The sequence below is a fragment of the Apteryx rowi genome, unplaced genomic scaffold (assembly GCF_003343035.1).
Source record: "Apteryx rowi isolate R43461 unplaced genomic scaffold, aptRow1 scaffold_4, whole genome shotgun sequence".
NCBI lineage: Eukaryota > Metazoa > Chordata > Aves > Apterygiformes > Apterygidae > Apteryx > Apteryx rowi.
The window spans coordinates 10,183,757-10,255,845 of record NW_020450529.1 but is presented as its reverse complement, the minus strand read 5'-3'; positions in this window follow the sequence as shown (position 1 = coordinate 10,255,845).

Sequence of the window (72,089 nt, the reverse complement as noted above, 5' to 3'; positions counted from 1 at the left end):
CACAAATAAAATGAATAGAAACATATTTCTAAATAGCATTCTCTTTCATTTGCATTCCTGCCTCATCTCTCCCTCATACACCACTCAATATGTTTTTGGTGTAGTTTACTGTCCTGTCTTGCCAGCTTTCCAAACGCATCCAATCAGTTTTATATCCCTGCTGAGGGATTTCTAGTGTATCTACTTGCCAGGACAGAGCAGCAGTTTATAATAGGTTTACTTTTCTGCAAGCTGTGTTCTTTAGTGGCTGGCCAGTGGGTTTTTATATCAGCTGCATACAGACTTTTGGAAGAAACCTGGTGGGATTTGTGGTCAGGGAGCACCTGGGAAAGCAGAGTTCAGCTTAGGAGAGCATTCGTGCCCATCAACCTCAGCGCTCCCAGGCCAGCCCTCTGAACAGGAGTCTGCTTCATTTCTCAGCTTTTCACATCCCGCATGGTTTTGTTTTCAGGCTTAAAAATACCTGTCAATTTTTTCTCTCTAAGATGAAAATTGATGTATAATGCTACTGCTTTTCAAGCACAATCACAGGGTGCAAAACTGGAAGATTTTGAGAGATAACACAAGGAAATGTTCCTGTTATCATTTGCTCTGTCTGGTTGCCCTTCGTTTCATGTTAAACAAGTGGTAGAAAGACAACATAGTATTTAAAGACTGATTTCAAGTCAGTGGAGGGACCATGAGAGGCACTGGCACAGGTTTTAGAAGATTAGCTTTTTCTTTGGAATGAGTTTATACACTTTTGGTGTATATACAAAACAGTTCATGCATGCTTATAAGCTCCATAATGTTTTAAAGGAGCTCCTGGTACAAAGATGCCTCAAGCTTAGGGCTGACAGTCTGCAAATATAGATGAGTTTCATGGCTTAATATCGTTCATTGTTCTGAGTGCAAATGAGGAACTCTCTTTCTAGTTATTGTACTTGGCATGCTACACTCTTTGGGCCAGATAGAAAAGGGGTTTAGAGCTGCACAGTTTTAGCTTTGCAAATGCAGAACAGGTCATTTGTATGTTTGGCTGTTCAATTCATGCACATGACTATATCAGCTCTCTACCATAAGCCTGTTTGAAATGCGTCCCTGGCAGTCAGCTGGGCATTTCTAATCAAGCCTGACTCTGGAGCTACTTTTGTACTCCAAAGGGATTATGCTATCACAAATCACTGTGTACCGTTTCCAAATGGCATAATTGCTGAATGGCAGCTAGAGGAAATGCTGTCTGCTTTCTAATTTATAAAGATTGAAGAGTCATTTGTTTAAATGAGAATTAGCTCTTTATCATCTGGGAAAACAAGGTGTGATATGCCAATCTAAATATGCCAGAGAAGTAGTATGTTGACTTGAAGCAAGGCAGAAAATGCTAAGAATCTGAGAAGCTTTGCATGCTGTTTTCAGCTTTGTACAGATTTTCCTGTGGGTCCTAGAACAAGGCTGTTCCCTCAATTTTGCCAAATATAAAATGCTTATGATGTTATAATTTTACCTCCTTCCGAGGTCCATTGGAAAGCTCTATCCTTTAATGTTTGCAAAATATTTGGAGATTCCCAATGGAATGTGTTCCATAAATGTAAAATATGCATTATTCATCCCTTTTTTAAAATAGAGTTGTTAAAGTCTTAAGAAGCAAAGGATTATTTTGCAAGACAAATGCAGCTAAAATGAACAAGCTAATATTTATGCTCTCCCCAAAATTGAAAACCTGAGGGATCTCATTCTTTGCAGATTTTGGTGGGTTTTCATCTTATTTAAGGTCCAGTCAATTCAGATTTCTCAGAAATCAGTCTACAGTCAAATCTGGATGAACTAGCTATGCTGGATATAGATCCACCAGGGTGGATCTTTGCATGATCAGTTCAGGATTTGACTCAGATCTGGAAGCATGTCAGCCTCGATTAATACATTCACCTGACCAAAACCGGCTCCTTGCAGGGCCAGGCTGAGTATGTCTGCACAACATTTCCACTGTGCTCTGAAAATTTGATTTTGCATGAAGTCAGCCCATGTCCATGAGGACTTATTCATGCTACCTTGGCCTTGGCTCTGTTTGACCCAAGGTCTTTACTGCTCCCTCCAGTTGGTCAGGTTCGGGGAGATTTATCAGCCTAGATACAGTGCAGTGCAGTGGGAATGTCAAACGTGGCTTTGCACCTAAATAAACAAGCCCAACTTGAGCTTTCGCTGCTGGGGACTGTGATGCAGAGATGCTCAGATGGGTCTGCAGGAAATATCTGTGTCTGGCTGAGTTGCTGCCTCCGGCTCCGCCCCGGCTGTGTTGGACCGGAGTGGGCTCAGTGCCATGCTCGCTGGGCATCTCCCACTGCGTGTCCCTGCACTTCCTGGCACCGCAGAGCCACTTTCATTGCCCAGGATATATGGTCCCCAGACACTGCATAATGGAGAGCTGGTGGCATTATGCTAAATTGCAGAGGATCAAATTCTTGGCTACTGTAAAGTGAGGCAATGCCTTTGGCGTCAGCTGGAACTGCAACAGTTTGCACCAGACAAGGATTAGCACAGCGTCTACCTTTCACAAGACCTTCAGTAAATTTTCATTGAGCCTGGGAAAGAAGAAAGGGTAAGAAAGAGACAAGTTGGTTATTCATAGTCTCTTCTCTGTAATGGCTTGGTATGTTGGAAAAAGAGGGAAAACCTGCCACAGGCAGCTCTACAATAACTTATAGATTACTGACTCAGAAGTTCATTGTGCCACAGGTCTCACTGAACTTGGCAGCATTGCAGGTTTATCTTTTCACACCCAGCTGTTGTTTAATGGCCTTGGGTTCACCCTCCCAGCTGCCAGCCTTCATTAGTTATTCAGGTGCTCTTCTTGGCAGGGGATCAGGACGGGGGAATAGGTTGCTGCTTTCTCTCCTAGAGATGCTGCCCTCCCAGCAACAAATCCTGGTTTTGTTTAACAGACAACCTGCTCCTTCCCAGGCTCCTTGCTGTAGTATCCTTGCTTATAACTGCATTCAAAAATCCTTTTAAGTATAATTGCAAGCAGAATGCAAACTTGGAGGCAGGTTTGCTGATGCTTTTGGACTCCTTTGCAATAATTCAGCAGTTCAGGACAGCGGTATACCAAGTTCACTGCCCAGTGAAGTCAGGGTAACAGCTGTCATAAATTTGGCCAATTATTATATAGACAATTTGGACCATTATTTTTCACCCACTGGATTGTCCCAAATTCCCTTCTGATCTTCCCCTAAAATACCTGGAGAGGAGTTGCACAGAAGGGAGAAACTCAGTCAAGCTACTAACAATGAATAAAAAGAATAACAAGAAAGGTCAAGGCACAAAATTCAGCTTGCAAGAGAAATAAAAGGTAATAACAAAACAGACCGTAAGTAGCATGGTGGCTGCAAGGCAGTTAGAGGTTCATTACCCAACAAGGAGCTAAAATTTGCAGCAGAGAGCACTGAGAATGAAGCAAAAAATTAAAAAATCCATCAGTCTTCACTAATTGTGACCTGATGACTAATAAAACCAACATCAGAGAAAAGAGGAAGCACTCAGGTGTAAAAAGAAAAGAGTGGGCTTAGCTGAATTAGGTGTTTTCAGATTGTCTAGTCCTTGATGACGTTCACCTTTGAATACTGAGAGCACTGGCAGAGACCGTATTTCCACGATTCACTTGTCTAGCTTTGAAGCTGGCTGATGGAGAAAGCTCTCAGCTGCTGGTCTCTGCCCTCTGTGCTGCAGTCAGCATTCCCTCAGTTATGGTCTGCAAACTGGACTGCTGATGTACCTTGGGTTAAAATAACCCTTTAAAAAAAGAGGGCGAGTGTTCTCTTTAACTGGAGTAATTTCATTGGCCCAGTTTACAAGCTGGCCTCCGTAACAGTTGTACTTACGCAGGTGAGAGGGTGGTAGATGGTGGTTCGAGAGCAGGAAAAAGAGCAAAGAGCTAAGGAGCGAGGGAGGCATGAGGTGCAGTGGGAGTGGGAGAGAGGGAGGAATTTCTTGCACTGCTTTCTGCCAAAACCAACATAGTAAGGGATAAGGCCATTTCAGAGCTAATAACAATTAGCTTTGAAATGTCATGCAGGATATAGATTGCCAAAACTTGGAAAGCCGAAAACTTATCTCACAAATTGAAAAAGTGCAAAGGAAAACTGAGGAAGTTATAGATCTATCGGTCTAAATTTAATTTCTGGAGCAAACAGTGAAACAAGCTCTCTATAAGCACCAAGAAGCCACAAACAACAAAACAAAACATGTCAGAGTGACCTTATTTCCTTCCTCGACAACGTAAGAAGCCTGGCGGGAAAGAGAAAAGCGAAAGATGTTGAATAACGTGAGCATTGTAGGGCCTTTGACCCCATATTTCCCCTGACATTTTTAAAAGCAGGCTATAGCAATATGCTCTTGGAGCAACTGTAAGGTTGCTGTGCAAATTACTGAAAACCTGTACTTAAGAAATTATTCTCAGAGGTTTAGTGTCAAGCCAGAAAAGTGTATCCAGAGGTCTGTCCAAGAGCCAGGGCACGTCAGTATTTTCTTCTCTGCTTGGGATGCTGGAATAGGGAGATGGTGTTAGTGGGTAGGGAGTTGGAGGGGCTGCAAGGGCTTCGAAGGAGAGCCCTGGAGTTCAATAGGAGTGTGACAAATTGGAGAAATGGTCTGGAAAAGTAGGAAGCAATTCTATAAGAAGAAGTGCAAAGTCAGATGAATGTGTGTCAGTAATGATTTACGCAGGGGAGAGTGCCTTGGGGCTGCAAGGATGGACAGGTGACCTACCACAGTCCTGCACAGCTTATCCCTTCAACAAGCAGATATTTTAAACTGGAGTTAAAACTGAAGGAAATGGAAAAGCAGTAGCCAAAGTTAAATGCTTGCCTAAGCTGCATTTGATTCCAGGAATTGCAACCAATCTCTTGTAGCACAGCTAACAATATTGCCTAAATTGAGTGTATTTTAAAGGAAAACGGTGGAGTGAATCCTGCACCAATTGAAATTCCTTGATTTCTGCCTTATATATCCGGGTAAAATTTGGCCCAAGGCACTTAGCATGAAAAATCTTCAACTGCAATAGTCAGAAAGAAATCCAAGTATAAAGAAAGGACAGAAGATACCATATTTGTGAACAAAACATGAAGGAACTGGGAACTGAGCAAACTAAGATTATGTAAAGTGCAGTTCTCTGCCATGAGCATGACTTCTCCACTCCAACACTACACCCTAAAATAGTTTGGGTAAGTAAAGTCAGAGAAAAAAATGAACCACCTTTCTCCCCTGCTGCACATACAAGATATAAAGGACTGTTTTTATGTTCATGCATGTGGACAGCACACAGATCTGCACTGCTGAGCCTGGGAGGAAGAGGAGGGCAGTGTGCCAGGTGCTGTGTCCTGTCCTCGAAGCATTAAGGGTTGAACCAGCAGAAGGGGGCAGGCTCACAGGTATGAAGATGAGACTGCCTGAGGGCAAAGCTTGAAACTTGAGCTAGGTCTCCTTGAACTGCTGTCCATGGACTCATCCATTGAATCAGTAAGTCCAGTTAGGTCTGGCTTTGGGCTAATGGAGGTTTAGACTGGCATTTAATTCAGTGTATGCTTGGTAGACAGGTCTCTATATCACTAAAATCTCTGCTAACTGCCACTGTAGTTGGCAGTAGTCACAGAAAGACCAACAAATAGGATCATATGGAAATACCACTCTTCCGCTCATGCAAGAGCAACATAAGGCTCACGGCCCCCAATCCCAGTCTTTCTGGGGTCCAGCAGCATGCTGGTTTTGTGCAGGGGCCCATGGGGCTCCGGAGAGCCAAGTCCTTCACAAGCACTGAACTCGCAGACAGGTTCTGATACTTTGTATTTTTGGAGCTTAATTCCAGCTTGTAGAATTAAATGCCATGTAACGGATTACATCGTCAAAGCAGACTGAGAAGAAATGAATCTTTCCAGCCTCGTTCGGTTAATACGAAACAAATAATGTGATATTTCTCAGTCCATTGCACATGGAACAGACTATGCCAACTGATTACTTCTCCCTAATTGGGAAGAAATGGCCAGTTAATACAGCTGCAAGGGAGATTGAGAGGTTTGGCACTTCCAGTGCTGCAGAGCAAAGTCTCCGAAAACTCTTTTTCTTGGTGAGGCATTGGAAAGCATCCTCCCCACTTCTGAGTATATCAGAAAGGGTGTATTTCTAAGCAGACATTACAGATTTTATATGTTATGCTGATGGACTGCAGCAAAGAAGAATAGTCTAGGTGTTAATGCTGACCAATTAATTGCAGGTTAATTAGTCCCCCGCAGCCATGAATGGATGCAGGTGCCTCTTGCCACAATTACTCTTCTGCTCTCCTTGCACTGAGAAAGGAATTGCACACCTCACTTGCAGAAGAACATAAGTGTTTTGTACTTTCCTTCACCACTGACTGCAATATAAAAGGAAAACACAGCCTGGCTGCAAATGCCTGTGAGGCTGGATGCCTTGAGCAGGATATTCTGCCTGCTAAATATCTGCTTGTTTCCTGATTACTGCTAGCTGTTAGTGTTTTCAAAATGAACTTATTTCTCCAGTCCCAATTGCAGAAGCTGTCTCAGTTGCCTGGGGCAGCGTGGAGGGTGGGGATGCGCTTTCCTTCGCCCCAGACAGCATGCGGTGCCAGAGGCGCTTGCGGCACCCCAAGGGGAGTGAGGCCCCAGCAGGGGCTGAACCCTGACCCACTCCTGGCTGCTCCTTGGAAAGGTTTAGTTGCATCACGGTCCTTGGGGGTATCATGGGGGTCTTTTTAATAGCAAACTAAGCAGCACCTCCCATCTCTGACAGCGATGTCCGCTGGTGGGCATTGCAGACAGACAGCAAAAACCATGAGCCTCCAGGAACAGAAGATGGAAATAAAAATGTCATGCTGCTTTATACGGCATGCCGGCGGACACAGCCCACCCCTTTCAATCAGAAATACTTGTCAGGATACGTTCGGCTCCCAACAGGATCCAGCGTTTCTGCTGAGGAAACTGTTGATCTCCCTGTGCTGAGTTTGTGAACAGCTCTGCTCCCGGGAATTGTCAAAACTGCCAAACCCCTCTCTGAAATGACTGAGATGGTTGAAATGAAAGAGCAGCTCCCGGGAAGGGCCCTCGCTGCCCGTCCTGCTGGCACAGTGGCTGCACACAAACATCCTGTGCCACTCCTGGCGCCGCTGAAGCTGCGGTATCTTGCAGCCCTGCGAAGAGATTTTCCACTTTTGATAAAAGACCGTTACATAACTCTTTTTAGCTTCGAGCTGAGGATGATATACCACATCTTCCCTGCAGCTATTTTTATACCATGACTTGCTGCAGAGCTAACAAATTACACCCTGAGATTAAAGGTGGAACTTGCTGAACACATCTGCTTTTACAAGAAAAATGGCATAGCCAGGCTATTAGTCCACAGATCTTCTGTATTAGCAACAGTCCTGCAATCTAAATGGAATCTATTGCCTTCACTTTCCTGAGGGTCACCAAGTCAGAAATTTCACAAGTCCAGTCTGTCTGCTCTACAGTCCCGTAATTTTAGAAACAAAATATGAGAAATGACATTGCCAAAACACAAGCTGAATGTATGTCCTATTTCCACATTACTGATGGAAATAGGAATTGATGGGAGAGACGAAGAGCTTTTAGCCAATTCTAGAAATACATCCTGGTGGAAAGAAGCATTCTAAATACATGATATGGTTGTATTGGGAACAGAAATATGGAATAACACCTCTGTTGATATTGTGCTTATTAGCAAAGTTTATTATCCAGTATGTTCAGTGCCTGTGTTTACACAGCTCCAAAAAACACTTGAAAAGCCCTTTGCTCCAGAGGAGGAATGTGCATGGGCATGTAGCAGCCACCAGTACACCTGACTGGTCACCTGCTGGGGTTTTGCCCAGTTGGAGTTAGCACGAGGCCAAGGATAAGGGAAGGGAGCACTCAGTCAGCTTCACGTTCCTGGCCTGCTGGGAGAACCCAAGCCAAGCTGGTCCTTAGCCCAAGGATAGCTTTTGGCCATCTCTAGTCTGTGCCTGTCACCTCAAAGACCTGTTTTGGAAGGAGGTGACTGAGCATGGCAACTGCGCTGGAGGCAAAGCTCCTCACCCCATGGCACACTCCCCATGTCACAAGGAGAGCAGTCTCAAACTCGGCAAATTTTAGCCCTTGCAAAGCCTAGTAACGAAAGCCTGCCATCACCGCGAAACCAGTAAAACTAAAGAACATGGCTCCCATAAACCTGACCTGTCATTTTTGTTGGCTGCTCTGTTTCTTGTGTGGTTTCTAATGAAATACATTGAAGGTTGTGTTTTAATGCAGGCTCCATTTTCACACTCCAGCCAGATATAAGGCTTTATATATAGTTTTCATGATTTTTTACATTATTTTGTGCTGTCAGAATTAGTAGTGTGTAATGCAATACATTCCAATATGACATAACATCTAAGTCAAAATATCAGGTTAACTTACAGCTGACTTTAATTATTAAAATTATATATTCAGGTGCTGCCTGACATGGATTAATATAATTTATTTCCCCTAACATAGTGTTTTCCTGATACAATGAGGCAATTTGGCTAATCTATGACAGTTTGAATAAGAAAATAAGACTGGCTTGTCTTCATTCTTCCTTTAAAAAACAAGTTGTGTAATGGCAAGAAACATGAAACATTTAATATAGAAAATAAAGTAAAATTTTCCAATCAGAACTAACCAGAGATTGCCAGTAATGATTTTACAAAAAATGAAAAAATATCATCAATAGAACATGTTGACTGTTGCGTAATGTGTAAATATTTGTTTAGAAGGTAAAAAACTATTTAAAATGAAATATGTATTTTTTTCAAAAGAAAAATTTCACACTGGAATAATTTCAATGCTTTTCTGAAACAGACCTTCTACTGAGCAGAGTATATTTAAGACTTCCTGTTTCATGGGACATTTGCAAATTATTTGTAGTCTTTCTAACACAGAGTAAAACTAAAATGTAAGATATCAGAACTTCCTGTGGGGCAGCAGTTTGGAGCTCTGAGCATGCCTACATGTGCCCATATGGGCAGAAAAGCAGCATAAAAGACCAAGAGCTATGAACTGAACAAAACCTCTGACATGAAACATATTAACCTGCGATGAGGGGAGCCTCTCTGGCAGTGGGGTTGAGCACCTGCAGCTCCCACCAGTGTTGCTGGCCCTGGGGTGCTCAGCACCTCGGCATGCCACAGATGAACCGTTTTGAGCTAAGCTGCTTTCACCTTTTCCCTGGCCACCCTCTGCTTTGAGAAGTCTCCATTTACCTGTGGCTGCTGGGATGGATGAATCTGCGCATGCAGCATCTTGTTGCGCCTGTGAAATTGCCAGCGTGCATTTAGCCTCTGGCTCTCTCACGATGCCAGATAGGATCAGATCCCAGAATTTATTCACTTGCATTTCATGCTAAACTCTCCAATAAACAGCTAATTTGGAGAGTGGGAAGGACTCAGCAGTCACATACAAGGAAGACCACTTTGCAAGATGCTTTGAAATAATTCAGCAAGCCTTTCAGATGTGCATTGACAGTAAATGCAAAGTGCAGATGAAAGTGAAGTAGAAAGTGAACACTGGACACTTGCTCTTGGCAGGAAAAACAAATCCAGCAAAAAACATGAATGCAATTCACACATATGTTTGAAAAGCCATTCTCTTAAATCTGCATCTGGTCAGAGATTTATTGAGTCAGTTCATGAAGGTATTATAAATCATTACAAATGTGATCTTTTTCATCAGAATTAAACTGTGTTTAACAACTGATTAGAAAAAAAAATACAGTGGCCAGCTTTGAGAACTTTACTTCACCTACAGCCATCACTGATGATTATATTATTTTTTATCAACACTTGATTTGTATATGCATGTGCAAGCATGTGTTTGTTTATATGGCTTCAGCATAATGCATAAAGGGACAAAAAAAGGAATATAATGGAACAAGGTGCATTATATTTTGTGCACAAAAACTATGAAAATATAAATATAAACAATCTGGAGTGGACCTAAGTAATACAGCGGGTGGAAGGGTAAAATAAAATTGATCACAAAGTTCAGTGGGATATGATAACCTGAAACACTTCCAAACACTCAGCAGCACAGGTCACTTTGAGAAAGTTTTAAAGTGATGCTAGGTCAGGAATCGTGCGTTTCTGCTTATCAAAGAAGCATGTCTTAGGAAACAGGCATGAAAAGGGAAGATAAATTATTTAGCAATCTTTCCTGTTATGTGAAAGAGATGAGAAAATATAAGCAAGCTTGCAATATTTGCAGCACATGAAATGTTTCAAGAAAAACTGGGAACGACAGGAAATTGAAACATACAGCTGTATTTTACTAAAAGGTGTTTTAGGTTTCTATAAAGTAATGTATCAATTAGTGATTTGCATGGAGACTAGGAAATATTCACAGTTTTGATATAAAACTATGTGAAGCTCACGTGATGGTTGGAACTAGGCTGAGTTCTCATGTCTTCTTGACCATAAAATTCAAACCAAATGTATGGAGTACAAACCAGGTTTAGTCAAAAAGCCTTTAATTCAGATGGTTTTTGTCTTCAGGCAGGTGTCTGTCTGTCAGTTCCACTGTAGTGTAATTCTCAGTATTCCTTGGTAACTGTTTGCAGTCTTATGACAAGGTAGATTATGAGAAATCCAGAAAAGCTGCAAGGGAATAGGAGATGTAGGTTCACTTGTACATGCTCCCATGATGACATTTTCGTTGTCCTATCCCACACCCGCAAGTAACAAATACCAATTCTGTCTGTGCACAAACACTGAGCTCCTCTCGGGATCTTCCTCTTCTCCTTGTCCCAATTTCACTCTGTAACTCCATTTTTGCTCTGCCTGTATCCTAATGAAAGCCCATGAGACCAGTTACATCAGGACAGACCAGCAGTTCCCCCTGGCTAAAACACTGTCTCCCACGGTGGTCAGTGGTGACCATGTAAGAAAGCTTGTCAGAAATGGGACAGGAATAGAGGGGAGTGACCTCCCCACTGTATACTCTGCTGTTACCTTGCAGTAATCAGTGGCATAAACTGATGGATTTTTGTGATCTAAGCTTAGTGCTTTACCTTGGGTGAAACAGGTGTTTTTGTATGCTTTACTTCTTCATCTGCTGTTCTTAACGTACTGCAGCATGGTACAGTAACTAGTAGATCATCTTAACCCCATAACCTCCTGACCACTCTGAGATGTTTTGTGTATTCCTTTTGATTATAAATTACAGTGAAACTGAAAGCAGAACCATCCAGACAAACAACATGTGAAAGTCTTCCAAAGTTATGAAGGGCAAAGGACCTTATGAGGTCTAATTTACACTGAGTAATCTGCGTTGCTTTGGAAAACTTCTGAGCAAATGATTCAGCGGGGTTATCTGAGGAAACTCGCCATCACCAGAATAGGTCTCTTGATCAGTGTTTTACCGTTTCTCTTCTGCCTGTCTCTGCTCTTCACTTATAATCCAGTAAACAGATATAAAATGGACAGATAAAGACATTAAGTTAAATGATCATTTAAAGGAATTTGCCGTAACGGGAAGAAGAAGAGGGCTTGCCACAAGAACGTGCCCTGGACATTTCCCCCAAGCAAGGCGTCCTGTGGGTCAGGCATGCAGAAAGTGAATATTCTTTTTGTATCTTCCAAATGAGAGTTGGGGTATTGCACTTTTACCTACGCTGTAACCTTATCCCTTAGGCACTATCTAATTTGGAGAAAAGGCACCATCGGTATCAGACCTAGGTAACCTAGTGTTTGGATTGGATTGGATTTGTTTAACCTAAGTAACAAAACATTTCACTTTACTGCTTTTACTTCTGTCATCACTTTTTTACACTTGGTCCCAGGCTTTAGTAACCCACTTCCACTGGGCACAGGACAGCAAGGTGGCCACCGCAGAGGAGCTTACTTCAGTGGTGAACCTGCACAAGGCAGCAAGATAGCCCGTTCGAACCTTGCCTGACCTGGCAGCTGCAGGTACGACTGCACAAGTGAAGGGTTTGGTGCTGTTACACCAGAGCCAGCACAAAGTGATTGTGCCTCGTGCCTGGAACGTGACGCCAAAGAACCATGCTGGATTTCATCTGCAAAATTTGGGATTTAAAAAGAAGAACATGCAGATGCGCACTAAGGATTACCTAGCTGTATCAGATACTATATCATGGCAAACAGACAGAAAATTCAGCTGAAATCAAGAGAACTGCCTCTCTTATATCTACTTTGACCTCACTTTGGTAAGACGACTTTTCTGGATTGCTTTAATTAAATGGACTGTCTCATAGAAGCAGATAAATACCTGGTGTATTTTAATGGAGGCAGGTTCATAGTGTTAATATAGAGACAAGGATCTCACAGTGAGCAGGCCATTGGGCACCAGGGCTAAATTCAGTGACAAGATTGGGTGAGTCCTCTGCAGGCAAGAAGTTAATGTCAGCACTGTCCTTAGGAATGGTTGACTCTTAAAATATCGCATTTGAATATATGCTCTTCTCAAGATACAAAAATCTGTCAGGCCCATTTCCAAGAGGAATTGGGTTGCAGATACTATGGCTTTGGTTCCTTGGTGCTCCAGCAGGATGATATATGCACATACATGTTTCCAAATCCAGGAGAGCATTTTATCTTTGAACATCAACAGGTGTCAAGTTGTTCTCCCTCAGCAACCGCAGATCCTTCTGGTGAAACAGGCACGGTTTCTGTGGGGTTCAAAAACCAAGGGAGAAAAAGCCCTATTAATAAAACTCAGAGCTTGTACTCCTCTGTGCAGCAGCCTGCAAAGGCACTCCTGAGTGCTCACTTTGCAAGGCTCCAGACCCACTGGGCTGTGTGTTCAAGTTTTTTGTGCATGTAATTAGAGGCCTAAACTCTTGATATGTAACTTTTGGGAGTTAGCTGACGCACCGGAGATAGGAGCAAGAGCCACCTTGGGCTTCCTCTGGTGTGAGGGCTGAGAGCGGGCCCTCCAGAGGCTAATTTGGATCTTATTTGCAAAATCATCCTATTTGCACATGGAAAAATGGGTGTGTTTTTGTGTGGGTGTGTGCAGGTGTTTACATATGTGCAGTCACATCCATACAGTTTTACAGGACAATTTCATGCTCTCTGAAAATGCAGCCAAAGACATTTAAAGGAGAAGAACATAATATATAGAGGGTAATATAGCATCCTGCTAAAAATATTATACATCTGGTCTGGGAATACTTATGCCTTAAGTAGGCTATAAATGAATACTTAACTGCTTTAGTGCTGCGAAGCGATGACCCTCACGTGGCCTTGGGACACATTGTATAGTCTTCAGCTGCCACTCTAATGAAAATAATAGGACTGTGTATATTAATGCCAGCCTGGAGTGCAAGACTACCTGCAGGAACCACCAGACTGTCCTCTTCCCAATATAATGCTCTAATAATGTTTCCAAAACAATGTGATACCACTATGCTAGATGCAATAAACACTGTTTATGAATTCCAAATCAAAAGCAATGTTAGCTGAGCCCCACATTTTAATGCCTGGAATAGTCCTGTTGCTATACAAGTCATAAACCATTCTTATAAGGAGATAAGTATTGATGACTTAGTATATAAATCACTTGAAAATAGTAAGGTCCCTAAGGCTGTATGTCAGAAAAAATGATTTAATATATTTCTAGCAAATACAAGTGCAAAAGTTTGGTTTATTCCAATTCATGACATTTCTTATTGTAAAGTATTCGAACAACTGGTGCACATTTCTTTCATCTTTTTGATTATTGCTAATTTCAGCATGAATGATCATTCATCTAAGAATTCATGCCTGAAATGCTTCACTATTTGTTATTCTCTTCTTATAAATGTTTGTTACCCATCATAAGAGGGAGAGCACAGAGTGATTACGCAGCTCCCCACGCAGCACAGATAGCGAGACGTAGAAGAGGAGCATTGAGCTGCTTTTGGAGACAAACTGCATCAGTCCAAGGTAGTATTCGAAATGAAGCTTTCTTCATTCCTTTCATGCTCCACCAGAAACAATGTCAACCCTAAATCAGCAGAGATCAGTTCTTCCCAGACAGCATCTCCACTCCACTACTGAGCTTATCAGAGTTTACTGGAGCTGGTGGCAGGATTAAACAAAGCACAGACTCTCCCCCGCCGGGCTGCATGGGAGCAGAGCCAGGAAGAGAGACTTCAGACCCTCCTGTCAGGGTTTCTCCATGCCTGTTCCTCCCGCACGTCAGAAACGTGCTCTTGGCTCGTCATGTGCTGTTGGTGTTAGCCTGCAGCTGCCATCCAGTGCCAAGGGAACAGCAGGAATTTAAAAAACAGAGAAATATGAAGGTCTAAACAGGGCTTTTAACAAGAATCTGGGTAGGCATAATCAGGACCCTGTCTGTGACGGGACGGGCTGGAACAGAGCATCACAGTTGGGTTTTTATCATCCACAGCAGTGCCCATGTTCATGCATATTAGTGCACCAGCACCAATTTTCCACAAAAGCTCAGCCCTGAGAATACTACCTGGAATGACATCTTCCTCTCTATTCTTTTCAGTTCAGCAAATTTGACAGAGAAAGTTTTCCTTTACCATGGAAGGATTCAGCAATCTGGATTCAGAGTGTCTTGTTTACTCTGTTACATTACTGGTCAACTCCACCACTACAAGAAGAAGTGCAAAGTAGAGGTTGGTCTGCAGTCGTCTTTACCGTAACACAAACATGCTCGGTTAAACTAATGAGCATAATAAGTGTAATAAGTGTAAGGGCAATGAATTCCTATAGGAAATTTTCAGTCCGGTTATGATTTCCTCTCTGTACCTCATAACAGTTTAACCTTTAGCCCTAACAAATTTTTTTCCTTATCTTTTAGTTTTTATTTTTAGACCTAGTGATGTCCTCTTTCATCTAGTGGGGATTCTGATATTAATAAAGCTGAAGCAGTGTCTGCTGAAGCAGTGTCTGTTCATAATCTTTTTGCTGCTGAGATCAGAACTCCAATTCCTAGAACAATTAGTATGAAGGACATTTTGTTTACCTGATATTCTGAGGCAACTTTTTTCCCCTAGCATAAAATAATCTGATTGGATCCTGTTGAGCAAGCAATGCTTGTGTATCTAAACCGTGCCCTGAGTTAGTATAGCCAAAAAAAGGCCAAAGAAAAGATGGAAAAAAAGTTTCACAGAGAAAAAACACCCTGGATTTCAGAATTCCCTAACTTTTGAGAAAAGGTATATTCATTTGTAGAATGGGAAATAACAGTGGGAGTGAATGATTCAGGATTTAACTGTAGTACTGGAATTATTGTTAATTCTGCTACCTAAAAAATGAACCATAATTAAAAGTGAATGAAATTCGTTACCTTCAGCTACCATTCTAGTCAACTGAGGAAGAGGGAAGGCAGGGAATATCTCACACTGTGGCTAAAACTGCAGTGCCCCAGTCCCCTGCTCTTGGCTGGAGCCTCCCATGCAATGTAAGTAATGATATACTCAAATGGCCTTTATGGCTGGAGATTTAAAGGCGCACATGATAATTGGGGCTGTTTTCCAAACAGGTAGTTCTGCTCCTTTAGAGCTGTCATTGGAGTGACTATTGATTTTCAAGCTCCTCTGCTGCCATACGAGTCCGTTAAGTGCTCCCCTGTGGGGCTACTGCCAAGCGGGCAAATGATGCTCGGGCAGCATGCTCCTCTGCATCATGTCACTGCACCGGACCTCACAGTCCTGCTCACTGCTAGTGTCTTGTGCACCAGCCTGATGCTTTCCCTCTCCCTCTGCATCACCCTTACAAAAAGAGGGATGAAAAACCCAGTCAATAAACTGGCACAAACATGATCGTCATTTCTGTTCTATATTAAGGTGAAGTGACTGTCCCATGACTGGCCTTTAAAGCTCTTTGCAAAGGGCAGAAAGCATCAAAAGACTGTGCTAATTAAATTTCAGTGGCTTTGGGCTTTGCTTTATTAGAGATTTCCTAGGCTTGTAAGCACATTTGAATCCCACAAACAGATCGATTCTGCTCAGTCAGTTTGTCTCCTTGCTGCTTTCATCTCAGTTTATTGGTTCATGGTTGACTTCCACCAGCTTTGATTCATTTTGGGGCTAATCATTAGCCTTCCCTGCTAAAGGTGTATTTCTACTACCCTCCCAGACTTTCCTTTTCAACACCGTGCACTTCTAATTACATCTCCGCCAAAGCTGACACAAATTTGTGTGTCACACCGGACTGCCTTGGAAAGAACAGTTCAGAGGACAGTGGATAATACTACAGGGCATGTGCTACGCAGCATTTTCATCACTGCATTATTTCTGTTTGAAATCAGTAAGACTTCCATGATGTTTAAGTGCCTTATGTAACTGGGCCTTAGTGGGAACAAGCTCATTCCAAAATAAAGACAGCAAGTAACAGGCTCAATCATTTGGAAAGAGCAATTTGTTAAACTCTGTGTTAGCAGAGCGCTCACATTGCTTTTGGTCCATCTTTATTGCTTCCAGAAGGTAACACTCTCAGGAAAGGTTGCTTGGCCAGATGTTCAGCTTTTCCAGCTGTTGAAATATTTTTGGAAGGACCATCAGTCAAGATAAAATTACAGATCATTGGGGATATGCTCTGACCTTTGCAGGAATACAGTGGTTTGGCTCATAGATTGGCCTTCCTGGCCAAAACTCTGCTAGGAGGTGAATTCTGTGACTTCTCTAGTTGGACCACATTATTCAATCTAATGGCCTCACTGAAATCGGGGTATTACCCTGGAGTGCAGGCCAGGAGAATCAGAGCCCAACAAAGCCTAGTATTTTTAATCCTGGGAAAACAACCACTAATTCCTGTGCTAGTCACTATGTTGTGATTAACACCGCCTGCTTACTGCCATTCCCTAAAGGACAGGTTGTGATGCCCTTGCTGGCACTGGGAAGCACCTTCCACCACAAACGCAATGCAAAGTGTTGCTGAGTATGAGCAAGAATGCCAAAACCCAGTCCAAAATGATGGTATTCTCATTACAGCTTGTAAACGGGGGGAAAGCCAGCTCTGGGAGCGCTGCCTGAGCACCGGCATCCAGTGCCATCTGAGATCTCGCCTGCCCTCCCAGTGCTGCTCCAGTGGACAGAGGTTTCCCAGAAGTCCTCTGTCACGTCTGCCAACCCCATGCAGGTGTCCTGGGTACCTGATGATGTCTTGAACAGCACAAGGCAGCTGAACCAAGCTCTTGGCGGGCTGGCAGCTGAATGACACTGGCTGCTGATGAGTGGAAGGACTCAGCTGCTTGAACACAGGTTTCTAGCCCTGATTTATAAGCCCTAGCCTCCGGATGCCACTCAAGGAGGCCACAGGCCCTGTTGATCTCTGTTATAGCTACTAGCCCCATAGGGATGTCACTGTTACCCTGGGTGTCCCAGATGGCAACTCATTGCTACGTTCAAGCAACTGACCCCAACATTCAGGCAACAGAACCCAGCTTTCAATCTTCACTAACTAAAAAGGCAGCGTAGGCACCCAGTGAACAGGCAGGTTCCTACGTACTGACGCCCAGCTGCAGGTATCTTCATCTGGAGTGGAATCTCGCCCCTTGTTTTCCAGAAGCAAGGCATATTCAGTGTTTCCAAACAGCAATGTCTTTCATCTGCTTCTCAGAATGGGCCAAAGTAGCATGGGACACAGTAAGCCCTGCTAAAGAGCTGTGACTTTAGATAGCTGGGCATTTAATTATCCACTGTTAAACGTATCACTGAAAATTGCAGCCTTATGGGGACAATGTACAAAATCTCATGTGCCTGACTACAAAATAATTAACTATTTAATCATTATTTGCTGTCATATTCAGGAAGTAACAGTCGTGCATCTTCCCGATTAGAAGAGATCAAATTAGACTTATATTGAAATAGCACATGTTTAGTAATTGACTAAAATCATCACTGCTTTTAATTATTCTGTCATTAATTTGTAATACTGAGGTGAAGAAAGCATTCAGCACAGCTAGATTAAGATCTCATAATGAGCATAAATTGACCTAAGCGTAGGCTGACCCCAAAAGAACTGGCTCCAGCTGCATGTTCCCTCTTGCTCCAGCAGCAGTGTCCTTTCATCTGTGTGATGAGTCAGCTCAGCGAATTATCAGCTGAAAAGGAGTTTTGCTGAGTTTTATATTTGGTTAGTTCTCAGCCAGATGTGGCTCAGCCAGGGATTTCACAGGCCTAACACTGGCACATGGAGGCATGGGAATAAGTGAGAACAGATCAACTTAAACCAGTCATGAAACTGCAGTCTTGAAAAATATCTAACAAATTCTGGATTTATGTTCTAGTGCAAAAAAAAAAAGTCTTTTACAACACTTGGACTAGGGAAAAACTATTAATAGCTTAAATGCTAAAGCCTGTGTTTTCTCTGCAGCAAAGGAACCTTACAGCATTTAGTCTTGGGAGCTGATCTAGTTAGTTTAAGAATCTTTTCCTCACTGAGAAGTGAGTTCCAGATGGTTCATATAGCTGTTTGTCCTACATGCTTATAAGGATCCATTATCTGGATATTTGACTTGTACAGCAAAAGATTTTGCAACCCAGAATATTTCCTCTTAGTGCTCCTATGGTTTTCAGGCTTGTACACAATATTTTAAGTTGATATATTTATTATTTACTATGGAATAGCTCCTGTGGAAAAGATTGTGTTGCAAAAAAGAATATGTTCAATGCCACAATCAGAACACAGAAAGGATTGAGGTCGTTCCACTGACGCGGGGCCAGAAGATGTGCAGCTGAGATTGTCATAAACTGAGCACCTGCCTGGTTAACTTCTGAATGTTTATGCCCGTGATGTTAATCTCGCTGATCTAAAAAGCAGGCTGCAAACCTGATGAGAAAAGGCAGGAGCTGTCTGATGGTTTGCAGGGCAGGGTGAGGCTAAGGGAATGACTTTGCTTGAGCTATAGAAAGAACAGAGCTTTTTTTGTAAGCAGTCCAGCAGTTTATATAGCTGAGTACTTTGTCTTTTAGATGGTTCTCAGAAAGATTGAAAATATCAGTGAGAATGATGGGATGTGTTTTTCTGAAGCAAAAATGACTTTCTTTGAGAAATGTTTCTGCAACCAGAATCCCTGGTTTCACTTTCTAAAGATGCAGCCAGTAAAAGCTTTAACAGTACTGAGGGATTTGGCCAATGCAGCCATAAGGCTTATCACTGTGGCATAACTCAGAGCTTGTGGCTTTCTAGACCAGTTCAGGCCTGGCCCTAATTAGATTGTCTAGTGACACCTAGCGACGTGCCCCAGCAGCCAGCGCCCCGGCACGCCGCGCGCCCAGCGCAAGTCGCCGCTCGCGGGCAGCCTCATGGGACGGACGCAAGCCAGCCTCTCACCTGCCTGAAACACGGCCCGAGCTCCAGCCTCGCGGCACAGGAGAGTCCACCGAGTTTGCGCTGGTGATGCCGCGTGATGAGGTCGCGGGACACAGAAGTGCCGCCACGAGCCCAGAGCTGCGGGAACAGCTCTGCGATGCTGAACGCGCGTGGAGGGGAGGGAGAGCTGGAGGAGAGATGGGAGAGCCACAAAGGGCGGAAGGAAATTCCTTTTTATTCAGTATTTGACAGCGAAACAATAGCACTGCTGAAGCTTCTGAGAAGAGAAGATTTTGCCTGGATTTGGAAACAAGTGTGGCACAAGGCTGCAATAGGCTGGCAAGGATGTAACAGGCACAGAGAGGGTGTAATGATATTTATGGAAGCAGAAGGGAGATGAGAAATTCATTTTGGGGGCCTAGAAACATCTTTGCTCAGGAGACAAATGCGGGGTTATCACCTCTGCGTAATTCTGCACAAGGGTGGTTTTTCCAAGGGCAGCCTCTGGGCATCCAGGCTGCTTCCAGCCCAGGGATTGCACGGCCAGAAAACTGCCCTCCTCCAAGAAGCAAGCACGGCTGCCTCCTGCAGCCACCCTAAGCGTAAGGGGACAGAGATGGTGAGCAGTGGGTCAGGCACTGGCTGGGGCACTCAGTCTCCACTGGGCAGCCCCATGCTGGGCAGCATCTCCTTGTGGGCCTCCTTTCCACATTAGTGGAGCGAAGGTGGAGGGGAAACCTCGCTGCTGCCTGTCAGCTGTACACACAGCTCACACCTAAGGGCTTACAGTCCCCAAAATATGCCTTAGCTTTGACATTCTCATATTGTTTTGGGAACACCTTAATGCAATGAGAATGGTTTTCAAAAGAAGGAGAGAAAGTGTGTCCAGATTGCTTGTAACAAAGAATTGTGTTTCATCTGTGGGTACAAACCCAGCTGGAACATCTCTGCCTGCCAGCACAGGACTGAATGCCCATAGCCTGGCACTGTGCCCCCACAAGCCATACAGCCCTACTACCTGCTAAAGCAGTTTTATACCTTCTTGCCTGCAACTGGCTCGCACATCTGGCCTGGCTGGAGAGTGGCCAAAGGGGCCCAGACGTGTCTGTAACCAGCACGTCCTTGGACTGCAAGCTCTGTGGGGCTAGGCTCATATTTTTGTTCAATGCATGTATAGCACCTATCATAGCAGAGCAACTGTGCAAGCCTGGGGTTGCTGTGTGCAGTAACAGCAAAAATTTAGATATCGTCTCCACATAGGTTAAATAAATGAGGTGGCATTGCTGAAGTTACGGCTGGTTGCTGTGTTGCCCTGCTCCTTGCAGAGCCATTTACACCTTGGCTCGGCTCAGCTATCATTGGTAAATGTAGCACAGCCATTTTTCACTGCCTGAATCATACAAGCCCACATCACCCCGTGCAAAAGTTTAGAAACACAGACCATGACCCTTCTACATGTGCATAACTCATAGGACCAGTCAGTGCAAGAACATGATATAGAAAGGACATCATTGTAGCAGGTGCAACAGCTATTTAACAATGGATATGTCTTTTCCTTTTCAGTGCATATTCACTGTTTGCTGAACTTTAGACGGGCTCTCAGAGTACTGGCAGGTTTTTCTGGCTTGGCACGCCTTTGAATTATACAGGAATTCTGAAATTCCTCTCAAATCCATTTAAACCCCCTATTAGCACAGTGCTTCTGCTTAGATTAGTCAAAAAAAAAAAAAAAACACAAAAACATGAAGGCAAAAATACGTGTTCAAAATTTGCTTTGCCATGGCCACAACAGCTATGCAGTCATTTGGTGCTTGCCTTCGTAAATCAGCTTACAGTCCAGCCAAGATGAGTTTCTTTAAAATACCCTTTTATGGCCTCACAAGGTCTTAGCTTTTTGCCATCACAGACTCAAAACAGGCCTGTGCTTCCTGGAACTGCTTGGACAGCATCCACTCTTCTACTTCAAAAACAGAGACTTTTTTAAAAAAACACTGTGTTAGTTCAGGCTGCACCACTACCAGGTGCAAGCAGTTGATAGTGGAGAAAAGACATCCAGCAACTGAGCAAAAATGGAGGTAGCAGAGGGACATAATCTAATACCTAAGATGGAAGAAAGACAGCATATCCAGAGATCCTAGGCTAAGAACAGGATGTAGCCCTTCAGAGAATTTCTTACTGGTTGCCAGTAACTGTCCATTTTGGAAAAAAAGTGCTGCTTTTGCAGGAATCGCAGCGATGTTGGTTGTGACTTGGTGCACAAAATGCATCTAGAACAAGATGTGGCTTCTAGCTGCAAAGCGCTGAGACAGTCCCAAACTACTTGTGCAGACTATCAGCTGCTTTCTTAACATCAGCACAACATGCAGATTGAGAAGAGCAGTAAAGAGCCCCTTTGCAACATACTCAGATAGCTCACTGGAACTGGGCCCTGTCGGAGGAGGACTCCGTCTCTCGGCTCAGAATGAATCTCTTTTATCAAACTCCCTGTGCAGCAGTTGGTGCATACTGGCAAGGGCTAGTTCAGCAAATACTGCTGGCTCTAGGTCATGAAGACTGTCCCTGGGCAAACTGCAGATGATCCTACTCTAGGCCAGGCTCTAATTTTTGGAGGTAACTTTTACAAAGGAGTTAGTTTTGTTGGATTTATTCCCTTGAATTGAGTTAAAAATGCTCTAGTAAGAATCTGCCTATGAGGCACAAAGCATTCAATAATAATTCTAGTTAACTTCAGGAGGTTTTTGGTCTTGCTGCTGTAGAGAAGGCTATGGGAGCAGCTTGATTCCGGCTGGCAGAGTACCCTTGATGTGCATGGAGTGTGTGTTTGTCACTGCACCCTTGGTAGGGCAAGGGCTGGCAAGGGCTGGCAACTATACTAAGTTATATCAGCAGTGCTTGATTTCTAATGGGGACATCTTTTTGAGACTAAAATATCTCAAATTTAGGCATCTGCATGTGAGTTGGGAGTCTAAGGTCCCTGCTGTAGAGATCTGGTCAGTACAGTCAGTGGCTGTTCAGCTCACTGAGAGTCTACTTCCAGGCAAGCTGAATTATTTTCCAGACTCTGTTGACTATAATAGGAGTTTAAATACCTTTGGACATGTTCAAATTGCCTGTTGGTGTTGAGTGCCAGAGTAGCTGCTCTAGGTCTCCAGCCACAGCTCCAGGAGGGCCTGCATCTCCTGTAGGTCCAGCATTGTACCTGCCAGGCACCTGTCAATGTCTCAGATTCCCTGAAGCATCTCAGGCAACATGAGAAGGCTCTGTGGAGGCAACTAAACCACCCCCTGAGCTCATGTGTCAACATCTCCATGCAGATCTTCAATGTAGGTACTCTAATCTTAAACTGAATCCTATCTAAAGCAGCTATATGTCAGTCTGTAAAACATAGCTCTACCGCACTGCCATTCCCTCGGTCTTCCACCTCCCGTACTTGTGCGTGGTGGGACAGCCAAGCCCCCAGCACCACACTCAGCCTATGTCTTGGGGTTTGCATTCCCACATCTCTCTTGCTCAATAGAGGAGTTCTTGCTCTTTTAGTCTGTGCAAGGACCTTGGCAACAAACTTCTGGGCCTTGCTGTTGGTCTAGATTTTTGGTTTCAATTGTCCCAAAATAGCCTTGCACGTAGGGCCAATTTGGTCTTTATCAATATTCATGTCAATGATGCTATAAAACGTTGTGACTTTTGGCAGGAAGTGGAAAAATTTCTCCTGTAGTTGACAATGGTCTCACTGCTGATACTGCAACTCTACACTGCGAGTATTTTACCAAAAGTGCCCTGGGCCCCTACCACACTCCACATGGTGCAGCTTTGCGGGAGTTGTGCTGACAGTATTTTCTGAAAATGGCTGCACCCAGCATCCCTCCTAAAGCGGAATTTCCCAAGCCACAGAGGAAGTCACAATAGGTTGATATGCCCAGGGCTGGTCAGAAGACAGTAGATGTAATTCTTGAGATATCCTCTTCCCTAATCCTACTGATTCACACCATTTATGCAGATTCCAGGTCAGAAAGAAGGACAATGTTCTGCTAAAGGCAGAAAATCCTCTATTTCAGACAAGATAGGAGGTTTCCTGTGTAGAAGGTCTTCTCTGTATTCAAGCTTTGGAACAAAATTTGGTCTTTTTTCTTACTAACTCCTCATACAGAAAAGAAAGAAACAAACCATTTCATAGTAGAACCAATAGCATCCTATGGATTTGGGTGCAGTTGCATTGAATGAAATATTAAGAAAAAGATGTCCCAATCAGAATTTTTGAAAAGGAAAAAAACTGAGCAAGGATTTCACCCATTCTGAATAAAGAAGCTGTCGAGTAATAACACGTTAGATAAAACTCAAGCAGCAGAGAGCAAGTATAAATATGAACCTGATCATGAATGTGAAACCCACCCTCACTTTCAAAAGTGCTGTAAGTTTGAGTCAAGCCACCATTTTTAATAAGTTTCTAAAACAGTGGGATTAATGGACCACCATTAAATCTCTAGATTTTTGCCAGCCGCTGTGTAACCTTATCATTACACTTTTTTTTCTTGAAAATACTATTGAAAACCGTGTGTAAATATGGGTCTGATGACCAGCTGCCATCTACTTCCTGTAGTTTCATAGGCAATAAGTGGACTGCAATTTGAGAAACAATGATGACGGGGGGGCAATCCCTGTAAAAGGCTGAAGTGAGGATCTTTCAGCATCCATGTCCCATACTGAACTGAGGTAATCCGTTGTGTTCATACCTGAGATGAGCACTGCTAATTACCCACTTGGGGAAGAGTGAAGACATGGGGTCATGTCTCTCCTCCCTCTGCTCTGTCAAGAGAGGCAAGTGCCTCATGCACATCAAAGGGTCTTGAAAGATGTTGCACCAGTGCGAGTCACCTCATCTCTGGAGGTACCAGGGATGCTCCTGCTGTGTGAAAGGATGGAGGTGAACAGAAGCCCTCCAGACTGGTGAGTGTGGAGACCAAAGGGCCTCAAGATGGAAGTGCTGCGCTCGCTTGCCTTCTGGGGGCTGGGAGACCAGGGCTTGGATTGGTGTATGAAGGTGACTGCAGGAAGAACAAGAGCTGTGTGGTTGCAGTTTGAGTTTCCTCAGGAGGGGAAGGCTTCGGTTCCATTTGCCCCATGCTCTAGGCATCTAAAGACCTTGCTGGGGAGTTGGCAGAGCAGCTGAAAAGATGGGGTGGAACTTGTCAGGCTGTAGGTAAAGCCACTGGCTTCAGGAGAACTCTCCCACTTCCCTGTTCTTCCCATGCAGCATCCCTGGCCTCGTTTCACCTCTGGACATACACATGCCCACCTAGACACACTTGCGCACATGCACCAGAGACCATCCTATTACTCTCCACACAAGGATACACTGGCACTTGTACTCTCTGCCTGAAGTACCACGGACATATAAGCAAGAAGATCTCCCCCATTGACATACACAAATACTCCTCATCAGTAACACTCTTAAGAGCTTCTCAGAATATTTTGTCTGGTTTTGTTTTCATTGAATTAAAATTCAGAACCAGGAAAACAAAGTAGATTTTGGCTTGTGTTCAGCAACAATCCAGATGAATAAAATTAAAAACAAAAAAGGTTGATTTAAATAACCGAGCTTTGGCTTGTCATTCATAATCATACCAAATATCTAAAATATATAATTACTGTCATGTGGAATTGTTTTTTGTAACTTGAATAATACGAAAGACAAAATATAATGCTTGCTTCATTGTTTCTTTTTGATTCACTGCCTACATACCTGTAGTGCTTGAAGAGGATGTCAAAACAAGAGCTGGACGGGAACTTTTCGATTGAATATTTTTCACCAGAAAATGTGGTTTCACTGAAACCAAAACCTTTCAAGAAAATCTATATTTGTTGTTGAAACTTTTGTTGGAAAGATTTTGGGCTTCAGAATGAAGTTTGTGATCAAAATGAGAAAGAGACAAACAGACAGATGATCTTAATGCACAAGACAGGGCATTGCCTCAGTTTGATTCCCCTCACCAGGTGACTGAATGAATCACAGCATTACCAGACGTTTTCTCTCTTTTTTCTCATTTATTTTTGTGACAGATTTCATCAGCTTTTTGATCATTAATGTAACTAAAATAACTCCTGAAACCTCAAAAAGTTTTGCAAACTAGAATTCTCATTCCTAGCTAGCCCGAGTAATAGCCAAATGTATGAGTCTTTTAGGACTTCTGTTCGACTCTAGTTCCAGAAAGCTTTAAGCCTATGAAATATTAAAATAAAAGTACAAAATGGAGAAATGTCCAGATGGTACATCAGAAGAGGTTCTTGGAAGAGGTCTGCGTGGCTCAAAGAGTTGCTAAACACTTTATCCTTTGTTTTCGGAAGCATCCAAAACTGACCATCATCAAGTAGTTTACCAATGTTTATGGCCAGGCAATCCAGCGTAACCTCTTCAACACATTAAAGGACTAGGCATACTGGACTCAGGAGCCTAAAAGCAGCCATCATAGCAAATGAGTTGTTAGTAAGCAAACTCGGGGGCAGTCTGTGTGCTCTCAGCCATGGTTTGCCAGAGCCCAGGAAGAAAGCACTGCCAGTGGAGCAGGGTACAGCACATCAAGTCACCGAAGCCTGTGGCCTGTGGCGGCAAAGGCTGTGCCACCAGCACCACCATGCTCCTTTGAAAAGCGCCTGGGCTCGCACTCTCCTATGTGTCTTCCCTGGTTGTCTTTGTAGGGTGTGCTTCCTGCGGTCTTTCTGCCTGAAGAAATGGAATGGAAAAGCCTTCCACACACAACAAAAGCAGGAGATTTGTTCAAGATACCACAGGTGTGTACAAGACTTAAGCCAGTCACTGGTAGTTCATGATCTAACAAATGTCTTTTCCTGAACTGGGAATCTTGGCTTATGCTTTAGGAGATGCTGTGAATGTGGCTATATATGGGCCCTGAAGAGCACTGGAGAATAGGTCTCAACCTTATACACACAGTGGCGTTTTCAGGTAATTTACTGGCTTTGTCCATCATCAAAACTGCAGAGGACTGTAGAAGCCTTAGTTGACTTTTCTCTATTTGCATTTGCAAGGGAGTTACATTTTCCACAGGGCAGGTGACAAAGCTCAACCCAACACATGTATGGTGGCTCACACTCCTCCTCACCTTTGGGCAGTCCCTGCATAATACAAACAAAATGGTCCATCACTTCAGGACTTAGCTGATGATGGATCTATGCCCGGTAAATTAGCAGTCAGTTTAATGCAAGCCCTTTACACTGGGTAAGTGGAATATCATGATCGAAGATCGAAAAGGCTGACAATAGACTGGGGAGACCTAACAATGACATCTGACATGAGGCCGTTATCCATCATGGCTCTGCCTGCTTTCTTCTGATTACAAGTGGTCTGAATTATTGAGCAGACCTAATTCATGGCAACCTGCCACTTTCATTTCTGGGAAGGGCAAATGTAATAAGAAACAAATGCCTCGACTAGAATTTTGTATTGTCTCCAAGCCTCTCCCATTGTGATTCCCTGCTGGTTAAAAAAAGGCAGAGGGAGAGGCTGGGAGAGAGGTTTAATAGGATACTGATGGGCTGTGCACAGCAGTGAGAGGTATTCGGAGGCAGTTAGACTGTCTGTCTCCAAAGAGCTGACACAAAAATGTTAAGTCAGTGGGAATGCAGCACCTTTGAAAACTAGAAAGCTCGTTCAGAAGTTTGGCAGGATCAGACCCTCTATTAAAGTCCGCTCTTCCCACTCCTCCCCCCCACAAAACCTTCGTACAAAGAAAATAAACTTCTGAGGCTGATTGAATGTAAAATCGTAAGCAACAGCATGCTCCAATCACGCAGTTTTATTTGGATGCTCGTCAGTTCTGGAAACTGGCACTTGCCTCATCTGCTTTCACAGTCCATGTTCTTGGCCACAGATAGTCAGAATCTGTGATTTTCAGTCCAAGGCCATTTCTGACATTTCAATGTTCCTTTTCACTGCAAAATAAAAAGAGGAAAAATCAGATTTTCATAGTTTCCCCCCAGATGAGCATGGCACAACAGCAAGATGAGGTTGACGCAGCAGCACCAGCCCCAGTGAGGCCCTCACACTTCTCCAGGGCCACCCCGGCTCCAGCCCACGTGTCCCACCACCCACCGCCGCCTTACCACAAACTGTGAGGTGGATACAGCTGCAGATTCACAGCATCAGGGAAGGAGATACCAGGAAAGCACAGCCCTGTGGCACCATCCATAGCCTGGCTCCTGGTTTTTTTGGGGTCTTTTTAATATTTTCACCCCTCCATTGATGCAGAAGTTGGTAGGTAATTTCACGGGAATTGCGCTGGAAATGTTTCTGTAAGGAGGCATCTTCATAAGTGGGAGAAGCTCAGTGTGCACAAAGCAGTGCTCTTCTCTGCCGGAGCTAGAGCAGGACTCTTTTCACGGAATCTGGCAGAAAAACATTCAAAGGCATGGTTCTCAGAGACTAACAGACCAAATACCTCCCCTGGCCAGTTCCAGTTAAATGAATCGTGCGATCAGGAGCAAATGTGGTCAAACAACTGTGTCATAAGGGTTGATATGAGAGTGAGTGAATTAAAACTCTGTCTATCACATTCATGAAAGTAAATTACTAATGAGTCAGCACAGAAAGAAGGAATTATTCTTAAGTGTTTCTCCCTATAAAATTGACTCCATTCTGGCCTCTTTTTATGAAACGTGCTTATAAATTTGCTTTGCTTATCAAAGGAAATAATAACAAGACCAGCTATATAATATAAACTAATATTTTATATAATAAAACCAATTCCTAATGGAAAATCCTATTTCCTGCTGTTTGGAGATGTTTTCAATTATCTTCAAAAATGAGATCCCTGAACGGTGCACAACTTTGCCCTCAGTGATGCTGATACACTGCCATTAAAGTCAAACAGATTACACGTTTTTGAATGATGGCAGAACGCAGCCCTGCATGTTTATTGCAAATGCATTTGTAAAATGTATTCCAAAGAATTAAAAATGAGTAAAGAAATGCAACACCTGTAAATATCACCATTTTTACTGAATGGATGTTTGTGTTTTTAAATAAATCTATGCAAACAGAAGTGGATTTCTGACTTTTTTCTTAAAGGTATAAGTGACCTTCCACTCTGCAAATTTGCCTGGACAGGCCCTCTCTCCTAGACCTACCATTATAACTTCAGTAAAATAGATGAAGAAAATGCCTTTAAATTTCAGTAATATCCACCATCAAATTAACTGTGTATACATTTCTATTTTAAAAAGAGAAAGCTTTTTGTATTTTGATTAATTGTCTTTGACAGATTAATCTAGAAGCATGAGTAGATTGTATTACAGACTATTAATTCCCTATCAGTCCCAGAGCTGGGAGCGTTTCTAGGATGGCAGTTCTCCTTTTGATCCTACCAGACCTTAATGATATCCTTCATGTTAATATTAGCGGTGGCATTTTTTAAAATTCATTATTAATTGAATCTTGATTTCTTCATTATATTCCACATATTGTGCTTTTCCATGAGGATCACAGCTCATGCCAACAAATGCCCAGAGAAATATCTTCACCTTGTAGGCTGCAAAATACATTCTACCCTCCAGTTAATTTATGGCAGTAATTTGGAAGTTTGCTGAGCTGGACACAGCTGGCTGGCAATGAATGCATTGTTATTAAATATGAACAACATGTGACATTAATCTCAAATTAATTTTTGAGAGAAAATGCATGCAAATTGCTTTGCAATAACCTATAATAAAGATGTAAAAGAAATTGCTACCAGTATACTGCTAGCAGCGAGCAGACAACTGCACGGCTGGTGGCCAGCCTGCCTGGGTACTGGTCAAGGCTGTTGCCTTCAGGCATGGTCTTGCCTCTCATGTGTCCTGCTGGCTACTCGTGGCACCCCACACATTGCCATTACGGGTTCCCAAAGCGGGCATCCAGCTGTCCTCGCACCTTACTTGTGCCAGCACTGCGACTCAGGCCCTACCAGGTGGATGCTTGAGGTTTGGATGAACCAGGGCTGAAGTCCCACCATCAGGGTGGCTTCGAGAGCTGCAAACCAGTGAGTCTGCTCATGCCGGAGGACAGCCAAGGAGCTGCACAAGAGCATTGAGGCAGCTGCCTCAGCCTTTTGGGTCCTCCTGTTTTTGCAGCAAGGGGTAGGACTCTATGGCCAGCTTCCCAGCCTACCCCAGTGCATGTCTCACAGCTTTTGCTGTGTTCAGGATTTGCTGCTCATTCCTGAATTACAAAGAGCTGCTGCTGCAGCCAGGTAGGGTTTATGAAGCATTCTGAGCAGGGGAAGCACCATGTAACTAGGAGGATAAATTATGGGTGCTAAGCTCACTATGTTGAAGCTATTAGGGTAAATTTAATGTTACCTTGAAAGAATGATAGAGTGTTCTCATTAAAAATGTGGACACTAAACCAAATGGTGCAAATAAATACAATGATCTGAAATGCCAACAAAGTTTTCATCCAGAAAGATAATTTCATCAGAAGAAAATACTCCATCACTATGGGCAGCTAGAACTTTTGTCTTGCATGATCCATGCTTTTAGATTTTGGAGTTTGCATTAACATTCTTGAGAACTTCGAAAGCACAGAATAATAAGTATTACCTACTTGGTAGCCTGTTTGGTTACAGGGATGTCACAAGCTGGCACAGCCATGTCCTGGGGCCACAGCCTTTTGCATATGGACCATCATGTCACACAACATAGCACAGTTCTGTCACACGCATGGGTGAAGAAACTACAGAGGTCTGACGCCTCTGTTTAGCTAACTGCAGAAAGGCCTTTAAGGGGTTTAGGCACCTTATTGCAGTCGCAGGTGTTGTTCTGTGAAACTGCAGCTCGTACAAAAAACCACAAACCATCAGGTCTGTGCGAGGACTTTACCTTGAATAATCTTATGTTAAGATTCTGCTTCCGAGGAGCAGTGGCTGGGATTTCCTAAAGTGTTCACCTGACCGGGGAATACAGAGATTATGCTGTATCGGAAAGAGAGAGCAGCCGTTTCTATAGAATATTTTTGACAGTAAAATGAATACAGTTTTAATTAGAATTTTCCATGGGAAACATTGTCTTTTCGTGAAAAGCTCCCCTCATTCAAAATGTTTAAAACCTACTTGTTTTGCAGCAGCTGGTAATCAGTTTTCCTCACTAAAAACTGCTGAAAATTTTTGAGGTTTCTATCTTCATTGTTTCAAAGAAAAACAACAACGTTCAAGGAAAACAGGCATCTTTTGAAAGATTGCATTTAAATAAAGCTCCAGTTTATTATCAGAAAAGAATGATTTTGATGGAAATGTTTTGGCCTGTCGTTTTGCAGAGAACCGGTCTCACTGGAAGGTAGCAGAATAAATCCCTTCGAGTCACTTGCGCCTAAACCCTACAAGATATTTTTAGGAAACAGAATCCCCACTGAAGTCACTGTGAGACAGCATCTAAATATTTGTAAGGTTCTCTGTGTGACATCCTTTTAAAAAATCCTACCTACCACATTGCAACAGTTTGATGAGCTTCACACATCCGACAGCCCAAGTCTGAACAGTCTGTAACATCAAAGAGTATTTTAAAACTGACCCATACAGAAAACTGTGAGGATGGGTTATGCGGGACTCAATTCCCTCGGACACTGGCTGTAGGAGGCTGGGCATCCTGCAAGGCAGATGCTATTTTTAGTTCATAGAAATCCTAGACCATTGTGGGAGCAGAGGTGTTTCCCCACTAGTGCTAAGACATCCAGTTGTGTAATCCGCTGGTTTTCCAGCTGCAGCTACTCTCCCTGAAACTTTTGTCTAGACAAAGTGCCTCTGTGTGCACTAAATACAGCCTGTGAGGGCAAGAAATGGCAGGCAAAATGCGGTATATTCTGCAGACTCGGACTTCTTGGCACCCCATACCTCGTGGTGCTGCTGGGGCTGGTGCTGGCACAGCCGCGGGGACCTCCCAGCCTGGGGGGGCTATAAGAAGGGCAGCTGCAGTACTGCGCTTGGCACCACTCAGTGACTTAGGTGTCCCCCTCATCCTGTGCACAGGCAAAACATACTGTTGTGCCAGTTTCTGCCAACCCCACCGGCAATTTGCAGAGGACTGCAGACGGGTTGGTGTCTGCTGTCACCCCAGGTTTTACCCGGGTGCGTGCCCATGCGTGCTTCTGGAGTCTGCCCTCCGAGACAGCCGGCTGCTCTTTTACCCTCAGTAGCTTTGTACTAATGTGTCTGAGAATGTATATAAACATTTATGGATAAAGAAAAGGCAAAGCAAACCCAGCTCACTCTGTCTGGTTGGTTGCAAGAACCCTATAATACCTTTAGATGTGTGTTTTCACTTCAGCTCCACAGACAGAGCAGACTTTGCTGTTGGAATTAATAACAAGAAATTATTTAACATTATCATTATTTATTAATAAAAATCATTTGTATAGGCAGGTCTTCAGCTCTTCAGATGTATCTAACTCACATTGCCTGAGCATCACTTGAGCTCATTTTGCCTAAAAAATCTCTCCTTGATTCTTGATTCCCGATCATCCCTCGCTTTGCCAGGAGTAACTCACTCCTAATTTATATCAAACAGCAGATGATGACCTTCCTCATACAAAGCCTGACCACATTTGCTGATGTGCTGGGAAAACGTCCATACCTTTATACTATGCACCTTGCTCCTGGGGGCAAGAGCACTGTGTTGTTGTACCCCTCCTGCCCTGTCAGGAAGGGCAGGCGGTGCCTGCTCCGGTCTCTGCACAAGGCCATATAGAGGAACGTGGTTATGGTATGATTTTTACTTGTGCTGGGCAGTAGGCCTGGTGGCACAGTGGAGCTCAGTGAAGCCCAGAGGGGGGCATGATGTGGGGTGGCCAACGCGTGCCATGTCCAGAGCCGTGGCACCCAGTGGAGCCGCAGGGAGCCCGTGGCCACCAGCTCCAGATCCCCATCCGCAGTGAGTGGCCAGCTTGGCTGGAGCATCAGCCTGAAGCTAAGCTGAAAGCCAGGCAAAATATGTAGCTGAAGGCCACCCAGTGCTGCCATGGCCCTCGCCTCCCAAGCAAGAGGCTGTCCCTGCAAGGGCCCTTTCCTTCGCCCAGTTAGACAATGCTGCATTTTTGTCGTTACTGTCATTTTAAAATTGAAGAGAGTTTGCCATCGTTAATTATGCCAGGCGTAGCTCCTGTGCTACTCCTATGTCCAGTTTTCCAGGGAAACGAAGCTTAAGTTTGTCCTGGCAGCTTGTACGTGTCTCACTGTCTGTCTGTCCTCCCCTTGCACTAATTTTGGCACTCATGGCCAGTTTCAACCAAATTTAACGGCAGGGTAGAGCCATCAAGTAGCACAGGGGCTTGGAAGAGGAAAGAAACTCCATTAGGCCAATACCAAGAAAAGACTAGCCTGCACAGCCTGTATTAGATACTAGAAAAGAATTGTTGGAAACCCAACTTCATCAGCTCTGCTGCTTGTGGAACTGTGCAGGGAATTTTTTATTCTAAATCCGATTAGGTAGGTGTCCAGCTGTTGAGCAGGATGCTTCACTTTTCTCCCAGCCTGACCTCGTAAGGACACCTTGTCAGGACCCTGCGCTTTCCAGGGTGCAGTCTGTGGTGTGCACCGAGCACATGCGGCCCCCGCTGTGCGGCGCTGTTGGGAGAAGGCTGACATCCCCACGCTGTCCTGCCAGGGCATCTCACCCTGGTCAGATTGCCATTTTTGTCTGTTTTTAAACTCAGCAAAGGCAAAGGGAGAAAAGAGGAAATCAATTCAGATTTTCAGATTTTTTCAGATCTTCCCAAGAAGTAATGGGAGCAGAATGACTGTCCAACGGGTGCCATTTTTCTAAGGACTATAACACACTTTGCAGTGAGATAGAGAGAAATTTCTGTTTTATCTTGTTCTTCAATAGGTTCCCTTTTTAAGTGGTAGTGGTGGTGGCTGTATATCAAACCAGCCGCTGTGATACACTGTAGATAATGTCTCGTCCTTTGAAATACACTTGCTTGGGATGAGCACAGTGGGACACATGGCAATTTGATTCCCTTCAGGTGCTATAGAAATCTACGTATTAATAAAAATGATTATTTTTCCTAGACCGTTAACCCCATTTTCCTGTCTTTGTCAGGGGTTAGGGAGGAAACAAGCAATGATATCATCTATAGCTCCCCAGCCTTGCCCCTGCAGTCAAAGAGCAGAGGCGCAGGACCAGTGGGCACAGGAGACCGGCGCACTCTGTGCACAAACTCTGGGTGAGCTGTCGTCTGCACTCGGCGCTCGCTTTTCACATGACCTCTTGCAGTGCTGCTATGAAAAAGCCATTAGCCAGAGCAATCATTTGTCTTTTCCACTCTGTGCTAAGGCTCTTCATCTTGATGACAAGGCTCACTACTTGGCAACTCTGGCATGTAAATGCCAAAGCCAGCAATGTGACAATCAGGTGGTGTTTTCACCCAGGTTACTCTATTTGTGTGATTTTCTCAGCAATTCAGAATTTTTTGTTTGTTTGTTTTGCATGAACACAGGCTCAGAGCAAAAAAAAAGCTGCATGCACAGGAGAGCAGAGCTGCCTGAAAACAAAAATACTCTTAACGCCTGTAACCTGAGATTTTGATGTTAAGAAATGCTGGACATTCGCAGCTTCACTGAACACAGTGGCAACTGCCAGTACTTAACAGCTCCCAAAAGCAGACCCTATGGGAATGTATTGCTATTTTGAGGGGATTTATGTTGAAAGACTTTAGACATGTAAATGGGTGAGTTTGTGGCTGGCCGAGCTGTGCTAATTTTAGAAAGCTGCAGACACATAACCTCCCAGCCAAGAGCGACAAAATTTACTCCTGGATGAATTGTGGATAAATGAATCATGCCTGCAAATGCCTTTCAGTGCTAGCTTGCTAGCTTGCACACAACCGCCACAGGATGATTTGTATGGAGCTTATAGAGACAGACACATTCTGAGGTGAAACAGGGGGTCTTGCAGCAGCACCCCACCCTGGGAAGGTCCTTGTGCTGTGGGGCTGCAAGGTGGGTGCAGGGTGCAGAAGGGATAATGCCACATCGTCCCTCTGCTCCGCAGGCGCATGGGGCTGCGGCAATGGCCTGGGGGCGCAGTGCTGCGGTGAGATGAAAGGGAATCGCCATCCTGCAGCACCAAAGCCCCTTGCAGCTTCCTCAGTGAACCCCGCTGTGGTTTGTGTCCCAAAATGCATCCACCAGGCATGTGTGCAGGACACCTTTGTGTGTGCAGAGCTCGCTCGCTGTTAATCCTGCAGGGCACTGGACCTCCCTGTAATCCAGGTCTTGTGACATGGATCAATCCCAAATCACAAAGGGCGGATCCAAGGTAGTAAGTCATGAGTGGAGCAAAAGCATGGCTCAGAGAGATGCTAGCTGAGATCTGGGTGGCTGCTAGCTCATGCAGGGCCTTGGAAATCTCTAACAGGGACCTTAAATCTGACCAGAAAGACGTGAAGCCATTTCTGAAGAAAAAGAGGACCTAAGTGAAGAAGCAAGGGGTGGAAAAACAGCTTTGTGGCATAATTTGCAGAGGCTGCTGCAAGAATCCCTCCCAAGCTTTCACCTCTGCTCACTTTCCTGCAGCTTCACACCTTTTCTCCTCTTCTCCACCACACTGCCGCTTGATTTTTCATCCTTGTGGTTTGAAATAGCAATAGTGCTTTCACTTCATTTCTTTTATAGACATTTACATATATTTGAATCAATGTATATAAAGTCTGTTTATCTATATATCTATATATATAGATAGTATGATACATGGAATATAACATGTGGCATGTATGATATGTATGGTATATGTGATACATAATATATGATAATATATATTGAATGATATACATTTAATATGTTATAGATGTGTGTACATATACTTATATACTTCTAAATATCTTTTTAAGGCCCACAGCTTTTTCCATAAAGCGTAACAAAATGCTTTATTTTTTCTGTCGGTGGTTTAACTGGACTTCATTAACAATTACGACTCCTAGGAAGTTAAATAAGAAGCTAATTTAACTAGGGCAGGGTTACCATTAGCTTTATATGTCTCTATGCTTGCATTTTCTACCCTGCTAAACATTGCAGCTGCAGTTAAATCAATTGACACCATCTGTTCAGAAACCTATTTTCAGTTGCCTATTGGTAGAACTTAATCTCAATTACTGTTTCAGCTCATGTTTTAACTTATATGCCCAGGGTAGATAAGTATTCTAGTAAAATAAGATAAGATAAGAATTCAGTGGCAGTATTTCTAATTTCTTCTTCAAAATGTGAGCGTGAAACAAAAACTGAGCAAAGGTCTCCACAGACAGTGTATTTTTCTCTAAGGGAAAGAGCTGTACTGGCCGTGCCCTGTGCCCTGTGAGAGTGCCGTGTATTCCCCACGGAGATGTGCACTGTAATAGCTGCCCATGTACCCTAGAGGTAAGTGAGCACTTGTTTGGGGATACAGTATTCAATGCAGGCAGTGGGGAAAGATGGGGAACTGGGGTGACATTTTCCTTTTCATGAAGTAAAGATGAATTTTGCACTAACAGTAAGAAAGCCAAAATGCTACAGATGACTTGGTTTTCCAGAACGCTGAAGTTAGAGGAAGTGAAGGTGTTGAGAACTTCAGCAAATTAGGCCCACAGAGCATCATTACAGAGAAAGCATCTGTGCACTCACTAAAAGGGGAAATAAACTGCAGTGAGGTATTTTCCACCCAGTGCTAACCATCTTCCAACTCCGTGCAAAAGAGCTGTCTCTGTTTATTCCAAGATGCTTAAGGAGGGCGGCTTCCAACTCCAGCCAAGGTCAAGTGTGTCTACAGAGCAGTCCCAAAAGTGCTGCACATGTCCACAGCCTCCTGTCCGCACAGACACCTTGTCAGACACCTGTGGCCACTGGCAGGGTTGTTCCTCGTGCCATCCTAACCTGTCCCAACAGTGTGTTAACACTGCATTGAATCAACAGATGACCTCCAGCTTTTTGAGTACAGCATATTCTTGAGGGCAACTTCTGTTTAATTTGCATTTGAAGAATTGTCACTCGCAAGAACCTTCAGGCCATTTTTTTCCCCACAGTCTTCAGTGTGGAGATCTTCTGTAAAATTGCACGTTTCCCTCTCATGTGGACCCTGTGAGCCCCTTGGGGTTAGGGGACTACTACTTGTTCTGCCTTTAGATAGCATTTAATGCAGGGGAAGCTGAGGCCATTCGTAGTGCTCCTCTAGTTCTTGCCATTATGCAAATAACAACAACAACAATCACAATAATCTTCATAAAATATATACTTAGGGTTTAACTGATTTAGGCAAGAAAACAAATTGCACATATTGTGTTACAAGAAGCCTCAGGATGGGTAGAACATTGCTGATTTTCAGCACCTCGTTCAGCTGCAAAGATTTGGTGACATGAGCAATTACGAAGCGGTAGTCTGAAGGCATTTCCTGTTTTTTTACACAGGTTTCCCCTCACCTTTTGCAGAGAAAGTCTGTTTTTTACAAAATGAGGCACAAACAGGAGAAGTATTACTAACTCAAACTGCAAGTCCCTATTTTTACAGGGATCTTCTGAGAAACAGACAAGCACTGAATCAAAAAGGAGAAAAAAAAAGCCTGAATCTTATCCATGGCACTGAGAACAAGCAACAGAAACCACCAGTTCATGCCAAAAGGTGAGCAAAATTGATTTGCAACTGGAAGAAACTGCTTAGCTTTGCACGAAAGGCTCAATCCTGCAGTGCTGACTCAGGCAAATCTGCTACTCAAACATTCAGCCTGACACTTCAGATATGGTACTTTTCCAAGGTTCATGCTCTTTTTTCAAAAACAGAGCAACTCTGTACGCTGTACTTACCAACAGGGTGTGTGCGTGTGTGTGTGCGCGTGTGTGCATGTGTGTGTGTGTAGACATCTCCCTTGTTGGATGAGAAGTGTGCTTCTCCTGGCCACGGGACGGCTGCACAAGAGGCAGTCTGGCCTGGAAGTTCACGTTTTTGAAAGGTGCTTGTCAGCAGTAGTATTCAAACATAACTGCTGGCATTTCCAAAGCTGTCTGAGGGGTTCAGATGGTCGCTTCATGTTTGAAAACTCAAAGCCAGCCTCCCAGACTTTTGGAAATCACGGGCAGGAAGCAGTGGTTGGTTTTCCCAATGGAAAGTCATTGCCAGAGGGACCCCACAGATGCTTACTGGGACTCATGCTGTTTCTGAAATGCAGAGCGATCTAGAAGAGGAGAGGGAATAGCGGGGTGGCAAAATTTGCAGATGACACAAAATTATTCAGGATATTTAAACCTGAAGTTGACTACGGAGACCTACAGAAATATTTTATAGGGCTGACTGACAGGGTAATAAAGAAAAAGTGTTGAATTCAGTGCTGATAAGCACCAAACAATGCACTTAGGAAAAAAAAGTTATGATATGTACAGAATGATGGCCCTTAATTAGCTGCTACCTCTCAGGAAGGTGATGCTGACATCTTTGTGAAAAATGTCTGTCAGCACTCAGGAACAGTGAAAGGCAAATTGAATGTTAAGACTTCTAAAGGAAAGCATACAGCACAAAACAGCACACATCATTTTGCCAATGTATAAATCCATGGTGGTCTTGTATCTCGGTTACTTCATGCAGCTCTGGTAATACTGTCTCAAAAAAAAAAAAACCAAGGAAAACTGGAAGCATTATACAGAAGGGGGCTTATCAGAGGGGCAGAGTGGCTTCCACAGTAGGAGAACTAAATCAGCAGGACCCCTTCAGTTTGGAAAACCATCAGGCATGGTAGAGGCCTGTGGACCAGGAATGGTGTGGAGCAGGAGATGGGGAACGGTTTTCACTGTTTCTCAGCATGCAAAAACTCAGGGGCACCCAATGGAGCTATTTTAGTCCATAAGCTAAAAATAAATGCAAGGAAGTGATTTTTCACCTGACACATAATTATGCTTTTAAATGCATTGCTACCGGATGCTGTGTGAGCCAGAAGTATAAATATGCTGATACGGGCCTAGGGAAATTCATGGAGGGTAGGTCCATGGCTGCCTATTACATGACTGTCTGGGTGCAGTTCTGGCTCAGGGAGTTCCTAAATCTTTGACTGCCAGAAGTTACGCAGAGATTATTCTGTTCTTTCCTTTTTTCTATACTGTAAACTAGGTTTCTGCTGATGGCCACTTTCATAGGCATGATACTAGCTAGATGAACCTTTGAGCTGACCACCACTGACTATTCTTCTATTATGTATTCTTGCGTAAATCATATTTGGACAGGGAAAGTTAGCAAGATTTATGGAGGTTAACCTAATAAATTCTAAGCAAACTAAAGACAAATCTTGCTTGTGTTCCCTTAACCTAAATGTATGCTCTTAAGATAATCCTGTTTCCTCAAGGATTCATCGCACATCTAACAGATGTGTAGTGATTTATTGGCCATGATTTATTCATGATCTAAGAAGTGGCTGATCCAGTGATTGTTTGCAAAACCAATACAGAAGTGTCACTTTGATAACTTCTTTCTGGCCAAAATTCAAGCTAAAATAGAACATAAATCATTCAGTTGTGCCCTAAAGAGTTTCTGTTCCGACTTTTTTTCTTTTCCATTTCACAACCTAGAGGGACATAGTAGTGACTTTAAAAAGGTGTAACAATGTTGTGTTTGATGACTTTCATATGTAATCTTGGCAGGAGACTCAGTGCTATTTTCACTAAAATTATTTTTGTTATTATATTACCTTATTCAAAAGTACATGGAGGCTCAGTTCTACCCTTCTGATTTATGTTCATTTGCATTTTTATCCAGAACTAGAGAAGTATGGGACACCCTGACATTTAGAGTATGGAAGTACTTAACTTGAGCACATAAGGTAGAATCTGCCCTGATTTATAAGAGTGCAAGAGCCAGGCTGTGGATAATCTGGCTGTCTCTGGAAGTGCACAGGGATAGTTGAATCTGGCCTTTAAATGGGCTGGTTCATGAGCAGGTCTTGCTGACTGCACATACGTTGTTTCAGTGAAGGCAATGGGGTTACCTGTGGGTTACCATCACTACTCGGTAGAGTACATGAAGTGCTCATTTGTGGATGAAATTTTTGTCTACTTATCTAACTAGCCCTTTCGTCTTGTTACTTTAGCTTGAAATTAGAAATAATAGCATGGGTGCCTATAAAATAATTACCCATAAGTATTTCTTCTCTTTTGTGTTTGAAAGGCACATGTTCTGGGTGTTTTTTTTTCCCCTGAATGCATCAAGGCAACATTTTTAATGCTGCAAGTGTCACTAGAACGTGTGAATGCAGCTGGCAACAAAACAGCTCTGCTTATTTCTATTTTTTATTAATAGTGCTGGTGTATCCCTATTGATATGGACAGAGTCACTCATTGTTCTTTTACAGAAAAATAAGCAGAGAAAAAAAAAAGAGATTGGGGAATATAAACAACACTGTCTTCCATACTTAGACTCAGTTTTCTTTAAGACTGGATCTGATTCTTTCTTATGCTAATGCTAGAAATAATTAAAAAATGCCCTTAAAGTAGGGGAAAAGTATTTTTGTATGGTTGCTTTGCATTATTCACACAATGCAGTCTGGATGTGAATTAGTGCCCAAGCCCTTTGCGCGCAGGGCCAGGCAGTGATGCCTAACGCTTAGACGAAAACTTGACAGGCTGCTTCAGAAAGCACTGCTGTCCCTCACTGGTTCACCATCCTTCCCAGCTGCAGTCTAAGTGCTTATAACTGGTCTTTCACGTGCGTTTTGTTTCCAGATTTGGGCTTGCAGTGTCTGTTTTCATGTCCAAACACAATGTATTGCACCTTCAAGCAGCTGTGCTTAAGCACTTCCTCAGGTGGACATTTAGTGACCCTCTACGTTTAAGTTTGTGTGCATCCTTCCAGCTGTTGGAAGAGCTGTCCCCTTAGCAGAAAGAATTTTAAAAATTTTATTTATCAAATGCTGCATCCTGTGACCTACGTATCTCCCTTGGGGAGTATTGTATCGGGTCATAGCAGCAGAGCAAACAGCAAAGAGGTCATCACAGTGGAAACTACCACTGTGTAAAACTGTACTGAAAAGCGTAGAGCATCCATAAAGCATGCTTCTGCATTTACTAGGCAGCTATTTTTAAGAAAGATTGTTCCCTGGAATAATATACTGTGTAAAAACACTTCACATTTAAAGTGGTAAATGAGTTGAAGATATTCTGCAGGGATGGGGTAAGCTCAGCTCATAATTCAACGTTTGGGTTTATGCTAATATTGCATGAAGTCCTGAATAGCACTGGTAACACTGGATGGAGACCTGGAGCTCCTGAATGCAGCTCCTGCCTCTGTCACTGAGTCTCACCATGACCTGAAACAGAGGTTGCACCAGGAGAAATTTTTTTGTAATAATTTGGAAATTGTAACTTCGCCCATAGGGCTTTGGAAAAGGAAGGACATTTTCAAAGCTGAGCCTGTCAGAGGTTTCTAACTTTAGCAGTCTGGCTTTGAGTATACAAAGCACCCACAAGCACTGTACCCAGAGCTTTCAAAAAAACCACCTCTCAGACCTTCCTACCGCGGTACCCACTTGTCACCCCACGCCGCAGCACCCCTTGCCTGCTTGAGGCCCAAGCACTAAGCAGAAAACACGCCGGGTCTGTGTGGGTAATGGCTTAGTCATAGGAAAATGCAGACAAGCCCGCAAAATGTACATGACATTAAAAAATGGAAAAGTGACCAGGGAGACATGAGCAATCCTCGGCGTCACGCCACCTCTTCTCGTCAGAGGAGAGGGAAACATTTCAGAGAGGATCATGCATCTCCAAAGGGCTTGCTGCAATGGGCAGTGAGAAGGCAATTTCAGGAAAGAAGGCAATTTTGGGGGCTGGGAGGGCGAGGGGATGGAGCGGGAGACAAACGCCATGCGCAAAACACTGCACACATTTCACTCTCCGCCTGCGGATCCGGAGAGAGGAGCGAATCGGAAACACCCCAGGGACTGCGCTAGTCTTATCATACCCCCGACCACAGAAAAGTTGATCTAGAAAATCCTTGCAGTGACTCACCATCACACACACGCGTGCACCGTGGTGCTCGCCCGCATCCTTGTGGGTGTAGGCAGGGGCCAGGTCTGCTGTGGGCACGGTGGGCTGGCCACAGCAGAAATGCGCACTCGCCCCAGCAGAAGGATGTGGGCTAAAGGGATGTGGGCTAAGAGGACACGGGAAGTCAAGAGCGCGTGGCATCACATCATGGGGAGGTGCAACCGCCGGCCTGCCGCACGACAGGCATCTTCCTGGTCCGCTCCGCACGGAGTGAAAACGCCGGATCTGGCATGATGCCCTCTCTGCTTTACTGTCCGAAGCCACCTGCGGGTACTCGGCAAACGTCTTCACTGTAGTGCCGAGGCTGCTCGGACACGGGCTGTGGCTAGGTTACTGGCAGCCTAATTGCAGTCTGTATTATCCTTTGGAGGCAAGGGTATTCCAGGTTTTCACTGTAGAGGAAAACAGGGAGGGAAAAAGAGCATTTGTGGAGGAAGAAGAGCACTTTGGAAGACAAACATGCATGCAGGGCGCATGGGCTCCACTCCCAAGTATGTGCAAGGATCTGCCACCCTCCGCCGATGGCAGCAGAAAGCAGAAACCTGTTTCCCTGCAATCAGATGTGAAATGTTGAGTGAAGCGGTCCTGTAACAGCACCCAGAGGTGCAGATGGAGCAGGGCCTTGGTATCCTGGAGCACAGGGCAGGAATGGGCCTTGGGAGGCCACCAGCCCATCCCACGGCCATGGCCACATCCATGGCTTGTGTCTAGTGAGGGAGGGCATGGGATCTGAGAGAGAACCACATTGTACAGATACTGGAGGATATGTGACCATGCCCCGTCCCAGAGCTTGGCACTCAGAGCCGGCTGGCAAAATGCTGGGAACAGCACTGAGCACCAGCCCCATGGACTTCCTGAGATGGCTCTCTCCAGATCTGTTACCCAAAATGTTTCTCTAGACCAGACACTGCAATGGGGTGGAAGCCAGGATGTTGCTATTCTGCCTTCTGTGCTTTCTATGCTTTTGGAGGAAGGTTTTTTCCTTTCTTTTTATTCATTGAGCTGCTAAATGTCAGGGTGATTTTGTCAGGAATATTCTTATTTAAAAAAAAAACATTTTTTTTAACTGTTCTTTGTAAATTATAAACTGTGACCCACAAAATAACAACAGAGAGAGAGAGACCCCCAGCCGATTCAGTACCCTCAGTGAATGTGTGCTCTTTGTAGATAGACATAATTATTGCCCAGTTCTTCTTGCGGGACAACATCCACAACAGTAATTAGGGCAGATACATGATTTACATCAGGCAACCCTGCCTCGTCCTGGGCTTGTTCCAGATAGTAAACTTGACTGTGCTGGTAAGAGAGGCATGCTCTTAACCAAGAGTATGATGCCACCAAGCCGTCGAGAGCTAATGGGGAAGAAATTTGTATTTCCTAGTTAACACTAGAGAAAGAAGTGATATTTTCTCATTTTATTGGCCCACAGGTTTCATGAATTCTCTTTTTATCTTAGTTATCTTTGTATCAACCAGGAGGCAGCATTTCCCACATGCCAAACTGTTTAATTGCAGCTTAATGCTCTCCTTTAGGACTCTGAATGGTGAACAGGAAGGCCTGGGATTATGAATGAGGCACGGTTTGTAGGTAGCTATAATCTCTTTTGTCAGACCAACTACTGTAGTTCAAAGAATAAAGAAGCCTTCGGGCACACAAATTCTTCTTTGGGTCTGCTGACCAGAGGAATAGGAAGGCTGGTGTTGACATTGGCACTGAGGCTTTAAAAGCCGCTGGGAGCCTTACAAAACAGAGGGTTGTAAGGGAAATGTCCAGTCCTGCTTCTCTGCTCCCAGGCTGCATTTACATCAAGAGCAGCCTCTAATGGGGCTGGCTGGGAATTTTCTGTCAGAATGATTTCTCTCCAAATATGCAGTTTTGTTTTATTTGCTGTCAGGGAAATTAAAATGGAAGCACTGGCTGCTTGGCAGCGTGCCCAGGGGGCTGTTTCCGAGCTGGCACTGGGAGACTTCTCCCAAGCTCTCTCCCCCAGGAGCACCCTGTGTTTTGGGGAGGGGAGGCAGCGCTCTGCACACAGGCAGAGCTGGCTGCCCAGGAGCGGGGCCGCATGAGCACCCCGGGCCTGTGCGAAGGCTGGCCCAGCTCCCGGGCAGAGCCCTGGCTGCCCGCCGCGCCTGGCAGCCTCTGCCCCCTTGCAATGAGTTTGGCAGGTGGCAGCAAGCCCGAGCTTTCCAGGCGCCTGATCCTGCAGCGAGCCAAAAGGTGGGCAAACTGGGAAACAGGAAGGTGGTCCTTCCACTTCTTGCACCATTGCTGCTCTCTTGATGGCTGGCTCCCAGGATGCTTGGCTTTCTGAGCTGGAATTTGTTGTTTATGCTTCATTTTTCTCCAGTTTCAGACAGCCCTACAGAAATGACATTTGAGTTTAGACCAGTTTGAGTATTTTGGTTTGCAGGATGCCGGGAAAAATGTAGAGGAAAGCACACATAGTTATTTTTGTCTTGCTTCAGTTCAGTTTTGCTGTGGATTTTAAGCAAAGGCTGGGGTCATTCACTTCATCTTAAGTTGCTGATGTGCCAAAATAGCACTGAAGGTCTATCAGCACCACTGAAAACAGGAAGTAGCAGAAATTTCTTGAGCAAGATTGTTCTCATGACATTTCCAAGTCAGTTTTGCAGATTCAACAGTAAGAAGTTCATATGCAGTTCAAATATTTCTTGAATGTTTTTCTGGAGTGAAGCTCCGCACCATCTGATGTTGACTCGTTGCTAGATTTTTATAGCTTAGAGGGGTGTTGGCTGCCTGGCTCTTTTACCGTCTTTGCTGAAGAGCTTGCAGCGCCGACAGGGCAGCAGCATCACCTCTGTGCTGAGGTACCTGCCATAATTCTGAGGAAACAAAGAAGAAAGGAGATACATGCAAAGTCTGCAAAATACAAATGCTGAAGTTTGGATTCTTTAGACACTAGAAATCAGTATTTTTGTCAGGTTCTACTTTTTGCATATTTTCCCAACACCTTCCCTCTCCCTCAAAAACCCCCAAACCCACATTCTCTAATTTCCTTAGCCAGGGAAGTCCAGCATGGAGGTTAAAGCGGTGCAGCTATCAGTTGCTACTGAGTTCTGCATGCATCTGGGTTTTGCAGAGGGCATATCCATGCTGCCAGTTATTTGTGGAGCTGAGCTCTTCAAAGCATACACTGCACTTGCCCTGGATCCATGCTCCCATTTGCAAGGAGACCTAGTCCCAAAAGCTCAGAGACCCAAGTGGCCAAGCACACAGCAGATCTCCCCAGGCTCATCCTAAGCATGCTGTCTAGCAATGGTGAGGCTGCTCTGATCCTGAAAAGCCCCTTGGGTAACAGCTGGCAGGAGGGCTGGAAACATGCAGGCTGTAGGGCTTGGTATGCTTCAGTCACGGTTGTATAGGCCTCTTCTCTATTTTCCCTACGTTCGTGTCCAGGAGCTTCCAAGCAGTGACTCTCTTGCAACTGCCTGTTGAGGGGCTGTTATTCCAGAAATAGCAGAGAGGTGGGAGGAGAGATGCCTAAATGAAAAGTCAGCCTGTCTGGGAAAATACTGGCGCAGTGAGAATCGTCTTACTCCAGATGCTCCACGAGTCAAAGTGAAGTGCAGTGTTTTGCATAGCTGTTTTCCAGACAGTTCATCCCCCCCATCTCCAGTGGTCCATGCACAGGCACATACAGGTTATCACCAGGTCCTTCACTTGTTCTTGGCGATAGGCAGGCACACCCCTGTTTAAGATAGTCAGGTATTTCCCCTCAGAGAATCCCTGTTTCAGTTTCTTACCATTTTGCCAGGCTACAGCAGGCAGGTTGAAAATTTCCACGTGGGATGCCTGGCTTGGACTTCATGTTTTTAGAAGTTTTGGCTAAAGTGATTCATGCTTATTGAAAGCAAGGTCAGGAAAAGAATTCCCTGCTTTGCCATTACAAAAAAAAAAAAAACAACAGTTGTTCTCTGATGAGTTCTGCCACCTTGTGCTTTGGAGTGGGGATTGAAAATGAGACTTGTGACTTAACGTGACAAAATGTCGATCTAGGGAAGTCAATACAGTTCTTGTTTATTATTTTTGTTTGTTTCTTATGTATAAGAGGACATTACATTAAAAAATCTTAAAAGAACATAGAGGTTTTAAAGTCAAGCATGCAGAATTTAGAAAAGGCCAGGATTTAGTTTTTCTGTCAACTTTTTTTTTTTTTTTACATTCTCATTCTTCTTCTTCTTCTTCTTCTTCTTCTTCTTCTTCTTCTTCTTCTTCCTTCAGCACATCAGTCATAATGTAGTCTTTGATTACGGGATCGTGTGCTTTTTTTCACTGACTCTGGAGTTATTCAACATATAGTCCCATAACTAGAAGCTGTTTCATACTCCACAATCATGGAAAGATTGAAGCATGTGAGAGAGAAAACACTGATTCTGAAAATCCTGACTTTTGACTTTATGCCAAAACCACACTTTTTTGTGTGATCCTGCAGCTAAATGCCTCATGTTATATATGTTCTATTTTGTTGCTTCCTATAACTTTGATATTTTATATTTTAAACTGTTCAGCTCCTCTTACTCGGAGTCAGAGCAGAGTCTAAAAAGCTCACGAAGGTTAATCTGAAAGAACTGCCAGTGATCTGTCAGGAGTCCTGACTACAAAGAATGTTTCAAGATGCCAGTTATGGATGTAATTATTAAATTATTCCCCCTAAATTGTAATGACATTCAATTCCTCTTTTGGGCACAAATAACAGTCAACTTTTCTGAAAATCTCCCTTCATTCATACAACTCCTGAGAAAAATAAAAAAATTCTCACCAGAGCTCAAAAGCATGGTAGGTGATTTAGAAGATGCTTGGTTCTTAAATGGTGGCCACAAAATTAATTATTGCAATATGAAAAACAGAAAGAAATAGTATGCTGTATAAAGCAAGGCACGTTAGGAAATTTTCCTACCTATACAGTCAACACAGACAAAACAGTCATAAATTCTGTGCCCTGTTTCCATTCAGAGGACAAACGGATTGTAGTTAAGTATCCTTGATAGGTATAGCCCAAACCCCAGGAGGATGCTATTCTTTCCCAGCCAGTGTTTATCCCAGAAGCTTGCTCTCCGGGCTGTATTGTGTGGCACACACTCCCCCGCCAGTGTGGGCCGTTAAGTTGCCTTTCTCTTGGTTTTGCAGGGTTTCTTTGCTTCTCCTCCACTTCCTTCCCTTCCCTGGTAGCACTGGCTTTTCATCCGTCCCCGTCAAGCTGTGAATGGTTTTGCCTCTCTGCTCAGCTTTGAGAAGTGACTTCTGCCTCTGCTTGGTTTTGGAGATCAAGACTGCAGCATAAAGTAGCCTTCCCTTTTAGTGAAGGGGAAGATTTTGGCTAATTCCCTAGGCTGTTATGATGATGACTGCTTAACACTGCTGTACAGTGATCCTCCAAAGTTATTCTGTCTTCAAACATTGCCTTTTCGATGCACAGCTAAATATTTTCCTCATACCTTTAAGTGTACATTTTATTCTAGAGTAACTGTTATCTACATATCTATCTCATTTCAGTGCATTTACTAAAACAATCTGGGAAGATTTTAATTGCATAAAAGAGTGACAAAAAGTGTAAGATGCTTTTAATAAAACTTTTAGCTGGTTTTCTTTCATCCTTTTACTAATGATAGTAGTAATTTTCTGTCTTGGGAAAAGAGACTTAAAGAAGGTGGGGGTGCAAACCAACAAGCACAGGAAAATACAAAAAGGGAAAACGGGAGGACTTCGGCAACATATTTTATCACAAGGGGGCAGTGCATATAAACAAGTGCAGAAATAATCCATGTTTCACAGGAGGCTAGTCCCCCTTCCCCCCCCCCCCCACCAAGCTTGGCTGCCAGTGCCAAGAGGAAAAAAAGAAAAAGATAAAGAAAAAAAAATTAGCACGTGATAGCAGACTTAGTGCCCTGTGAGGTTTACACTTCACAAGAACTGCTGAAGTCTGTGCCTTATACTGGGTGTTGTGATTTTGTAAGAGGAGAAGTGAAGAGGAGATGATCTAGGTACCACGGTAGCCAGTGGTTGTCCCTGCTTTGTTGCTCAGCTGGCAGTCAATGATGCCACCTAGTGAACGGTCATTTTGCTGGGTCTGTCTAGTATATCATATCAGAGTAAATCATGAGTATGCCGTAGGCAGAATGACCACTCTCCTCTCATAATCAGATGTATTATTCTGGCAACAAAGAAAAAAATGTAATTCCCCCTTACAAAGAGGGATTTCAAGCACAGGCACACCGCACCTTGGTGACTAATTCTAGAGTGGTTGAGCTGTGTTTTAATTCCACAGGGCTGTGTACCTTCAGGGAAAAAAAAGATGGTTTTACCTCTGTGAAAAATGACAAAATGACAGCCATAGAGAGTAATAACGTCAGGACTGTGAAGGTACTGCTGAAACCTGTGTTATTTGGGATTTTCACTGCTTGCAGGTTTTTTCCAGGACACTCTGATGACTGAATTGTCTATAGACATGTAAGGTCCAGCCTGCAAAAAGTGAATTTGGCCAGGAGAGGGAAGCATCAGAACCCCCTGTCCTGCCAAGTGTTTCTGGACATCTCTGTCTGAAAGCCACATACCCATGCTCAGAGATGTGATGGGATGCCCTTAGCACAATACAGGGTGAGAAAAATCACTGATGAGCATACACAGCTGGTGAGCACATAAGCAGTGATTATACTTTCCCCCACACCACAACTGAGTTCTGAGCTTGATGCCGGCCCCCAGTCCTGGCCTGTGGTGAGGAGAGCCCTTGGCCTTCACCTGCGATATGTTGGTGGTCAGTCATCTTTTGTTAGACATCTACCTGAGGAGAAGGTCAACTGAACTCAAGAAGTGCCTTTTTCTTTCTATTTTGACTGTAGAAGGAGATTTTAGGTAGCTGCACCATGTGTAGCTAAGAAGAAAACCATCCAGCTCTGCTTTCCTTGTATGGGAAGGGAAATAACCATACTGGGGAAATGCTGGTTTAACTGTATGCTTTACCCCCGTTAGGACTTCTACCTGTGTAAATGCATCCGGGGCAAAAATTGCATGCCTTTTTCAACAGTTTGTGGTTATGCTCTTAAGGATTGCCTTGGCCTGAGAAGATTTACAAGAAAGTACCTAAGTGCCTGTGCATTCCTAGATGTGAGATTTCAATAGCGTTATTGGCTTTCCCATCTCCCTGCAGGAGGTGTGAGAGAGGATGTGGCACGGTGCAGGGTGGGGGTCATGCTGTGATGGGTCCCAGTAATCAGCAGAGGGAAAAGCTAATACACGTGTCCTTCCCTCATTTTTCCTATGGGTCTCATCCCCTTCCACTGTGCAGCCAGCCTCTCCAGGAGTTGCACATGGTCAAGACAATGTGGAGCCCACCAGGAGTGTTTGCTGACCCTCCCAGCCAGCCATAGCCCCGACCTCCCCAGTGTTTGCTCTAGAAAAGAACCATGAAGAAGTCATGCTCTTCCCAGGGCTGTGAGGCTTCCACAGCTGGGTTGGCAGAGAAAAAGCAGAGGAAATGCCTGAGTCTTAAAGGCCTGCTCTGAAGACAGTGAGATTCGGCTCAGTGTTATGTGTGCCTCCAGGGAGTACAAAACACGAGATGAAGTAACGCTATTGCGTTATGCCAAGTACAAATTAAATTTGCACCTTGATCTCTCTGAGCGCTTAATGACAATGTGAATTTGAAATGTGTAGAATGAGCTAGGCTTTTCTAGAAATATAGGACTACTTCTTTGCCTTCCTCTATCTCCCTTTATGTTTTTAGGGAGTGTTAAGCAAGCCAAGTGGTGCCCGCTCAGAAGTCATCTCTCATGAAGTGCGAGGGGATCCGCACAGTGCTTTGTGGGGAGAAGGGCAGCTTTTGAAGAACTACAGTAAAGCATACAGTGACTTTGCCAGCCTCTAGCTAAGGGCCGGACAGATACTGACCCGTTATAGACAGTTCCTTCTATTTGCCCTGTAGCAGCAAAATTTTATAGTGACTAACCAGGTCCTCAGTGCTTGAGAACGGACTTGTGAAAAGTGGCCACTGCTATTTCTCACACTTAAACAAGAGTCATCTGTCACAAGGTATATATCCTGTGCCACTGCCAGTAGCATCTGGGACCTGAGTGCTTGCAGTTGTGGAGGACTCAACTAGATGGCCCAGATAAGCCCTCTCCAGTCTTATATTTTGGAGCTTTTCTTTATTGGCTTATGAAACAGATTGGGTGTAATATAAAGTGATACGCTTAGTCCAGCGTGGAACATCCACAGACATTGATTTGCATCAAGCTCACCATTTCCTAATCTGTTTACCAACAAGAAAACAGAAGTACAAACCTGAGAGTTGGTTTAAAGGCTTTTTCAAGAAAAGGACAGTGCCTCCATTAAAGAAAGCTATGAAATTGAAATCTCAGAGGCAAAACAACATATATTCATCCTATACCAGAGAGACTCTTCTCTTACTTAATTCAAAAAGCAGAACATGCAATGGATTCCAGCATCAAGATTTAAACAGCAGCTCTACATGGCATGGTACCATGCAGTGCTGCCAGCTTCTGCTAATGAGTAGTGTTGTCCTCCTTTGGGGAACCACCTCCCTGCTTCAGCTGCACACTTCAGTCTAGCTAACTGAAATATCCTAATTGCTTCTACTGGGCTAAAACAATCTTTACTGGCCTCTGTTTTAAAAGTGACATCCCCAACAATGTCATTCCTGTCAAAATTGTTTTTCAAAATTTTTTTAGATATTTACAGGCTTAGTGGTGCAGTGATGCTCCTCTAAGAAGTACTAAATATGTACATATATATGTGACAAGCAGAGAAATGAAACTAGGTAGCTATCAGTACAGATTAAAGCTATTAAAATTTAGAGAATAAGGGAAGCTAAAGAGAAGCCTGGCAGACTCCAGTACAACAAAAGGGATAAGTATGAATATGAAATCAAGCCATATAATTGATGAATACAATAAAATGGTTAGAAATCATACAGAAAAGGAAAACATAAGTAAATATTTCTGTCATATTTCAGCAGAGAAGGGATGATGTAGAAGGGATGGTGTGCTTAACTGTGAGAGGATGATGAAGCATTTTCCAATCCATAAATGTCTAAGGAGGATGACAAATAGCATTCACAAAGGACAGACATTTTAAAATCAGCAAGCAAAAAGGAGTTGTCTGAACAAACTGTTCCATTGTGCCATGAATACAAATTTTTGAGAAATACTGTAATACTCTAGAGAATCACAGTAGGACACTGATGAAGTGTCAATATTATGCTAATACTGAAGAAAGGCAAAGAAGAATATCTGAGGTAACCAGAGGCTAACTCTATTCCTGAACAAAATAATTGAAAAGCTTATAGAGGAGTAAAAGAATAAAAAATCAAAAGAAGAGAATGCAATAAATTACAGTCAAATTATGGAAAATAGATCTTATTAAACAAAACTTACTGTTCGACCTAGTATCACTTGATAGTATAAATAAAAAATTAGCTCTATAAAATACTAGCAAATTGCACTGAATGGAAAGAGAACTGGCTTTAAACATGATTATCCACAAGGAATTATCTTCTAATGGAGGTGTTAAAGTAGTCCTATGCCCAGACTCCTAATCAGCGTAAGTAATCCAGGTAGTCATATAAAGCTGGTTGGATCACTTAATAACTGGGGCCTATTTAAGTCAAATACATTTTAATACAGCTAAATATAAAGCTATACATCTAAACTAAGGAATTCAGGCCTACAGAGAAAATATCTGCAGACTGCAGAAATGCAGCCTGGAAAGTGGCAACTTAAAACAACTAAGCGAGGAAAGTGGCAAGTTCAACATAAATTTCCAGTATGATAATATGGAAAGAAGATCTAATGACAGTCCTCAGATTTTTTAAATAAAAGAAGAACAAGAAGAAGTAAGGAAGTGGTTTTATTTCAAGACAAAATGCCAATGAGAATGAATATCGTGTCCATGGTTCTATAGGGTATTGATAAACTGAAAAGAATCATGGAAGTTATTCAAACTCAATGTGGAAATAATACCTCAGAGTGAGCGAGTTAGAGTGCAAAATCTGCTTAGATTATCAAGAGAAAATTGAGAAGTGACTCTATTAAGATAAGTAAGAAACTTCTCTGGGGAAAAAATGGGTAATTAAGGTCTGGCTCATGTAGAGGAAAGTCAAGGAGATAGTCCAATGGTCCATCTGGCCTTACAGCCTTTGAATGTATAAAGTCTCTACTTTCAGAAGCAGAATCTTTTCTTTGTCCATTACAGCTGTCTTTAGCAATTTAGAAGTTATATGTCTAGTCCAAATTCTTTAGGTACCTTTACAATCAGTGAAGAAAGATAAGTATCTCTAAAAGATTATTCATTTCCCCTCTTAGACTTCTCTTGTAGGACAGGATGAGTCACCATTGTAGATTTATCTGCTGTGTCAAAGAGTACATTCCTTGCAGATTCATTGTAGATTAAATGCAGATTCATCGACTCTGTGGAAGGCCAATGCTGCATGCACTGTGGGATGAATCATGGCTTCATGCACCTGTAGCAGCACTTCAGGAGAGCCACTGCACAGAGCAGGACTATTTCTGAAGGATGTTCTAGGATGTGAAGAATTCCTCCAAGGAGGCACAACCAAAGAGACAGAGCAGCCCTCACAGGCAGAGCGGCAAGATGATATCTTTAAAACATGGATGCATTCTGGCCCCATTGAGCTGATGATCATCTCCCTGAAGACATCTGAGAGTAAAGGAGGAAGGGCAGGATAAAAGGGATGAACAAAATGTGGTGGGGATGAATTGTTTAGAAGTCACAGGCAAGATGTCCAAAAGTGACTCCTGATTCTAGATGTCCCAGCTTTTAGGTGGCCAACTTTAGGGTGAATGCTAGGAAACCATTCCATTGAAGTCATACCTTTGGACAGACAAAACCAGCACTGCAAAGATTAGCCACCAAAAAAGTTACTGAGTCAGGTCAATACCTACCTTGGGAACCAAAAAATATCTACTGATATTTGGTTCTATTCCGTTTATGTGGGTGAATGAAGGTTATTTTACTGATAAATGCAATGTTTTGATGATTAAATAATACCAATATGTTGTCTGGATATCACAGACTGCTTATGCTCTGGGCTTCAATGATTTTGCACTGATTCAGTGTCAGCACTGGTGAAGGTCATCCAGACCCAACACTGTTCTATACTGCATTTCATATAAAAAAGTGTTTGTTTTGGAAAACCCACACTTTTTCTATGTAGGTATGCTCAGTGTTCCCTCCTAGCAAACAGTTCATTTGTAGAAAGAAAGTTCTTTTTATAGTCTTTGCAATACTGATCATAGACTTTTCAGTTGCTAATTATTACAGAAGGTTCTTTCCAAGAGAAAGGCAGAGGAGGAGACAGGCTTTCCACATCTCTGCTGTACATTAAAGACTGCTGAAATTGTAATACTGATCTTATTTAGCTGCTTTTTCTGCTCAAAGATCTCAAAGGAAATGCTAATACTTGTTAGATCACTTTACTCTGTGGAGAGGAACTATTATTTCTCCTTTAAAGATGAGAGGCACTTTAAACTTATACAAGATCCAACATCAGACTATTGGAAGGAATTTGAATAATACTTATGGATTTTGAAATATACTCATCCATTCAAGTCACTGTTCTTTAGTTCCTGGGTAATCAACATAAATATATATTTACCTGTTTATTATTCTCTTCTTCCCAGGTGCCTACTGCAAGTCCAGAAACATTACTCATAGATTCTTGTTCTACTCAGGAAAGATCTCTAATTGTATTACTCAACATTGAATTCTTGCAGACTGGCAGTTGATTGGATTAAAGTTTGACTAAATGTTGAAAGAGGATGTTGTTCTTTTGAATTTTGTTTTTTCTTTTGAATTTTCTAATAACCATCAAGGTGAGCAATTACACCCTGTGTTTACCTAGTACCCCTAATTTGTATGAGTAGTATCACAAGAGCTGGTGTCATATTGTCCACATAAAATTCAGTCATCAGATGAAGAACTTGAGCTAAATCTGGGCATGACCCAGGGGATACTAGTTATAAACCAGAACCATCTGAAGACCTTCCCAAGTAATGTTTCAGCCTTCCACCAGGGGCATACCAATTTTAGTAAAGTACTGTGAAGACTAGCATCTTGTTTGAACCCTGCTCAGGTGACAAGGTCACATCTGTAGCTAAAGTTTTCTTTTATCTGTTTTCCAGTAAGAAACTTTGTCTTTCTTCTCACATGAGATGCAGGCCATTTTCCCTCTGCTGTTGCATTCCTGTGATTTATTCTAGCTAGAGCTAAAGACAGTCCTGAAACACAAAATGTGGCTGTCCACATCTGCCTTGATTTAGGACTCCTCACGAGATGCAGGGATAAGTGTCTTCACTGATTCCCAGGTATTATTGTGGGCTAGCTAAATAATACAGCATGATAATCAGGTCAAGCCCCATCTTTTTTAGAGACTGAATTACAGTATAAGAGCCATCATAGGAGTTGTGTTGCTCTGCTACGAGACAGAACACACAAGCCCAGGGCAAAGTGCCTGAAAGCTATGGAAGAGGCATTTTTGATCAAGACCTACGGAGATGATTGGATGAAACCCATCTGGCCATCTTTAGAAGAAGGGTTTTTGAAAATTTAAAAACTATACTGGATTTAAAAACTTATATCCATGAACGAGTTACCAAAAAAAGAAGCAAACAACCAAACACCCTGAAATGCTGGGGGGGGGGGTCAATAAATATTTAAAAATATATGCTGATACCCCTTTGCACACACATGCACACACACATACATGCATACACACACACTTCCTAAATAGAGTTTTCCGTAAGATCTCTATTTTATGAGGTTGTACCCAACTTTAAAATTACACTTAAGTACAGCTTTAGCTGACAGCTTTACTTGACAAAGCGTTTTAGGAATAAATCCTAATAAAGGCAAGGGACTTTCAGCATTAGATCTATATGTGACTGGTGACAAGACACAAACATATAAGGAAAACAGTTCTGGAGATTCCATAGAGACCTCTTCATGCCATGGGGTCCAAGTGTTTGTTGCAGCTACCTATTTTTACTTTGAAGGTATTCAGATACCATCATGACTGGTTGGAGGATAAAACCCTGAGGCAGATAGAAGAGATAAATATTGTGCTTACACAGGACATGGTTTGCAGAAATGAAGCGTGGTTATTTGTAGTGTAAAAAAAATTATACATGACCCAGTTTAATTAACTGCGGGTTGCGGTTCAACATTTCAAAATTGGTTACTAAGAAATTATACTGCTTTAAAAAAACCACTATAAAACAATCTTTTTTGTGGTCTGTTCTCAAAGTACTAGCATAGATTAAGCCACTCAGACGTGTACTGTATTTCCGTAAAGTTAAATGTGCTGCAAATGCAGGTGGTTTAATATTACAGTTCTAACCAAAACATGTTATATGTCACTTAGATGAATAGAACGAATGTCTCTCTAAAGAAGACAACCCTAGAGCGCAGTTTCTTCATTCTTCATGGGAAGACTCTCCTTTCATGTCTGTATGAGAGTGTCTACTCTTGCTCATGGAAGAAAGGGGTGACTTAGATCTCTATTTTATGAAGTCGTACTCAACTTTAAAATTACACTTAAGTACAGCTTAGCTGACAGCTTTACTGGACAAAGCATTTTAGGAATAAATCCTAATAAGGGCAAGTGACTTCCAGCATTAGATCTATATGTGACTGGTGACAAGACACAAACATATAAGGAAAACAGCATCTTCTGATCATTACCAGCATGGTCAGGCATGAACGAATGACAGCTCTAAGTCTGAGCCATGCTGGTAACGAACAGAAGTTGCAAACAACAACAGGTTGCTTTGGTGGTCTTTGTTAAGGACAGTAGGAGTCACTTCATGAGATGCTGCACTCTAAGTGGTCACATTTGATTTTAGTCTTGGCCTGAGAACTGGAAGGAGCCTTTGGACTTGATCCTCTGTGTAAATCACTGATGCCTTTCTGAACCTGCTATACCTGCACTGGTTCACTCTAATAGATGATCAGGTGTTTTTGTCTCTACACTGATTAACATCAGGTAAAGAACATATTTCATTGCATCAGCTTAATTTCTTTTTCTAAGTCAGAATCCTTGTTTCAAATGAAGTTCATTACACACTTTGCGAGCAACAGGGTCACATAATGCAGGCAAGGAATCCCAGTTGGGAAAAGTAAAGGAGGCTAATTGGGTAAGCATGAGAAGAATAACTGGGTTCATAGTCTGTCAGGATTATTATTATCACTCTGATGTGTTTTCCCTCCAGGGATTTCTGTTCCTGAAGAGTAAATAAGATAGAGTGGATATGTTTTGGTAGAGCTAAGGAAACTGGAAACTTTTGTGAATATTAGGTCAATGCATTTTTTAAAATGTCACAGCTCCCTCATCCCATTTACCTACAGACTTTTACTCAGCAATTCACTATTCATGGGATGGCAACAAGTTCTGTCCACATCCCTACAAAATTCTGAATTTTGATTTTTTTGGGGAGCAATCTTGTATTTAATAATGCTCCCAAAACACACCCTGTTCTGATTAACTGAATGGGTTGGGTCAATGCTAAATGAAACATTTCAGAAGACCTTCTATGTGGAGGTATAATGCTTTTTATCACAGTTTGGTATTGATTTTTGATATCAGGGTTGCTAAACTGATGTATTTTTTTCCAAAAGTTTGGAAAGTAGTAAGTGGCAAGTGTATTGAACCTTGTGTCAATGCTAAACACTTGCATGAGGAAAAGCACCAGAATCAGGGTTCAAGTAGCTATCTATTAATGGGACAAACTGCCACAAAATGGGAAGGAAAACTCCATAGCTGACAGGCATTTTAAGTCACTGTATTAATTTGGACTTAAGGTGATGATAAATGTGAAAAGATAGCAATTCTAAAAGCTTTTGAGAAAACAAATGCAGTGGTTACCAGGAACTCCTAAACGTACTTTAGTCAAAGTATACTAGAACCTTAAAGGTATAAAATATCTATTATTATATACAAGGCCAGCTCATCAATCTCACCTTAGTCTGATGTAACTTCATGAGGCAATTCTTATGAATTAGACTTGCCTGAGACTTTAACTCCAATGTGGAGTTCTGGTCCTATTTTACCCCTCCTTTGGGAATAAGCTCACGAAGGGAGGTTCAGTCTCCTAAGATTGGGAATGGGATTTGCTCCCCCAGAGAATAAGACCCTCTTCAGACCCTCTCCCCTTCAGACCCTCTCCTAAAATCTTTGAAGGGTTAGGGAAAGTTTCTAATAGAAACAAAATCTCCTTGTTCTTGGTCATGATCAGGCCCATACATGAAAGAGCAGAAAGAAATGACAAATCCATTTCAAATACACCAGTTTCCTGCTCTGAAAATTTTAGTCATTTATTGCATGAAATTCATCACTTTCTCTAAATGCTATCACGTGTCACTTAACTCTGAACCTGTAAATTTATGAGAGTCAGTTGCTTTCCTTGAGTCAGTATTTTGTATCTATAGACTACCTCTGTACCCTCCATTAAACCAGTAAGTCTTCTTAGCCCTAGCTATATTTCCCCCTTTCACAGTTACTAAAGAGAGAACATATCAGTATGAGCAAGAATGTCATATCTTTTATCTATCATAGCAAATGTAATTTGAAAACCCTCTTTAAATGTGGGAGGAATGAGAAGCTTTTCTGTAAGTCTGCAATAAAGCTTAGGAGAAAAGCTATTTTAAAATAAGGCCCAAGTGCAGTTTCAGGACATGAATCTCCTTAGTGAGATAAGACTGCAACCAAATACATGCTGGTATAATTTCAAAAGTAATTGCTCACTCATTTCTAAAAGCTTGATTCTAATCACAAGTGCGTAAGACACTTTCTTATGTATCTCTCAACTGAAACAACAGAGAGTAAGGAGTGTTTGTAATCAGCAGATTTCGAAAGGTGTATAACAATATACACCATTGCATAATCTGATATGAACAGTTTTCTGTGCCAGTATTAAATAAACTCTAATTCATCATAACTTCACCTCCCAGGAACACTCCAGCACCACTTTGTTTTGCATGGTCTCTCCATTTTTTAATGGTTTGTTAGAAAACCTAAAGCATGAGGCTGGCTGCGCTTGCATTAGTTTCTATTTCTATGCATGTTCTGTTTTGCTTTTTAATCTCTACTGGGTGCATTTCACTATGATGCCATTTCGAAACTTTCATATGGTTTAGGAGCCCAAAATAGAAATGTTTTTTCTTATTGCATGAGAGCAATGTTTTGCAAGCTGCAAAGATGGATAACTCTGCAGCTCTGGCTTTGCTGTACAGAGCCTCTGGATGTATAATTTGTCTCCAAATGGGACCGGCCTTAAGATAATGGGTAGATTTCCCACTACTGCTCTTGGGGGCCTTCCAGCATGTGTGACATCCCAAATTAGTTTTGGTGATAAGGGAACAGAGTGGGTGTTCACTGAATCTTCACTGATCTGCTTTGGTCCAGTGACCAAAGGGGGAGAGACAGGATGAGGGTATGATGGTATTAACCTGTCCTTCCTAAGAAACAGAGAAATAGGCCGACTAGAGACTTTGTCTTTCTGTTGAATTTCTTTTTAAAATATGCTTAGCATGCTGTGGTGTGTGTGTGTGTGTGTGTGTGTTTGTGTGGTTTCTACTGCAGGTTTGTAATGTGGCTTGAGTACCAAAAGAAACTTCTTTCCTTGGATGGCTTTAGAAGTCACTTTAGAATAGAGTACTTGTCTTGTTAGTTTTCTATATACATATACACCTATATGTAGATATATATGTGTATACATATCTAGAAATATACATGCAGATACATATATACATACACACATATCTATGAGAAGACTGATTAATTGCAAGTTTTTTTATTTGATTTTGTTGATACAGATGAAGTTGCCTTTTTTACAAGTGTTTTGTCCTTCTTTTGCTGCTAGAAAGAACAGGTGGGAACTGTTTAAACAAGAGGTGTGGGCACAGTCCTTTCAAGGGCTGTCCTTTCTGAGCTGTGAGACTGTCACATGCCAAAAGCCTCAAATATTACACATTGTCCTAAGAATTTATGTCAAGAAAAAGGACTATTTTTCATCACCTTCCCTTGTTTTTAATGAAGCTGAAGAAGAACTTGCAGGCACTTTCTTACATGAAATTTGACTCAAATAGTGACGATTACCATATAGAATTTTTGGGTTTCATTATTTTTCTTTGCTCCCCTCTACCAAGGTGCTATCATGAAGCACATTTTTCTCTTGGTCCCATACCTGTGAAGGAATGAGATTACAGTCTTCACAGTCTTGAAAGTATTATTACACTTTAGTTTGCCAGTGTATTAGTAACAAATATTACACTTTTATTAACCAGTCCTTAAGCCAACCCTGTGACCATATGTGTACAATAAATGGCTTAACTGGGACACTTTGTACCTGGCTGTTTGACTGACTATTGTACTAGGAGAAGCAATTTTAACTTTTTCTGCCCTTGTCCCTTCAAATATCTCTGTTCTGAGACCTTTTCCCTCTCCCATTTTAACTGGGACCATGAGCAGACTGCAAAGAGCTGATTAACTTCTGCTTGCCAAAATTTTGAGCAGCTAAAAGTTAGCTCTTCAAATATCAATCTCTGTTCAGTTCAGGAGGGATGCCGCAGCATCAGAGGGAGAGCAAGCCTTTAGTACCGCCCTTAACGGGTATCAGAAGATTCGTTTCTAGTTAACAAGCTCATATGATGGGCCTCATGAGTGCATTTATCATTGCGTGCGTGTTTTGATCTCCCACCAGAGAAGAGGGTTTGGTCATAGGACCCCAGTCCTGTTTTCTAAGGCAGAAATGACACGAGGTTTTTGGACAATGAATAACTTAGTCTTTTCCGTTATCTTTAACAATTTTTTAAAAAATCTCTTTTAATTCATTATAATGAATCCCAAGAATCTGTCTGAGTCAATGTCTGAAAATTTCCCTGTGTATTTTTCTCTATAACTGAATGGAAAATTGATATTAAGGTTTTATTTAGCTAAAATTTGAGTTTGGCTTGGGAGCACTTTCAAGAGCAAGAGGTCACCTCTGAAACTTGTTTCATATAATAGACTGAAGAAGACAGAAATTTCTTAAAGATAAAAACAGTGCACAAAATTTGCACAAAAGCAAAACCAAGGCTTTGCTCCCATACTTCGTTTTAGCTTCCACATTTCATTCAGCAGCCATCTCAGCTCTGTAAAACATTTCAGCAAGAGAAAATATTCTCAACTTTTAATCAGACAAAACTGCCCCAGAGTTGGTGGTATTTAGATTTTAATTGAGGTATTTGTATTTTTGAAAGTATTATACATGAACCCCAGAATGATTTAGATGACTGACTACAAATGCTGTCTGATCAAACATTTTAACAGTACTGTTCTTGATCGCAAATGCAACTTGTGGCAAAATGAAGTTCTGAAAAATATGCAAAATTGTTTTTTAAACAAATCATGAAGCGCCAAACTTTAATTTTTGACCAGATCATTTTGAGGATTTATATTCTGATTAAAACAAGTTGAAATTTTGGGAAGAGGAAGGAGGCAGGACTAAAATATTTGACCAGCTTCTTCATGTACCCTCCCGATATTTCATAGTGATCAAGGAGATGTTTGAGATTCATGCTAGAACCAAAACTGCATTTACATCTTGTTGGAATGTAGTAAAAATTTTTCAAAATTTCTTCATTAAAAGATGATATTGCAAATTTCTAAAAGTGTAGCACATCTCTGGTTTTGTTAGGGACTGGAAGGATTTGGCATGAAGAAAACCATCAGTTGAGCAACCATTTGGAGACATAGGCAGCCATGGTTCTTGCTACAGAAAGGCCATCGTTTCCACTGCACTGATCTTCAGGCTCTTTCTGATATCGAAAAACAACTTCCAGATCATTTCCTGCCTTTTACTTGGGAATTACAGCAGTGGTTTCCTAATTGCCCCAGCAGATAAAGGCTATCACAAGACTTGACTTAGAATTGGGAAGCCACATGGTTTGTATTTATAGACTGCTCATGGTATTATATTTTATGTTGCTATATTATTTTTATTTATTTTATCATTTGTCATTTTAGTAATTTAAGTTATTTCTCATCCATGTTGCAATGGGGTTAAAGCATCTTAAAAATATAAATTGCTTCATCAGGCAGTTTAAGTGTGACTTCCCCTCTAGCTCTTCCTTTCTCACTTCCTTTTCCCTGGAAATATTTTAATGTGCTGTTGTTGATCTTGTGGAAAAGGTAAGATGGTTAGATCATTGCTAAAAGTTTGGTCAAATGACATCAGAAGTCTAGCTTTCATCCAGAAGCCAAGGAAAAGCAAACTTCACATCATCATATTTTTTGTGAAATGGAATTGGTGTTTCCTGGCCAGCCTTCATGAGGACCAATTCACGTGACAGAGGTGCATGTCATGATCCAATGGCTGTAACTCTGCTCAGCCCCCCTCTTAAGAGCTTCTGGGGCTGTGTAAGAGCCGCTCTTGGGTTTTGGATTTCTTTAAAAAACTTTTCTCAAAAGCCCAGAAAATTGCAAATACCAAACTAAAAGAACGTTAATTTTTAATCAAGCCAAGCTTTATAAGCCAAAAGTAGAAAACGCTAGAACTCAGGATGCCCAGAGAGCTGTAATTTGTCTCCCTCCTGCCTATGCATAATGATAATCTTTAATTAGATGATAGTGCACTTTTATCTTCCTCCCCACAGGCCTCCAGGTCATTCAGGGCCTAGGTAGGATGATGTGCAGAGGAAGATACTGAGTTGCTGTAGCTGAGACTCCTGTTTGTACGATTTCTCCTTCATTTGTGATGAAAGTTGGAAGATGTGCAGTATGCGGGAAAAAAGATTTCAGAAAGAGAAAGGGTGGTATTCTGATTTAGGCAGTTGCACACTATCCTTAAAAACTACCCCCACCAGAGAGGTCAATTTGATGGTAGGAAAGCAGCTGAGACCACTACAGAGCCCCATGAACTCTGGACTGGTCTCTTAACAGACCTTTTTGTTCTCCCATCCGTACACAACATTCACAAATGACAATACAGTGAAGCACAGTGATTTCATCGATTCATAGATGATAAAGCTTTGTAGGCTCCAAGCAACACAGAAACACCAAGAAAGCCACAAATTACTAATAAAAAGATAGTACGAGGTAAATTACAAATTATAGCTGTAACCACAGATATTAGATAATTACATTGAAACATAGGTATTCTAGAACATGTGTCGGATGTACCAAGTGAGATTGATTTCATTTTCTGTTTTGAATGAAATACAATATGATTAAGGAAAGCGTGAATCAGTGAAGCTCTACATTCTCAAACTATTTTTCAGGTTACATATTTTATACCAGCTTACAAACCATTTTTCTAGTATTTTTTACATGTCCTCATATTCAGTTGCCACTAGCAACATAAAAATAGTGATTTAAATTTTTTCTGCAAGGAGACAGATTAATATAATATATACTATATTTTTATATATATATAAACTATATAGGTTAATCTATATCTTTCTTAATCTAAAATAAACATGGAGATTTTTCAAATAAAAAAGAACCAATCCTCCTCCCTCCTATTCAGTTGGATGATTGTGTTATTTCACTCTTTCTGGGACTGGAAAGCTTGCTTCCCAAAGTCTGTTTAGCAGGATAAGATGTTCTCTGTCCATTACATGGTCTATACGCTGCTTGTTACGGCGTAGCTGATAACTCGAGCTGGGCAAAATATAGTAACGTTTTTGACAAATGGAAAACTTTCCAGTTTTTTTAATGAAAAATGCAAATATTCTATTTCTATCTACTGTTTCAATCCCAAACACGTCTGTGTGGGTGTGTATTTCCAGCCTCCCCGTGGGCATAGCTGCCCAGCTTGGAATACCTTGCTGTTATTCCCATTACACCTGGCTCCAGGCTTCCCAGCCTTGAAAGCGAATACTGAAGTCGGTCATCCCAAAGAAGACTGCTGCAGCCGCGAGAAGGAGAGCAGAAGGGGAAGGGGTGAAGCTTGCACAGAGAGGGGCAAAGGGGGCGATTGCTGACCTCAGGGTCCGGAGCCTGGTACTAGCAGCGCTTCCCTGCGGTCCCGGTCCTTCCCAGAAGCTGCAGCAGCCAGCTGTGCTTGCCAGGATTATCCCACAGGTCACTTAGGTAGCAGGGTTTAGCTGTTGTACACCACAACCACCTCTAACTTCATCACAGATCACAGATTAGTAAAGATCTACTGCAATGCTCTATGGAGACAGAGGACTATCCTGAGGTCATCCAGGAAATGAGCCTATCTCAAATGGCAGTCATTGGCTAGATCAGGCTGCCGATGAGAAGATACATCTTCATCTGAGAGCAAAGTGAGAATGAAGATCTATCCACACACATTGCTCTTAGTACAGTGCTCTCAACTGATTCACATCCCTGTTGTGTCCATACACCTTACTTGTACAGTCTTCTTCAACATCTAACAACTCTTATAAGGACTCCAGTTTTCTGTTTATTTCATTGAAAGTGACCTAAGGTTGACTCAGTCGTACACCTAGTAAGTCTGAAAATTCTGTATTTATTTTCCACAAGATGTAAAATAGGGTATGCTGTGTGTCTTTCTGGCTTACTGAAGAGTTACAGGAAAAAAATCTTTATTATTAAGACTCAAAGAATTTTTCACTTTGACCCCATACTGATTTGCATGCAAATGACTGACTTTCTTTTTGTCATATAGGGCAGTATCAGTCTCTTTATTTATCAAACAGGAAGAGAATTCTGTGTATTTTTTCTTGTTTTGGCTATTATTTATATTTGCAAGAAAAGAATGGGAGGAAAGACAGCTGGCTTCACAAATGATTATTCCACTATCCAGATAAATTTGTTAAATAGCCAGGAACCTGATATGAAAGCATCACAAGGAAAGCATCTTTCCTCTCTGAATACAATACTCTGTGCATCTATTTCCATTTAACGTGGATTACAGATTAAAAGAGAGCAACTGACCATCATTATTAAATCATAGCAGACGCACGCACTGATCTTTCCAAACAAACCTTCTTCTCATACCCAAATGAGTCTGTCATGAAAAAGATGAAAAAAAACCAGTTGCACACAAATCTTGACAGTGAATTTTAATAGGAAACAGTGCAAACTGAGATCAGATACTCCTTTTAGGTCAACAACATAGAAATTATTCAGAGTTTGATTAAAACTCTTTCTCCTGTGCAATCATTCTCTAGTTCTTCCTGTGGGATGCTAGTCCAGTAATGTTGCTGAAGAATATATGCTTTAATTATTGCGCAAGAGAACTATTTTGAAAGAATATTAGCTAAGTTGGAAGGCCAAGCATCAAAAATCTAGGAAATGACAAAGTTAAGGTTGCCTTAACTTATCTTTCCGGATAGTCAATGTGCTGTAGTTAAAGATCATACTGATTGTGTACCATGTGCCCCATTTACACTGCTGGAAACACGGTGTTCATCTGATAAGTACTCAGTAGGCTCTTTGGTGCTCAGTACAGCCTTAAGTCATTTGTACAGCACTCTACTCAAGTCTTGCTCTATTGTCATTACTCCTGACTTCTTTGCAGGCTTTTTCTCCCCCATCAAGACAGAAGATCATATTAACCCTAGTTTAAAACAAGGAGAATGAAAAGAAAAGAGATTTCATCCCATGGCAGTGATAGACTGTTATCCTTTGTGCAGAAGATATCTCATTCACAGGCTTCACAGCTCTTCTCTGACAGCATAGGACCACCTCAGATGCGGGAAGCCCATCTTCTGCACCAGGTCCGAGGACCACGTGCATGTGTGCTGGTCTGGCCTCCTTCCCAGATCCCAATGCTAGCTGGGGCCAGTGAGCTCACTGGGGAGATAGTCCCTGGCCCAAAGGTCCTGGGCAGCCTCTTGCAATGCAAGAATCAGCAATGCAAATCAGTAGCTGTGCAGCGTGGAGTTGGTTCTGTGCAGGCAGACTCCTCCAAGAATGTGGGAGCTAAGGAAATCTCTGATAAGAGTATAGTTCAGGAGATTCATGAGGATCCATAACTTGTCAAAATCAAAAGTCTGTAGAGATTGTTGATGGTGAGCAGCCCTTCAGTCAAAGCTTCAATCCCAGTTCCAAACTGTGGTGATATTGATGTTTTTCAGTGAGATTGTTAAAGATTTTCTAACAGAGGCAAAATATTTTCCACGTAAGTTGTTCGAAAGATTGGGCAGATAGCACCCATTCCTAAGACAAAATAACAGAAGAAAAGCAATTCACTCAGGGGCAGATGTCTCTAATGAAAGAGTCCAGACCAGAAAGTAAAGTCTGGATCCAAAAGACTATAAACCAGAGAACCTTATGACAGAGTGTTTTGGAGGCCTCCTTGTAACATAAGCATTGTTAACTGTATTGCATAATGCATAAATGATAAATATGATTGCCACTCATGATACAGTATTAAAAAAGTTACAGCACCTAGACATCAGGCCTTTCTTTTGGACAAAGGATATTGACTTTCTTTAGCTGAATACCAACTCTTTAGCTCAGACCCATCTCCAAGGTATTTCTCCAGAGGAAGGCAGCTTTTGGAGGAAAGTAGTCACTACAGGAATTAGAGATTTGAGTTTAGTGGTATTTTCTTGTGCCTTTGGTGGTCAGCATGCTACTAATATCTGACTAACTGCAAGACACATAGATAGCTGCTTGATACCATATCTTGCACTAGCAGAGATACTATTTTATGCAGAAAACTTTTCCAGGAAATGTTTAGCCCCCATTTTTATCTTGGTGCGTTCACAAGAAGAGTATTAGCGTGATACAAGGGTGATTTTGATTTCCTTAGAACAGAGCAGCAAGAAGGGAAATAAACGATACTTATTCTGTATCAAGTAGTCACTGAATCCTATAATATGTTATTCATGAAGGGCACAGAAGAAATGTGACTTCAACTTGCACTTGGCACCACTAGGTGTGGAAGGCCAAGCACCCCCAGGACACAAGATTCAACATAACCTGACAGGATAAGAGAGAAAGAAATTGTTTAAGATACTTAGGCTGTTGACTTAGATGGTTTTCTCCACATGAGGGAGATTCTGTCTTTTTGCTGAATAAATTGAATATCACAGATGTGACTCATGCTTTTAATCTCTCTCCTTCTCAGGCAAATTCTAGCTTCAGATGCACCCTCTTGAAATCAAAGGCTGTGAAGGCTATGTGTGGTGCTAGCTCCCTGCTGAGGTACCAACTGTCCCATTTAAAGGCAGCTCCAGGTATCACCAACCCAGGTAGCAACCGAACTGTGCAGTGACACCCCTCCTCACTGCACAGTGGCAATGGCAGGGAACAGCCCTCTTCAGCATGTTGCAGCCTGTTTTTCAGATCAGTGATGTGATAGATAGATTTGGCTCATCACATTTCCAGTTTGCTCCAGAAGAAGAGCCCTGCACTTCTCTCTGGGGTTGCAAGCTTCATGGGTCCTTGCCCGAAACTGAATTAGATTGTGGCGCAAGCAATTCCAGCACAGGAATGAATGGGTCATAATCACTTTCTGCCTGGGCTTCCCAGGAATCAGGTATTACTTTTAAATCCTTAAATCCTTGTTCTTAAATAGACAATTAAAAAAAACCCCTTCTTTAAAAACATTGGATGCAAAACAAGTTACCTAAGTAGTTTTGGTATTAATGATTTATTTCTTAATTGTGAATTATTTTTTCACTCTTCTGTCTAAAGGATACAATGATGTTTTTGAAGATATATGCAACATATGCGAACAAATACTGTCTAGTACTTACAAGAATTTTGTAACTGGCTGACAAACTGCCAGGCTTCATTGGAGAAAAATCTATTGTAAAAAAGGAACGTACTGAAAATGACAGCAGAGGGACAGACCATACACGCAAAATGGAAAATGAGAAGTGTGTTGTGTTGGGAAATAGCATGCTATAGTTTGCTATATTAATCATCTTGGGATCTAATATTTCTCATTTACATAATCCTTAGCTTTTTAAGTACTACCAAACCAAAGATAGTTATTGCTAAATGGCTTGTACTTGATTTCTTACTGTACATACAAATGTAATGTTGGCAGTTTCTGGATGATTATTTTCTGTTTAAACAAAGAAGCCAGTTTGATACCAAATAGGTTGGTTGCCTGAAAGTTCCAGTTCCCAGTAGAGTAATATTATTAAACCCTCTTTACATTTTCTATCTAAAAATGCAGGAATCACATGTGTGATAAAGATACTGTACTTTAGGCAAAGCAGGTCGTACTACCTGATATTTGAGTTGTTGGACTCTTCCCAATGTAAGACCTTTTTATAACCCTGTCAAACTTAAACTGTTCAGCTTTTCCATGCAAGAAGCCCAATCCAGAGTGTTTTGGGGTTTTTTTGATTTCATCAAAAACTATTTAGTCACTTCCAAGGAAATACTAGCAGAAAAAATGTATTTCTCTGCTAATATTAACAGAACCTGCAAACTTTTCTAACAGCTCTTGTGCCTCTCTGCCAGTTGAAACATAGTAGTGGGTACACTTTGTGTCATAAGAGCCCTTTTTCCTGCTGCGATGAGAGTCTGACCAACTATGGCCATGACAGGAACATTTCAAGAAATTGTGGCTTACAAATCATCAAGAAAGTGCAATTTGCTTCAATTCAGGAAACATCTATTTTAGTAGGCAAAAAATCTGATGAGCCTCTTACCTCACTGAGCATGCTGCAACCTCTTAGTTCGTCTAGCTCAGAGCAAACCACATATGCACCGTCATGGAGCTCTTGAAGGTGACGGGACTGTGTATGTGCCAGCCTTACAGAGCAGCTGAGTAGTTCTTTCTGGTTCAGGCTCAAATGACAGTAGCAGGATGTTCCCTATAATGGTTGTTTCCAGCTTCTCCAAACTAGGACAAAGCTCAACACTGAACATCCCCCCAGCTGAGACTCATTCAAGTGAGCTGAATTCATTGGAAATAGTCCAGTGAAGCAAGGGGTTTTGGCAGAAACTTGTCAATTTTTCGTGTTAAAGTATTTTGCAGACACTATTTGGCTTTGACAAATATGCAGAACTCAGAGATCACTGAGATGTCTATCAAAATCTGGCAACTTCCCTGCCACTCATCACTCCCATACTCTCCCCTCATTTGTAGCCACTGAGTTCCTGTAGTTTGCTCTGCTTCCCAGTCTCCCAGGCTGCAACCAGCCCAGCTGGAAAGTGCTCAGGCTGCAGGCTGCTCATGTCTCTGATAGATCACCCCTCAGATTCCCATGATACCAGAGGATCCAAAATTCATGGTAAGTGAGAACTAAAACTGATTTATCTCATTTTCTTGCTTCTCACTAACGATAAAATTTACTGAACTCTTCTAAATTGACAAGAAGACCCTGGTCACCAGCTCTGCTGCAGCCAACCAAGGATGTGTTTCGTGTTGGGAACAGTAGCACTGGCATCTCTGAAATGAGTTATTGCAGGACTTCTTTTCTGTTAGCATTGCCATGTGTTTGACAGTCTGTTCTGATCCACAACAAACTCATGTCTGAAAATCCACCACAACAGTGAGGATTTATTAATTTGTTATTATGCACACGTGAGATACCCTCAGATACTGAAGTGATGGAGCAGCAAATATAAATCAACCAAAATAAATCGTCCAAAATAAATCGACCAAAAGAAGGGCTGAGCTCTGACACTGCAGGCCCTGCTGCACCAAGAGGAGGGAAGTGGTCACTGACGGCTGCTCATGGTGTGAGCGCTGCCTGCACCTGGCAGAGTAGCTGGGCCAGACCCCATTGTGCTGAGGAGAGGGGACAGAGGCATGGTTTGGCATTTCCAGCCATAACCATCCCACAATCCAGAGCTTTTGCCGCACCAGGCACGCCAGTGAGCGTATTCTCAGTCCCCTATTTCCTCCCTCCTTCCTGTGAACTTGTTTTTGCATAGCACATGATTGAATCTTTAAAGATCACTATCTTTACTTTCCTAGCTTGTGAAGCCTTGTCTCAGCAACTTTAAAAATATTCTTTACAAATGTTCTCGGATGCATAATTTGGCAGACTTCATGACTAAACACAGCCTCATGGGAATGGCCTTGCCACAGAAGTGATCTGATTTGACTGATCTTTATTACTACCAGGGAGACACAGTGGGTGCAAAGCCACACATAAAACAGACCTTGTGGGAACTGCAGAGTGGTGCTAAGGGAGGTCCCGTTCCCACCAGGAAACCCAGCTTTGGCGGGCTCTGCTGCAGGCTCTCCGCCAAGGAGCGTTTCTCTTTCAGAGGATCTAGGTGCACCTGGTAACCGAAGCCTTTGGGAGCAGGCTACGGGGCGAGAGCCAGCGAAGCAGAGCCGCCAGCGCCTACGAAATCCCCTCTGTTAGACGGCCATGCAGATCCACAGGGGACAGCTGCTCTGCTGACCCTAGGAAAGCAGCAGGAGAGGAGAGCTACACAGCCCAACACATGCCTCAGCAGGGGTTTTTTTGATGAAAAACTGGAAAATAGCAAGAGAACAATCCCCTTTTTCTTATTATTCAGAAGCAGGTAATAATGATTTGAGTCATACGTTCCAGGTACGGGAAAACACATCTGTCATCTCCTTTCAGCAGCTCAAAGTCGAGTTTGCGATAGTTTTGCTATCTTCACCTTAAAACTAACCAGCATGGTGCTTAGGAGCACATTTAAAATTTTGAAGTCCATAAGAAAGGCACTCTGCACTCAAAAGAGGCACCTGTGTGCAAATATTAACTTTCTTCCAAGATTACACATACTGAGTGCCAAAACAGGTATCAGCAGCTTACTATGTTGAAGCCATAACCTAAGCAGTAGTCACTGGGCTTCGTCATTTCTAATACCTGTCCTCCCACCAAGCCTGCTTTGTTTTACTAGTAAGCACCATGAAGGGTTAGCATTTATCTCCATCCCAGTCCAAACTTGCATTTTCTGGGCCAGGTTATACCTTACCTTGTCCTGCACAGCAGTGCACCATTCCTGGAGGATTTAAGGACTGCTACAGAGGATGGAAATGTTTCTGGTTCGGTGGGCACCACCTGTGTACATCAAACCATGTTACTTCTAGGCTAGGTGCTAGGTTACTTCTAGGTTAGGTCCCACCTAGAGGCTCCCAGAGCTGACGGAGCGAGGCAGCAGTGCTGCAGCAACCCAGCCAGGGCACAGCAGTGCTACTGTCAGGTTTAAAACCTTGGCATGGGCACGAAGGAAATACACCTTATGTGTAAAGATGAGAATTTATTGTTAGTATAATTGAAATCTTAATGGTGCAATCAAAGAATCACTATTAGTCCAGACCTAAATATTATGGAAAAAGAAGAAAAAGAAAGTGAAGAATGCTGTTACAGAAGAAAAGTTTCAATAATAACAGCATGGTTTAAATTGCTATATCCGCACCTCCTAGCAGCTACCCCTTTCCCTCGTGTTAGGCTCAGCCACCCAGTGCCCCTCAGGGTCCTAATGTCAATGGCTTCAGCCATGTGGGCAGGGGGGTTGGTGACATCCCAAGACCTTTGCTGGGAGGTCAATGTTGATGGCTTCCTCTAGGATCCATTTGGGGTCATTTTTATGTCCTACACCTTTTTCTTTCTATTCTGGCCTGCAAGTCCACTACGCATGGCATGTTTTACATTTGTTAGATGCTTTTTTTTTTTGGGGGGGGTGGGGGGTGGGTGGGGCCTCCCTGTTATCCGTAAAGCCAGTTTTGCCCAGCTCCAGGTCTGAATTTCTGTAACACACCATTGGTGAGTTGTTCATAACTGTGGGGTTTCCAGTGCCAAGTCTGTGCCCGGTCTCTTATCATCTCATGCCTGCAGCCCTCTGTGTTGCATCCCACATCCCCACTCCTCAAAGACCTCTATTTCTCAACATCAACATCATTATGTTAGAGTCATAAATACCTTGTTCTCCACAGGGTAACTCTTTGTTACTATTGTCTATATAAAACTATGGTCAAGACAAGTTCAGACAGTGCAAGTCCTGAGGCCTTGCAAACTCAGGACAAAACCTGTGGCCTGTTCTTAGCAGTGGCAATACTGTATATACCAGGCTACACTACAACAGGGGTCTGTGTACCAAGGCCAAACGAATGGTATTTCCCCATGCAATCATGAACGTCCTGAGAACAGTTTTGCTGTTACACTGTAGCCCAAGAAACCCCATTCCCACCCCCCACATACCCTGACAAGGCCCACTGAAGTCAATAGAAAGACACCCATTTATTTCTGTTGGCTTCGTATAGCTTTTGACCCTTGGTGCAATAATGGCACTGGAGCGGGAGCTGAATGCGCAGGGCATGGCTGTGCGTCCTGCTTCCCTGCCTCTACAGATACGAGATTTTGCAAGAGGTTAGAAAGCTGTGCTGTACATAGGGCCCATCCTGTCATTGCTAATTGCAAAGCAGGAGAATTCAGGTACAGTCATTTGAAAATCACAACAATAATGGTGGTGATGATGAGGACAACAGTGACTATGAGGGTATTTTCATTTTGCAGGAAACTACTGTCTTTCTGCAAAGATGAGTTCTGCAGCTGCTAACTGGTGGGTAGCTTTAGTCCAAAGCCTTTGAACTTACGGTGAGTAATTTTATTATGATGATGAGGCAGGAACTCATTTTCAGTGAAACAGATGATGAGTAAGCTGAAGCAAGGCAGTTTTCAAGGAAACACCTCAGTCATACATGACCTGGTGCAGCCACGAAGGTATAAATGACTTTGCTGGGCTTCTCAACAAAGAGAAATGCATAACCACAGGAAATATGTGCCCCATTTCATGTTAAAAGTTTATTCTTGCTGTGCCTCAAGTCTTCTACAGATGAGGGACGCGCAGGGAAGACCAGGGGGGTATTCTTTTCACAGTGGGTTTTATTTTACAGTAAAGAAGAAGTGAGAAATCCCAATCCAGCAGAAAGGCTGTAGAAAGCATGGACCCTGCCTCTCTACGTTCGGCTGCTGTCAAAGTTACACTTCTTGCATACACCTCAGCTTTTCTTTTACCAGAAGTGAAAGCATTTGAGAGTGCACAAAAGGGTAGTAGCAACATGGGAAAGTCTCAGAAGGAGATTATTTTTTTCATTTTAACATTTTTACTGCAAATTTGTTTGTTTGTTTTTTAAGGAAAACAAGACTGTTGTCCATTTGAAGCCTGTGCCACAGGCTTCAGACACACCCACAGAAATTACTTCCATTCACATGGCAGTTACATTTGCATCACTTCCAAAAGTAATTTCCTCCAATCAGGACCTCACAATCACCATATTAAACCATTAGGTCCCAGTGTGGGTGAGTTTGACCTCCTAGCAGTTGCCATCCCGGTGGGGTGCACTGGCATAACCGGGCACCAGGCTGTAATGCCAGGCTGATATTGCCCAGCTGCCTCTTGTTTTCCCTAGCTGCCCGCTGCTCAGCTTTCCATCTCCCCTAAGTGACTCCTGCCGACATTTTGTAGCTGCTGGAGGCAGAAATTTATGAGCTGCTTTCTGTCATTTGGATGTTCGCTGTAAGGCTATATCACGCTGGCAGAGGAGAGAAGCAGTGTCCTAAATTTAGTGAGGCTCCCCTCCCATGACCTAGCTGTCACGCTGGCAAATACAAGTTTTTTTCACCAGGGAAATTAGCTTCTGAAAAATTTGGCTCTTGTAGGCCCATGAAGGGCTTGCATGATGGCCAGCCAAGCCTTCTGGCACAAAGGAGGAACATCTTTCTATTCCCAAACTCGCAGGTTTGAAGCGTCACTAGCTCCTGGTAGGAACCTGAAGCAGGGCGGGGGGGGGGGAGCCTCTCGGCAGGTTCCTGGGGTGGGAGGTGTCGGGGTGCTCTGCCCAGTGCCCCAGGGTTTTT